Raw genomic sequence first — 60,948 nt, forward strand, 5'->3', positions numbered from 1 at the left:
ATTCCCCTTCCATTCACCACCCATCCTGCAGTGGCTAGGCTGGATTAACAATTGCCTTTCTGATGGACCCAGAGTTAATAATAATAAGAATAATTGCAGCATTTGTTCAACGCTTACTATGTGCCAGGCACTGCACTAAGGGCTGGGGTGGATACAAGCAAATCTGGTTGGACTCAGTCCCTACCCCACATGGGGCTCACAGTCTTGATCCCCATTTTAGAGATGAGGAAACTGAGGCACAGAAGTGAAGGAACATGCCCAAGGTCAGAGACAAGTGGCAAAACTGGGGTTAGAACCCATGACCTTTTGACCCCCAGGCCCTTGCTCTATCCACTGTGCCATGCTACTTCTCTGTAATAATTATGGTATTTGTTAACTATTTACTATATGCCAAGCACTGTATGTACTAAGTGCTGGGATGGATGCAAACAAATCGGATTGGACAGAGTCCCTTGTCCCACATTGGGCTCACAATCTCAATCCCCACTTTACTGGTGAGGTAACAGGCCCAGAGAAGTGAAGCGCCTTGCCCAAGGTCACAGAGCAGACAAGTGGCAGAACTGGGATTAGAACCCACGACCTTTTGACTCCCAGGCCCTTGCTCTATCCACTATGCCACGCTGCAGTTTGTTGTGGAGCTGTGTTTGTGCATAGTGGCCCCAGAAATTATGGGGTTTTCAAGGGGTTCCCTCCCCTAGCCCCCACCCAACTAGATGGAGAGCTACATGTGCTATTAAGAAGAGTTAAACACGCCACCCTTGCTAACCTTTTCCCACCTAGGTAATCCCATGCAACTCAGTTCCATGTGTCTTTCACCTACAGGTTATTATTGTTGGTTTCTCTTTCTCTTTGCTATCATATTAACTCATCTTTCTACTTTCTAAACAACAGATACACCAATAATTTAAAAATGAGAAAGCACTGGACATGTTGCAAAAATTAATAAAACATGGTCAGAAATCAGCCCCGTATGTGAATGTTCCAAGAACAACATAAAGTTTTCCAAAGAAAAAAATTCTGCTATTTTGATTTAGTCCTGTCATATTTAGTATAACATTATTTTACCCATCCAGGCACGGCAAACTTATTCACTTGGATCTGTACCTGCAGTGTGGCTTAGTGGCAAGAGCACAGGCCAGGGAGGCAGAGGACGTGGTTCTAAACCTGGCTCTGCCACTTGTCTGCTGTGTGACTTTGGGCAAGTCACTTCACTTCTCTGTGACTCAGTTCCATCATCTATGAAAGGGGGATTAAGACTGTGAGCCCCACATGGGACATTCTGATTACCTTGTATCTACCCCAGTGCTTATAACAGTGTTTGGCACCTAGTAAGTGCTTAACAAATACCATAATTATTATTATTACTACCTTTGGGGACTCAGTATTCACCCCACCACATCCTCACAGCACTTATGTACATATCCATAATTTATTTATATATACTGATGTCCCAAGACTGTATGCTCTTTGTGGGCAGGCAGTGTGTCTACCAACTCTTTTCTGTCGTACTATCCCAAGCACTTAATACAGTACTCCGAATGCAGTAAAAGCTCAATAAATGTCAATCAGTCAACAGACCCATTCCCTGCCACAACAAACTGATTGACTGATTACTATGCATATTTAATTACAACATTATTACTATTTCAAACATTTACTTCCACTATTGCCCATCAGCATGCCCAGCTTCGCTGGCTGTGTTGGGGTTCTGAGGGAAAACATCTGCTTTCTGAAATCTTTTTGGGGAACCGTTGTGTTGATATTTTTCTTTGAGCTGGTAGTGGCAGTATTGTATTTCTTGTTTCAGGACTGGGTGAGAGGCAGATTCAGGTAGTTCTCTGAGATCAACATCAAATATTACTGAGATGATACTGGTTTTTTTATGGTATTTGTTAAGGGCTTACTATGTGCCAGGCATTGTATTAAGTGCTGAGGTAGATACAAGTTGATCAGGTTGGACACAGTCCATGTTCCACAGGGGGCTCACAGTCTTAATCCCCATTTTATTCATTCATTCATTCAATAGTATGTATTGAGCACTTACTATGTGCAGAACACTGTACTAAGCACTTGGAATGGACAATTCAACAACAGATAGAGACAATCCCTCCCCATTGATGGGCTCACAGTCTAATCAGGGGAGACAGACAGACAAAAACAATACAACATAATCACAATAAATAGAATCAAGAGGATGTACACCTCATTAACAAAATAAATAAGGTAATAAAAAATATATACAAATGAGCACAGTTCTGAGGGGAGGGGAAGGTGGAGCGGGAGGAGCAGAGGGAAAGGGGGCTTAGCTGAGGAGAGGTGAAGGGGGGAAGGGGGAGGAGAAGAGGGTGGAGGGGAAGGAGAGGAGCAGAGGGAAAAGGGGTAGCTCAATCTGGGAAGGTCTCTTGGAGGAGGTGAGCTCTATAAGGTATCTGAGGCACGGAGAAGTGAAGTGACTATCCCAAGGTCACATAGCACACAAGTTGTGGAGTTGAGATTCATTCATTCATTCAATAGTATTACTGAGCGCTTACTATGTGCAGAGCACTGTACTAAGTGCTTGGAATGTACAATTTGGCAACAGATAGAGACAATCCCTGTCCAATGACGGGCTCACAGTCTAATTGGGGGAGACAGACGGACAAAAACAAGACAACGTAATCACAATAAATAGAATCAAGGGGATGTACACCTCATTATCACCGGCCCTGCTCTATCCACTAGGCCACATATCCGTATGGCCTTAAAAGCACTTAGAACAGTGCTTGACACATAGTAAGCACTTAACAAATACCATCATTATTATTAAAGATTTTAACCTCAATGCTTACTGTAACCGTGGTGGAGAAAGTTACAGTCAGGAAAAATGTGGATCCCCATTATCCTGCTGTGCTCCCAAGCCTGTGCAAAATATTGTGAATACTAAGTGTTGCTAAAGTGTCCAAAATCTGGCCAAGTGGGATGAGCCCATTTTTATCAAAGGCTGCATCTCTACTCTGAAAGACTGGCTATCCAAAACATCTTTATCGGTCAGGGGAGTCTTCGCTGTGATCTCATTATTGGAGATTTTTGGAATATTCCTTGCCAGAACCCTGATATCTGACATTGAGGCTGTGAAAGCAGGCCACCACTTCTGAAGATATAAAGCAGACAGATACCAGCTGTGGAAGCTAATCCATTTCACAGTTGTGAACTTTACATCACTTTACTGGCACTGCCTTGCGGTCCCTTGTGTGAAGAGTAAATCTGTCAGTTGGAGATGGAGATCTACAGAACTCTCCCCCATAAACACACGCATATGCCTGCACAAAAACCCTTATATATGTATCTGTAACCCTTCATGGTGATGTATTCCAGGACAGGGAAACACCTCGCTGGGCCATTTTCAATTGAGACTCCGGTGTCTGTTTGGCTGGTGCAGTGTGCAGAGTCCAAGAAAGTCTTAATCTTACCCTATCCATATACCACAGAATGCTCACAGTATTGACTCCCATTTTATAGACGAGATAACTGAGGCAGAGAGAAGTGAAGTGACTTTCCCAAGGTCACATGTCAGACAAGTGGCGGAGCCAGGAGTAAAACGCAGATCCTCATGGACTTTAAAATATGGTGCAGTGTAAGCTCTCCTGTAGACTGGAAGCTCATTGTGGGCAGGGAATGGGTCTGTTATACTCTCCCAAGCACTTCGTATAGTACTCTGCACGCAGTAAGTGCTCAATAAATATGATTGATTAATTATGGTATTTTCTAGTTATAGAGTTACAAAGGAAACTTCTAATAATCACCTCTTTGAAATAATGAACCTCATTTCACCCACCTTCTACCCCATTGGTCATCATTACGTGTGTTCTAGACTGTAAGCTGGTTGTGGGTAGGGAATATGTCTGTTTATTGTTATATTATACTCTTCCAAGTAAAGCAACGTGGCTTAGTGGAAAGAGCAGGCTTGGGAGTCAGAGGACGTGGGTTCTAATTCCGGCTCCACCACTTTGGCAGCTGTTTGACATTGGGCAAGTCACTTAGCTTCTCTGTGCCTCAGTTACCTCATCTGTAAAATGGGGATTAAGACTGTGAGCCCCACATGGGACAATCTGATAACCTTGTATCTACCCCAGCACTTAGAATAGCTCTTGGCACTTAGTAAGCACTTTACAAAAACCATAATTATTATTAGTACAGTGCTTTACACACAGTAAGTGCTCAATAAATATGAATGAATAAATGAATGAATGTTCTAGGGATTTTATGACTTCCAAGCAATCGGGAAAACCTCCTAACTGTTCCCAGAAAAGCATCTCCTTCCATCCTCTGAAATTGTATGGCTAAAAACCTAACTGAAGGGAGATATTTTACAGACATGGCTAGCAAGCCTAGGACTCTAATTCAGGGCACCAGGTGAGTTCAGAGGCAAATGAATATCACACCTGACCCTGGAAATTCTTGTGAGGCAGACAGTCTTTTCCCTCATATCCACTGTCAGGATGAGGCCTAGCTGGATGACAAGAGACCATGTCAGGAGGCTTATCTGAATTTCATGCCACTGAGGTAACAGTAATTAACACTTCCCAATCAAAGGCAAGCAGTGTGGCCTAGTAGAAAGAGCATGGGCCTTGAAGTCAGAGGCCATGGGTTCTAATCCTGACTCTATCAACTGCTTGCTGGGTGACCTTGGGCAAGTCACTTAACTTCTCCATGCCTCAGTTTCCTCAATTGCAAAATGGGGATTCAATACCTTAGACTGTGAGCCCCAAGTGGGGCAGGGACTGTGTCCGACCTAATTGACCTGAACCTACCCCACCGCTTAGATCAGTGTTTGACACTAACACTTTACAGATAACGTAAAAAAAATTTACACAATAAATCATATTTATTGAATACTTACTATATGTAGAGCACTGTACTAAGCATTTGGGAAAGTACAATATTACAAAGTCAGTAGGCATGAACCCTGCCAACAAGGAGCTTACAAGTCTAGAGCGGGAGACAGATATTAATACAGATAAATAACTTACGGATATGTAAATAAGTGCTGAAGGGCTGAGGGTGGTGAATAAAGGGTGCAAATCCAAGTTCCAGTGTGATGCAGAAGGGAGTGGGAGAAGAGGAAATGAGGGCTTAGTTGGGGAAGGCCTCTTGGAGGAGATGTGGGGAGATGGGGAGTAGTAATTATCTGTTGAATATAAAGAGGAAGGACATTCCAGGCCAGACGCAGGTCACGAGAGAAGAGGTCAGTGGTGAGATACATAAGATTGAGGTACATTCAGTAGGTTGACATTAGACAAGCAAAGTGTAAGGGCTGGATTATAGTAGATAAACATCCAGGTTAGGTAGGAGGAGATAAGGCGATTGAGTGATTTAAAGCCAATGGCGAGGAGTTTCTGTTTGATGCAGAGGTGAATGGGCAAACACAGGAGGCTCCTGAAGAGTGGGGAAAAATGGACTGAATGTTTTCATAGAAAAATGATCCAGCAGTAGAGTGAAATATGGACTGAAGTGGGAACAGATAGGAGGCAGGGAAGTCAGCAAGGAGGCTGATACAGTAATCAAGGCGGGACAGTTTAAGTGCTTGGATCAACATGGTAGCAGTTTGGATAGAAAGGAAAAGGTGGATTTTCACCATGTCGTGAAGGTTGAACCAACAGGATTTGGTGACAGAATGAATATGTGGGTTCCATCTCCTGACCCACTCACACACCTCTACTTCCCCGCCCTTGCAAGATTTCATCTTGAGCAACTAGCCCAATTATCCATGGAGCTTCAACTGCACAGCCCTAGGAAGCACCCTTGAGCCATTTCAGACACTGTCATTAACAGAAGCTCCTCAGCCTATGACATGGAGCAACACTAAACCATTTTGAGTTTAGGGGCAGAGGCTCAGTAAACTCGCAAATCATTTTATTTATAAGGATGAAAGAGTCGTCACAACACTGACTCTTTTGCCTTTGGTGATTTCTTCTGAGCCATCTAGGGCTCTGTGGAAGACTGATGACATCATAGAAAGATTGCTCATTTGGGATTTATGTAGATTGTCTGTATGAATGGGATTATCTCTTCCATAATCCCATCTGCTTTCTCTCTTCTCTCCCCTCGTGATCCATTCACACACCTCTACTTCCCTCGATTTTCATATTGAGCAACCCCTCTAGACTGTCCCTCTGGACTGAAAGCTGAGTGTGGGCAGAGAATGTGTCTGTTTATTGTTATATTGTACTCTTCCAAGTACTTAGTACAGTTTTCTGCACACATTAAGAGCTCAATAAATTACCACTGAATGAATGAATGAACAACCAGTCCTTGGTGACCAGAAACAGAAACTCTTCACCATTGGCTTTAAAGCACTCAATCAATTTGTCCCCTTACCTCATCTTGCTACTCTTCTAATACCACCCAGCCCACACATTTCTCTACTCTATTATTAACCTTCTCACTGTATTTCAATCTCATCTATTTCACCTCTGACCTCTTGCCCGGAATGCCCTCCCTCTTCACATTTGACAATTACTCTCCCCTGATTCAAAGTCTCATTGAAAGCACATCTCCAAAAGGCCTTCCGTGACTAAGCCCTCTTTTCCTCTTCTCCCCCTCCCTTCTGCATTGCCCTGACTTGTTCCGTTTATTCATCCCTCCTCCCAGATCCACAGCACTAATGATGATGATGATACTATTTGTTAAGCACTTACTATGTGCCAAGCACTCTTCTAAGCACTGGGATGTACATATCTGTAATTTGTTTATTTATACTAATGTCTGTCCCTGTCTCTAGACTGTAAGCTTGTTGTGGACAGAGATTGTGTCTGTTATATTGGTATTTTGTACTCTCCCAAGTGCTTAGGACAGTGCTCTGCACACAATAAGCGCTCAACAAATATGACTGACTGACTGACCACTGGTTCCACTTTTTGACAAGTTGCTCTGGACTGTAAGCTCGTTGTGGGCAGGGAATATGTCTGACAACTCTGTTGTACTGTATGGTCCCAAGCACTTAGTACAGTGCTCTGCACAAAGTAAGCACTTAATAAATACCACTGGTTGATTGACTGATCAGCAGCCATATTGCAAGATAAATTAAGATAATTTAGAGGCTCTATATACTCTTAAAACTTTCCAGTTTTCACTAACTCATATCTGCGGTTTTAATTATGCAGTTAGGAATAATCAACACTTTTAACTTCCCATAAAAAAACTGATACTGGTGTCTTTCAGAAAAGAATGAATTTATTGGAATGAGAGTAGCCAAGGACCCCTGGATTCTAGAATCATAGTCTCCACCAGGAAGCCTTCCCTGATTAATTCATCATAATCACATTATTTCTTAAGCACTTTCTAGGTGCCAAGAAATATCTACTATAGATAGGTACATTGTAAGCCAATTGGACATAGTCCCTGCCCCACATAGGGCAGAGGGCAGTCTCCACAGGGACAATCTCCACAGGGACAGTCTCCACCTCCACATCAAATAGAAACTCATTATTGGCTTCAATGTGTTTAATCACCTTGCCCCCTTCTACCTCACCTCACTACTCTTCTACTACAACCCAGCCTGCACATTTTGCTCCTCTAATGCTAACCTTCTCACTCTACCTCGATCTTGTCTATCTTGCCACCTACCCCTCACCCCGCTGCCTGGAATGCCCTCCCTCCTCAAATCCGACAGACAACTACTCCTGCCCTCTCTTCAGAACCTTATTGAAGTCACATGTCCTCCAAGAGGCCTTCCCTGACTAAGTCCATTTTTCCTTTTCTTCCACTCCCTTCTGTGTCACCCTAACCTGCTCCCTTTATTCATCCTCTCCCACCAGGCCCCTGCACTTGTGTACATCTCCATAATTGACTTATATTAATGTCTGCTTCCCACTCTAGACCACAAGCTCATTGTGGGCAGGGAATGTGTCTGTTCTGTTGCTATATTTTACTCTCCCAAGCGCTTACTACAGTGCTCTGCAAACAGTAAGCACTCAAAAAATATGAGTGATTGATTGAATGGGGCTGACAGTCTAGGGGAGGGAGAACAGGTATTTAATCGGCATATTATAGATGAGGAAACTGAGAAACAGAGAAAATAGAAGAAGATAGAGCAGGAAAATGGTGGAGCCAGGATCTGGACCCAGGTTCTCTAAGTCCCAGGCCTGTGCTCTTTCCACCAGACCACTCTGCTTTTCATCATACCCAAATTCCATCAACTCATTTTATAGATGAGGAGATTACTGAGGCCTATAGTGATTGATTGGTCAACCAGGAGGCCAGTGGCCAAGTTGGATCTAGAGGCCACTTAATGTTGTAGTCTAGGAATGCACATGTATCCCATAATTACGATGCTTATAAATTTTTACTAAAATGACAAGTTCTGAAGGTTCTGAAGTGCCAGGGCTCTGAACTGCCATTTTTTTATGATATTTGTTAAGCGCTTATTATTGTGCCAGGCACTGTACTCAAGGTTCAGTTCTGGATCCCCTTCTATTCTCCATCTACACCCATTCTCTTGGAAAACTCATTCTTTCCCATGGCTTCAACTACTACCTCTATGTGGATGATACCCAAATCTACATCTCCAGCTCTGATCTCTCTCCCTCTCTGCAGTCTCGCATTTCCTCCTGCCTTCAAGACACCTCTACTTTGATGTCCTGCTGTCTTCTCAAACTTAACATGTCAAAAACAGAACTCCTTATTTTCCCACCCAAAACATGTCCTCCCTTTGACTTTCCCATCATGGTAGACAGTGCCACCATCCTTCCTGTCTCATAAATCCATAACCCGGGTGTTATCCTCAACTGTCAGTCCCACCTTCACATCATAGCTAAAATCCGTCCTATCCTCTCCACCCAAACTACTACCATGTTAATCCAAGTACGTGTCTTATCTTCCCACCCAAACCCTGTCCTCCCACTAATTTACCCATCACTGTAGACAGCACCATCATCCTTCCTGTCCCACAAGCTCATATCCTCGGGGTTATCCTTGGCTCCTCGTTGTCATGCAACCCACATATTCAGTCCGTCACTAAATCCTGTCAGCCCCACCTTCACAACATCACTAAAATCCATCCTTCCCTCTCCATCCAAACTTCTACCATGTTAATACAATCACTCATCCTAACCCACCTGGATTACTGCATCAGCCTCCTTGCTGACCTCCTAGCCTCCTGTCTCTCCCCACTCCAGTCCATACTTCACTCAGCTGCCGGGATCATTTTTCTACAAAAATGTTCAGGACATGTCACCCCACTCCTCAAAAAACTCCAGTGGTTGGCCAACCAAAGAAGAAGCATGGCTTAGTGGATACAGCACAGGTCTGGGAGTCATAAGTCATGGGTTCTAATTCCAGCTCAGCCACTTGTCTGCTGCGTGACCCTGGGCAAGCCACTTAATTTCTCTGTACCTCAGCTCCCTCATCTGTAAAATGGGGAGCCCCACTTGGGATAACCTAATTACCTTGTATATACCACAGTGCTTAGAACAGCGCTTGGCACATAGTAAGCTCTTCACAAATACCATAATTGTTATCCATCTCCCTGTCAAAAAAAAACTCCTCACCACTGGCTTTAAAGCACTCCATAACCTTGTCGCCCCCGTCCAAACCGCACTACTGTCCTTCTACAACCCAGCCCACTCTTTAGTCCTCTAGTGCTAACCTTCTCACCGTGCCTCAATCTTGCCTGTCTCGCTGATGACCCCTCACCCACGTCCTACCTCTGACCCTGAATGCCCTCCCTCCTCAAGTCCAACAGACAATTACTCTCCCCATCTTCAAAGCTTTATTGAAGGTACATCTCCTCCAAGAGGCCTTCCCAGACTAAGTCCCACTTTACCTCATTTCCCATTCACTTCTGCCTCACCCTGACTTGCTCTCTGTTCTTCCCCCTCCCAGTCCTCAGCACTTATGTACATATCTGTAATTTTATTTATTTGTATTGCTGTCTGTCTCCCCTTCTCTAGACTATAAGCTCAGAGTGGGCGGGGAATGTGACTGTTTATTGTTGTACTGTACTTTCCCAAGTGCTTAGCGCAGTGGTCTGCACACAGTAAGTGCTCAATAAATACGATGGAATGAATGAATGATTACTGTGTCAGCGTCCTTGCTGATCTCCCTGCCTCCTGTCTCTCCCTACTCCAGTCTATGTTTCACTCTGTTGCCCAGATCGTTTTTCTACAGAAACGTTCAGTCCATGTCCCCCACACCTCAAGAACCTCCAGTGATTGCCTGTCTACCTCTACATCAAACAGAAACTCCTTACCTTCAACTTCAAAGCACATGTCGCCAGCAGAAAACACCTGAAAACGCCCAATTTTTGTAAAAGCTGAGGGCTGAAGGACACCACTGTTCTTCCCCTCCCACTGAGCTGACAAATGTGCTGTCTTTAGTGCAGAAGATAATGAAATGCCTGGAGAGATATCCCACAAACACTAGAATCATCTTCTTAAAATGAAATTACAGCTATTCACTTTATACTGTGGAGTAAGAATCCTTCCTCAAGTTGCTAAACGCCTCTGGTGAAACAAATAACTACCAAAGGGGCTGCTTCTCATTCCATAAAACTCCTCCTTGAGAGTGTTTCTGTTCTATCAGTTCACTCTCTACATATTATTCTTTAAGAATCTTATTCTTCAAGATCATTTCATTTGTTTTACTGAAAAAGCCAGCCTGTAAATTGAATACACTTCTCCTAACTGCAAGTAAGAAACGGTGCCATGGAGAGGTTAAATGACTTGTCAGCATCTTAAATGGCAAAATCCAATCAAGTTCTGCTTGGTGGCATTAAAACTCCCTGAAATCCTGTTCTGGAATGTAGGCCCTAGAGCCATACTGTTTCTCTTTCAATGGTACCCCAGAAAGTCTTCTCACAAGTCAATGTATCTCACAGTCACTTATTATCATCCTGACAAATGGTACATGCCACACAAATACCCCCTTCTATTTCAATAATTCCCCAATTAGGCAGAACTAAACTAAGAAAGTATCTTTTGAAGGATTCTCAATGCATCCCCAGATACGTCAGCACTAATAACCAAGCATCTGCCTTTCTATGATGAGATTTAAACAGAATGATTTATCTTGAGTTGGAGAATGTTATTGGGGGTGTTTTTCTGTAGCTTCGAGTGCACTTAGATTGTCCAGAATTATAGCCGTCATCGGGCCATGGTAGTAATAATAGTGCAGCGTGGCTTAGCGGTTAGAGCACGGGCCTGGGAGTCAGAAGGATATGGGTTCTAATCCCCACTCCACCACTTGTCTGCTGTATGACCTTCGGCAAGTCACTTTACTTTTCTAGGCCTCAGCGACTTCATCTGTACAATGGAGATGAAGACTGTGAGCCCCATGTGGCACAGGGACTGCGCCCAACTCAATTTGCTTATATCTACCCCGGTACCTAGTACAGTGCCTGGCACAAAGTAAGCACTTAACAAATACCATAATTATTATGATTATGTGGGAGAGGGACTGTGTCCAACTCCATTTGCTTATATCCATTCCGGCATCTAGTACAGTGCTGGCACATAGTAAGCACTAAACAAATGTCACAATTGTTATTGTCGTTATTTATTAAGTCCTTTCTGTGTGCTAGACATTGGATTAGGCACTGGTCAAGAGTATAGAGGAGGACACCCAGCAAGTGCTCAATCAATCAGTCGTGTTTACTGACTGTTTACAGAGCACTGTAGTAAATGCTTATGAGAGTACAATATAACAGAGTCAGTAGGACATGTCCCCTACACAAAACAAGCTTACAGTCTAGAGGGGATTTCAGCATTAATATAAATAAATTACGTCTATGTACATAAGTGCTGTAAGCACTCAATAACTATGATTGATTGATTGATTGCCTGTATTAGGCATGGACCCTGCCCCTCATCTGGTGAAACTACCAATAGGCCTCAGAAGAATAATAGTATTAGCAGAAGTTACTGAGTATTCACTTGGGTGTTGTGCCTTATACTGAATAGTACAGATCCAGCACTCAGCAAATCTTTCCATGGACGCTAATTCTTGGTCCACGGAAGCTGAAGAACAGACTGTGTCCAGATCAGGAAGGAATGTCTATGTAGATATAAGTGGAGGGAGAGGAAAGAGAATGGGCCTCCCTCAAATTTAGCAAGAGGCTATAAATGGTGTCTTTATGTTGGATTTACTGTTATGGAGGCGGCGGGGGGGGGGGGGGGGGGGGAGAGAGAGAGTGTGTGTGTGTTTTTTCTTTATTTATGGTATTTGTTAGTCAATCAATGGTATGTGCAGAGCATTGAACTAAGAGATGAGAGAGGGCAGGGAATGTGTCTATTATTGCATTGTACTCTCTCAAGTGCTTAGTACAGTGCTCTGCACACAGTAAGTGCTCAGTAAACCCAACTGAATGAATGAATTAGCAAACAGAATTAGCAAACGTGTTCCCTGGTCATAACAAGTTTACAGTCTAGAGGATGAGTTTACTGTAGAAAGGAAAGTGCATACTTTGGGCCTTGCACTGTAGAAAGTGCTCAGGGAGATACATGCTAATCAAGTTGAACATCGTCCATGACTCACATGGGGTTCTCAGTCTTAATCCCTATTCTACAGATGAGGTAACTGAGGCACTGAGAAGTTAAATGACTTGCCCAAGATCACACAACAGAAAAGTGGCAGAACCGGGATTAGAACCAATTGGGATCTGGTAAGATCTCCTGAACTTGTCTCCCAGAGACATACTGGGAATCAATCGATGGTGTTTATTAGAGACACTGAGTGGCTTACAGAAAGAATAAAGACCTGGAAGTTAGGAGACCTGGGTTCTAATCCTGATTTGCCATGTACCTGTTGGGTGACCTTGGGCAAGTCCCTTAATCAATCCATCAGTGTTATTTATTGAGCACTTACTGTGTGCAGAGCACTGTACACAGCACTTGGGATAGTACAAACAATAGAATTGGCAGGTGTGATCCCTACCCACAGGTAGTTTACAGTTTACAGGAGCTTAGTTTCTCTGTCCTCCAGTTTCCCCATCTATAAAACAGGGATTCAACACCTGTCTTCCTCAAACCATCAATGGCATTTATTGAGCACTTTCTATGTGCCGAGCATTGTACTAAGAGCTTGGGAAAGTGCAATATGTGGCCCAGTCAAGAGAGAGCAGGCCTAGGAGTCAGAAGGACCTGGGTTCTATTCCTGGCTCTGCTGATTTCTCTCTTTGTGACAGTGGGCAAGTCACTTAACTTTTCTGTACCTCAATTTCCTGAACTGTAAAATGGGGATAGCTATTCTCCCCCCTACTTAAAATGTGAGCCCCATGCGGGACAGGGAACTGTGTCCAACCTAATTAACTTGTACCTACCCCAATGCTTCCCCTCTCAGGGTCACGCCTGGGGAATTTCCAATACTCTACCAGTCTCGGCTACAGGAGGGAGAGTCAAGCAGAGGCATACACACTCCATTCCTAGCTTGGGTAGTGGCTAGTGAGTGGAAGACAATCTGCTACAAGGTAAAACTCACCAGTGCTGGCAGCGGCATGGGAGAGAGTTGAGGGCAGAGACTCAAGTTGACTGCGCGGAAGGAAACGAGGGTAAACCACTTCTGGATTTTTACCAAGAAAACTCTCTGGATCCACTATCAGAATGATTGCAGATGGAGAGCGGGGCGTTCTGGCAGAGATGTGTCCGTGGTGTCGCTATGGGTCTGAAACGACTCAACGGCATAAGAGAAGACAAGACCCCAACTCTTAGAACAGTGTTTGTGACATAGTAAGCACTCAACAAATACCATAGAGAACATATTCTCTGCCCATAACAAGCTTACAATCTGGAGTTCTACTTAGACCGTGGACCCCAGGAAGGACAAGGACTGTTCGATCTGCCCAGCCCCACAGCACTTATTTATATATCTGTAATTCAATTATTTTTATTAATATCTGTCTCCCCCTCTAGACTGTAAAATCACTGTAGGCAGGGAATGTGAGGGTTGTAGGGCATGCTCCCACTTGCTTAGTACAGTGCTCTGCACCCAGTAAGCATTCGATAGGATTGATTGATCTGATTGCACTGTCTCTCCCTGAAGACAGTACAATCTCTAGGCACAGTGCTCAGCACCTAGAAAGCACTTGACAAATGCTACCATCAATAGTGCTCATTGAGTACAGACCACTGTGTGAGCATTTTGAAGAACAGACCAGAAATAAGACACACTCCCCCTTGTCCTCCAGGAACTTACATAATAATAACAGGGGTGGGGGGTGAATGGGACTGACAGACATGAAATATTTACAAACAGTGGGAACAAGAGAATATTCTAAATATGTCAGGGTGAAATATCAGAGACTATCTTTGACTATACATTGGTACATGAGGGAAGACAGGAAGGGAGGGAGAGGAGTGTGTGGCAGAGCAACCAACTGCCAGGTGAACCTTGAATGCCCTCCCTCCCCACATCTGCCAAACTAACTCTCTTCCTCTCTTCGAAACCCTGTTGAGAGCTCACCTCTTCCAGGAGGTCTTCCCAGACTGAGCCCTCCCTTTCACTCTGCTCCTCCTCCCCTCCCCATTCCCCCTTCTCCTGCCTTCTGCTCTTCCCCCTTGCCTTCCCCACAGCACTTGTGCATATTTGTATATTTGCATATTTATATATATTATTTATTACTCTATTTTGTTAATGATTTGGATATTTCTATGATTCTATTTATTTTGATGATATGGACGCCAGACTACTCATTTTGTTTTGTTCTGTTTTGTTTTGTTGTCTGTCTCCCCCGTTTAGACTGTGAGCCCATTGGTGGGCAGGGACTGTCTCTATCTGTTGTCAAATTGTACATTCCAAGCGCTTAATACAGTGCTCTGCACATAGTAAGCACTCAATAAATACGATTGAATGAATGAATGAAGAATCTCCAGACACATTTACTTCCAAGAGCAAAAACTGAGACGCTGGAGAGGGGGGTAAAGGGGGTGGGGTGTTGCTTTCCCAGTTGTCGAACCTCGGGGGCTCTCAAGAAGAGAATTGGCCTCATTACCTCCGCGGCCCAATTCCCTGCTGGCTCCACTGCACGGGGAAGAAAGTACTATTTTCATTATGGCATATGGTATTCTGCACAGTCTTTGTGATGGGCAGAATGCCATCCTATCTTCATGTTCTTGTGCTAATGAAAGTGGAATAAAAAAGGCTAATCCCTAGTGGGCTTCACCCTCCCTAGCTGGAGAAATGCGGTGTTCCTTCAGCCCTCCACAGGGCTCCAGGACTCCAAGAACTCCTGGGGTGATACTAGTGTTCCCGCCTCTAGACTGTGAGCTCATTGGGGGCAGGGAACATATCTACCAACTCTGTTACAGTGTACAGGGCTCAGTACAGTGCTCTGCACACTGTAAGAGCTCAGTAAGTATGACTGACTGATTGATTGATAGTGCACCAGCACCATGCTGTTGGAGAAGCAGCGTGGCTCAGTGGAAAGAGCACGGGCTTTGGAGTCAGGGCTCATGAGTTCGAATCCCAGCTCTGCCACTTGTCAGCTGTGTGACTGTGGGCAAGTCACTTAACTTCTCTGTGCCTCAGTTCCCTCATCTGTAAAATGGGGATGAAGACTGTGAGCCCCACGTGGGACAACCTGATTCCCCTGTGTCTACCCCAGCGCTTAGAACAGTGCTCGGCACATAGTAAGCGCTTAATAAATACCAACATTAACTACCATCTATATATAGATGATACCCAAATCTATATCTCCTTCCCTGATTTCTCTCCCTCTCTCCAGGCTCGCATCTCCTCCTGCCTTCAAGATATCTCTATCTGGATGTCCTCCCATCACATCACACTTAACATGTCCAAAACAGAACTCCTTATCTTCCTGCCCAAATCCTGCCCTCTCCTGGACTTTCCCAGCACCACCATCCTTCCTGTCTCACAAGCCCCTAACCTCGACTCCGCTCTCTTATTCAACCCACTTATCTAATCTATCACCAAATCCTGTCGGTCCCATCACTAAACCACTAAAATCCGCCCTTTCCTCTCCATCCAAATTGTTACCACGTTAATAAAACCACTCATCCTATCCCACCTAGATTACTGCATCGACCTCCTTTTTGACCTCTCAACCTCCTGCCTCTTCCCACTCCAATCCATACTTCACTCCACTGCCCAGATTATCTTTCCACAAAAACATTCAGGACATGCTATCCACCTATTCAAAAATCTCCAGTGGTTGTCTATCCACTTCCGTATGAAACAAAAACTTCATTGCTTTAAAGCAGTCCATCACCTTCCCCTCCTACCTCACTTTCTTTCTCTCCTTCTACAACCCAGTCGGCATACTTCCCGCTTCTGGTGCTAACCTTCTCACTGTGCCTCAATCTTGCCTGTTTCACCACTGACTCCTGGCCAACATCCTTCCTCTGGCCTGAAACGCCCTCCCTCCTCAAATCCTTCAGATAATTACTCTCTCCACCTTTCAAAGCCTTAGTGAAGCCACATCTCCTCCAAGAGGCCTTCCCAGACTAAGCCCCACTTTTCCTCATCTCCCACTCCCTTCTGCGTCATCCACTTTCCCCCTCTTCCCACCCCACGACACTTAGGCATACATTTGTATTTGTAATTCTTTTTATCCCCACTCTGCACCTTGTCAGCTGTGTGACTGGGGGCAAGTCACTTCACTTCTCTGTGCCTCAGTTCCCTCATCTGTAGAATGGGGATGAAGACTGTGAGCCTCACGTGGGACAACCTCATTACCCTGTATCTACCCCAGGGCTTAGAACAGTGCTCTGCACAAGTGCTTAACAAATACCAACATTATTATTATTATTATTTATACTGATGTCTATCTTTCTCCACTCCCTCAGACTGTGAGCTCATTTTGCGCAGGGATTGTCTCTCCTTATGTAGTTTCCCAAGTTGCTTAGTACAGTGCTCTGCACACATAAAGTGCTCAATAAATACAATTGAATGAAACATACTCCTAGGTGCAAAAGTGTGTCTCCACAAGGTCATGTAAGAGCATTTTACCAGAGTGCTGGCCACAGACATTCATCAGTTTGAAAGGCTCTTCCACACTCTCTCACAGGCTTCTGGCTAGGTGTCAAAGGAGGGAAGCTGGCAGCTGGTTCTACACTTCACATATCACATGGCCTAGTGGAAAAAACCTGGGTTCTAATTCCAGCTCTGCCACTTGTTGGCTGCGTGATCTTGAACAAGTTTTTTAATTTCTCTGTGCCTCAGTTTCCTCATCTATAAAATGGGGATTACCTATTCTCTCTCCCTCTTAGACTGTGATCCCCAAAGGAGACCGTGTCTGTCCTGAAGACCCTAGCACTTACCACAGTGCTTGGCACGCAGTAATCACTTAAACAAACACCACAATTATTATTATAGTTATGTAAGAAGTTCCCACCTCCTTCTTCCCCTCTCCACTGAAAGAGTTTGGGAGACCTAAGGGGCCATTTTCTGCACTTGGTTAGCACTTTCTTCCAGTTATGCCCTCAGAATGCTCTAGGCTCTCCAATTGCCCAGAGGAACTGCTTTACCTCTTCAACTGAGTGGGGTTTCTGTTGGTCATGTTTATAGATTATTTATGGCCTTTATATCATCCCTTTTGTCAGTGGTTATTTGTGTTTGTGTGGTATATTTTTGATACTCATGTCTCCCCTACAAGAATGAGAATTTTTTTTTACAGTTTTTGTTAAGCGCTTACTATGTATGTGCGAGACACTGCACTACGCACCGGGGTAGATATTAGATAATCATGTTAGACACGGTCCATGACTCACATGGTGCTCACAGTCCTAGTCCTTATTTTACAGATGAGATAACCTAGGCATGTATAAGTTAAGTGAGTTGCCCGAGGTCACACAAAGGACAAGTTGTGAGGCTGGGATTAGAACTCAGGTCCTTCTGATTCACAGATCCGTGTTTTATACACGAAGCCACGTTGAGCTTCATGTAGGACCTGATTTTCTTGCTTGGCACAGAGTAAGCACTTCACAGATGCCACAATAATTATTATTATTAGACCTAACTCTGCCACTGGCCCTGGGAAAATCATTTAACTGCTCTGTGCCTCAGTTTCCCAATCTATAAAATGGAGATAAAACAGATTGGGAGGCCCATGTGGACAGGGGCTGTGCCTGCTCTGATAATGTATTTACCCCAGGGCTTATCACTTATAGGTACCTAATAAACACCATAATTATCTCTGTTAACATTCTTATCCTGGTCAAAGCCTCTGATGTTTTCACTGCTACAGGAAAATGGGCAAGAGAATCCATGAGGATTAATAAAATTGAAGGTTTATTCAGCACTAGTCTGTAATATATTGATTTGGAAATTCTGCCCCAATGGTCTAAAAGAGTTTGTGCATCTTCTAAAGTGCCTAACAAACTTCGGAAGGAGAAAAGTACCTATTGGGAATGTTTGCTAAGTCTTTAAAATATGAAGTTCTTAGAATCTATGCATTTCTAGAATTCAGATTATAAAACAGCCAGGCCAGATCAAACTTCATTTTTCAAATGCTTTGAAACACAAAAGATCGCTAGTCAAGGACACACCAAAAATAGAAATAGGAATCTCTAATTCAGGAGGCCACTCTGACCAAAAGAGTCAAGATGATCTGGGATAAATGGACATAAGATTTAATTTTTTTTTGCATCCGAAAATAATTCACATAAATTGATTTAAAGGGAAGTACTATGGCTACTAAGTATACCCATATGACTGACAGACCATCAAATTTCATAGACAATCAGCTGTACTCAGTGCATAATTATATAGATGTGGATATGTTGTTAAATGATCCAAAGAAAGAATGGGAAGCAAATTGGCCTCCTGAAGCATGTGGGTAATGAAAAACACATAAGAGCACACTAATAAATTGCTCATTTCAAATGGCTAAGTGATTTCATTAATACAAAACTCAAGAGCCTTTTGAAGAATGAGCAAAGAAGAAATTCTGAAGGGTGTTAATGACATTTTTTTTATTCCTAACAAGCCACAGGGAGAATAACATAAAGAAAGAAGGACAAGGGAGGGACATTAGCTTATCCCAACAGCAGTTCTTTGCAGTACAGACATTCCTATCTATGGATAGAAGGCAATGGAATTGAGAAACATAGTGCCACAAATCAACAGAAACTGGTCACAGCATGTGGCTCTGCAGGATTGCCTGTTTCAAGCACACACAAAAGATCGCTCAGCAAAGCTTAACAGCTCAGTAGAATTACACAAGGAACCAATTGCAATATTGCTACACTGTCTACTAAAAACTGAATTTTAAACTGTGTAAATTGGTTTCCAGTGAAACAGAGATGTGTGAGAGAAGTGCCCAGAAAATAAGCAATGACACCAACAGCTTGAAACAAGCCTTCTTTTTCAAAATTTTCTTAAATTTTGCTGATGTGACAGAGCTGGATCCCATTTAGATTTTTCAAGCCATCTTTCACCAAACCTGTATTTACCATGGACACCATGGTAATGAATGATTTTTTTAATAACACAAGGGTCTTCAGAACAGAAATGCCTGCATTGGGTAGGTTGAGAATTGGAAGAACAGTAGCAGAGGACAATCCAAGATCAGGTGATGCTCAGAAAATGTGCCAGAGCATTCTAAATTACATTAGAAGAATGGGGGCAAAGTTCACAAGTAAGTGCCTTTAATAATAATGTTGGTATTTGTTAAGCCCTTACTATGTGCCGAGCACTGTTCTAAGCGCTGGGGTAGGCCTTTGGAGACTAACTCTCCAAGTATCTGAAAGTTAGCCCTATTTTGGAAAAAGTAGTTCATGATTCTAGACATGACTATTTTTGGAGAACCCTACCAAGAAAATGAAAACCTTGAATAGAAAGAATGAATGAGCAACTTCTAGCAAAATAATATTAAAAAGGGCCATTGATTATTCTGAACTCAATTCAGAATGTACAATAAGCCCATAAAGGCTTAAATGAAAATTTGGGTCCTTTTTCACTTAAATTTTATTTGTCCTGCAAGGCAAAACTATTTCATGGAGCTCCTTTAGATCGGTATAGGAGACCTGTTCATTAACTGCTTGCAAGTGGGATTTCTCTCTGCTTAGTCAACAGTTTTTTTGTAGTTTTGCATATGTTGTCCCTTAATTTAAAAATGAGTAATAAGCTATAGCCATCAACTACAGTGTATCTACAAAACTTCCACTCTGCACCTTGACATGAATGAGGTGGAATTCACCTAAAACATTCATCTTCAAATTTTGAATTTAGGGCTCAACAAGGACTGCAAAATATCCATCATAACACACCTGAAATGACCAGTACTCTGATGAAAGTCTCCTAATAAGAAGTGATTAGCCCAGTTAAAGACCCAATTTAGCCTTAAAAGATTAAAAAAAGCCATTTATTTTGGTTGTAATCTCATTAAATTGTAAGATCCTTGAGGATAGGAATGTACGCCTTGCAATTGTTTTACTCTCCCCAGCTGTTTAATACACTGTCCTAGTAGTAGTAGTAATTTATTTATTACATGCTTATTGTCAATCGATTGTATTTTGCAGAGCACAGTACTAAGCACTTGGGAGACGACAAGACAGCAGAATTAGAGGACATGTTCCCTGCCCATAATAAGCTTACAGTCTAGAGAAGGAAACAGGCATGAATATAAGTAATTTATAATATATAAAGATATGTACATAAATGCTGTGGGTGGGGGGCCGGGGGTGGTGGGGCAGGTAAATATCAAGTGTCCAAAGATCACAGATTGAAGTGAACAAATGATGCAAAAGGGAAATCAAGCTGGAGAAAGGTGAGTTTATTGTGTTCACAGTACTGTACTAAGCACTGAGAAGAGCATACAGGAGAAAATTAGACACTGACCTTGTCTGTCAAGGGGAAGAGGGCTGGAGACAAATCAAGAGCAGTGAAACAATAGAACACAAAAACACCACGAGACCAGGACAAATACAAACAACAAATACAACTAAAACTAAAGGCAGTAGGGAGCTGGGGCTGGAGGAGCAGAATTTTAGGCTTCTCCTGATTCAGATTCCACAGGACACCCGTAGCCTTAGGAATGGCTGCCACAACCACTAGCTTTCCTGGGGTTTCATAAAGCCTCATGCTAAGGGTGAAGCTCTCAGTAGGACAGGATAGAGTCTCCTCCATTGTGCAGAGGAGAGTCAGTGCCCATTCCCAGAGAGAGAGAGACAGTGTGGTTGGTGTCTCTCCCCCCACCCCCCCACCTTCAGCTCTTCCCCCTTCCCCTCCCCTCTGCATTGTACTCATTTGTATGTATTATTTATTACCCTATTTATTTTGTTAATGAGGTGAATATCTCCTTCATTCTATTTATCTTGATGATGTTGTCTGGTTTGGTTTTGTTCTGTTTTGCTCTGCTGTCTGTCTCCCCCGTTTAGACTGTGAGCCCGTCAGTGGGCAGGGATTGTCTCTATCTCTTACTGAATTGTACATTCCAAGCGCTTAGTACAGTGCTGTGCCCATAGTAAGAGCTCAATCAATACGAATGAATGAATGAATGAATGAATGAATGAATGAATGAATGAATGAATGAATGAATGGTGTCCAGAGAATGTTGTGGGCAGGGGCCCTGGGAAGTGGGGAGAGAAGTCAGTCCATTCGTGTGTGGTGATCAGGACCAAGAGCACCCAAGGAGGCAAGGTTACAGTTAAAGTGGTGAAAGGCACAACAGTGGCTTTTATACCAGCGTGGCAAACACAGAGCCTGTTGGGGATGGACAATTCGTTCAGTCACGGTGTAGGGGTGGGGCTCACAACTCACAGGGAGGCGAGGCTGCAATTGCCCGATGTTTCGATTGGCCATGGTGAAGAGCACTGTTTTTGCTCAATAACTGCCACTGACTGAATTGAGTCTCCATATAGATGTTTCCCACCTACCAAATTTCACTACTTTTTTTTCCTTGGACTCTAATCCCGGATAGGGGCTGGGATGCAATTAATGAAAAAGCTATCTAGCAATGAGCTACCTTGTAGGAAAATCCCTCAGTCATCATTAGTCTCATAATTCATTTTTATTAACGGCAATACATTGATTAGATTATACAAAACATACTTCCCATTACTTCCTCAATAAAAGGGCATTCAAAATGGTCTAGTAACGCCTATTGACAAAATATTGAAGTCACAAATTTAAAGTTTCACTTTTTAAAAATTGGAAGGCATCTTCTATAGGCAATTTGTGAGATAAATATTACATTCCCAGAACATATTTTCCCTTCTACCAAACTTCACTTTTTGGTAGGCAGACCCCCAATTGTTTATGTCTGATTGTTTTATGAAAAAGTCAATGACAAAGCAGGTTTGTATATTAGCATGACTTTTTCCTTCCATAAGTGATTTGCGCTGCAGGACCTGGGTTAAGTATGGAGAATCCAGAAAGTTTTTAACTGAAATATTGTACTAAAACACTACTTTCAAAGAGAACTGTAATTCCTTCATTCTTTCCTGAATTATCACCTCACTTTTCTCTGCCTGTTACCTCATCTGCAAAGTGGGAATTAAGACTATGAGCCCCACACAGGACAAGGACTGTATCCAACCTAATTTGCTTGTATCCACTCCAATGCTTAGTTCAGTGCCTGACACATGGTAAGCACTTAATTACCACAATTATTACCATTATTATCACTTCTGCCCAAGTGTGAACTAGGCTCTGACCCTCAGCCTGAAGCTACCCTGGAAGCTCACTCCATTTTATCTTCTAGGGCCCTGTCCATTCCAGGTCTGTTGTGTGACCTGGAGCAAATCACAACCCCTTGCACCTGTTTCCTCGTCTGTAAAATGCAAATAAGACCCATTCGAGACAGGGACAGAGACTGTGTCTGAGCTAATGATTTATTATATTCAAGTGCTGGGCTCAATGCTTAGCTCCAATCTGTAAGCTCCCTATGGGCAGGGAACATATCTGCTAATTCTGGTATATTGTACTCTCCCAAGAGCTTAGTACAGTACTCTGCACATAATTAGTGATGATGATGATGTTGATGGTAGCATTTGTTAAGCGCTTACTATGTACCAAACACTGTTTTAAGCTCTAGGGTAGGTACAAGGTAATCAGGTTCTCCCATGTGGGGCTCACAGTCTTGATCCCCATTTTACAGATAAATGTAACTGAGGCAAAGCGAAGCTAAGTGACTTGCTTAAAATTACACAGCTAAGTGGTAGAGCCAGCATTAGAACCCATGACCTGTGACTCCCATGCCCGTGCTCTTTCCACTAAGCCATGTTGTTCCCAAAATACCACTGATGGATTGATTAGCACTTAGTATGTGCTCAATTAATGCTCTAATAACAGGAACCCAATCCTACCATTTTTAGTTACATGAGAAAGTGTGATTTATATTTAAAACCAATCGTCTTCCAGAGGTCTCATCCAAGAATCTATTCAATTAAGATTATGCTGAATTTGGATTTATCTGTAGCATCAAATCATCAATCAGTGATATTGACTGGGCACTTACTGTGTGCGGAGCACAGTGCTAAGAGTTTGGGAAAGTACAATAATAACAGAGTTCATGGACATATTCCTACCTACCAGGAGCTTGGTCTAGAGAGGGAAAGAGGTATTAAAATAAACCATGGATAAGTACATAAGTGCTACGGGACTGAGGTAGGGGTAACTTCAAGTGCATATTCATTCATTCATTCAATAGTATTTATTGACCGCTTATTATGTGCAGAGCACTGTACTAAGCGCTTGGAATGTACAATTCGGCATAGACAGGGGGTAGATACAAGCTCCAACTACACTCACTCCCTTGGTGAACTCATTCACTCCCATAGCTTCAACTATCATCTCTATGCAGATGACACCCAAATCTACATCTCCTCCCGTTCTCTCCCCCTCCCTCCAGGCTCACATCTCCTCCTGCCTTCAGAACATTGCCATCTGGATGTCCGCCCACTACCTAAAACTCAACATGTCCAAGACTGAGCTCCTTATCTTCCCTCCCAAACCCCATCCTCTCCAACTTCCCCGTCACTTTGGACGGCACTACCCTCCTTCCCGTCTCAGAGGCCTGCAACCTTGGTATCATCCTTGATTCAGCTCTCTCATTCACCCCACACATGCAATCCGTCACCAAGACCTGCCAGTCTCACATTCACAACATCGCCAAGATCCACCCTTTCCTCTCCATCCAAACTGCTACCTTGCTGGTACAAGCTCTCATAATATCCCGACTGGATTATTGCATCAGCCTCCTCACTGGTCTCCCATCCTCCTGCCTCTCCCCACTCCAATCTATACTTCATTCCACTGCCCAGGTTATCTTTCTACAGAAACGCCCTGGGCATGTCACTCCCCTTCCCAAAAACCTCCAGTGGTTACCTATCAACCTTCGCACGAAACAAAAACTCCTCACTCTTGGCTTCAAAGCTCTCCATCACCTTGCCCCCTCCCTTCTCTCCTTCTACAGCCCACCCTGTACATACCACTCCTCTGCCGCTAACCTCCTCACAGTGCCTCGTTCTTGCCTGACCCATCAACCCCTGGCCCACGTCCTACCACTGACCTGGAAGACCCTCCCTCCTCACATCCACCAAACTAACTCTCTTCCCCTCTTCAAAGCCCTACTGAGAGCTCACCTTCTCCAAGAGGCCTTCCCAGACTGAGCCCTCCCTTTCTCTCTGCCCCCTCCCCTCCCCATCCCTTCCCCCCTCCCTCTGCTCTTCCCCCTTCCCCTCCCCACAGAACTTGTGCATATGTGTATATATTTATTACTCTATTTTATTAATGATGTGTATATATCTATGATTCTATTTATCTTGATGGTATTGATGCCTACTTGTTTTCTTTTGTCTGTCTCCCCTGTTTAGACTGTGAGCCCGCTGTTGGGCAGGAATTGTCTCTATCTGTTGTCAAATTGTATAATCCAAGCATTTAGTACAGTGCTGTGCACACAGTAAGAGCTCAATAAATACGACTGAATGAATGAATGAAAGCTAATCAGATTGGACGCAGTCCTTGTCCCCCTTGGAGCTCACAGTCCATCCCCATTTTACAGCTGAGGAGACTGAGGCACAGATCAGTTCAATGATTGCCCAAGGTCACGTAGCATTCAAATGGTGAAGCTGAGATTAGAACCCAGGCTCCCCGTCTTATGCACTCTATCAACTAGGCTAGCCACAGGAGCTGCGTCTCGGGTGCTCTTTGTCAGTCAATATTTTCCTCTGACCCTCCTAAATACAAGATGGAAGCAAATGGCCCTGGTTTAAGGGTATACAGCATCACACCCCTGAATTCAGTCTAGGGAGAAAATTACTTTTTTATGGATCCTAACAATCTGACATTTTACCAAGCCAGAGATTTCTTGTAACCAGTCTTACTCTAGATCGACTGCTTGGGTAGACTCCTTTATCCATAAAAGTATACACTTCTGTAACTCAAGGATCAAATTCTTTCTTAACTGACACAGTATAGTGCAGTACACTGTCTCCGATCCCCTCCCCCGACCTTTTATATTTTTAGACCGTAACCCCATCCCCTCCACACACACCCAAGGAAAGGGATCCACCTGTGTTTTCTTTCCCAGCACTTAGTACAGTGCTTGGCACTCCATAAGTACATAATACTAATTACTATTAGTATGGGTGCTCAAATACTACCACCCACAAAATGTACAGTACGAGAGTCTTGAGTGGAACATGTAATGTGACCAAACTGCTAAAATATTTTAAAATAAAATTGAGAAGCAGCATAGCCTATTAAGATAGAGCACAGGCCTGGGAGTCAGAAGGACCTAGATTCTAACTCTGGCTCTGCCACTTGTCTGCTGTGTAACCTTGGACAAATCACTTAACTTCTCTGTGCCTCAGTTACCTCATCTATAAAATGGGGATTAAGACTGTGAGCTCCAAATGGGACATGGACTGTGTCCAACCGGATTAGCTTTTATAATAATAATAATGGCATTTAAGCACTTATTATGTGCAAAGCACTGTTCTAAGTGCTGTTACCAGCATTTGGTACACTGCCCAGCACATACCTTATTTAAGAAATACCATAAAAGTTTCTCAGGGAGAATCCAAATTGGGGTAAAGAGTTAAGGTTTGCATTCATGAAAAGAAATCCTACATATTTACTTTCATCACATCATTAAAAGGACAGTCTTACAACCCAGAGTTACAACTTTCATATCAAAAAAATCCTTAGTCACTCATCTCTGAGAAAATTCAGTAATTGCTTTATTCAGTAATTGCTTTACAACAGCAAGGTACAATTGGTTAGGACTGAGGGAGCAGACTTAAGGCAACTGATGTTTTCTTAACAGTTCAGTTATAATCTTCATAAAATGTCAAAACACCACATTTCAGATGCCTGGGGGAAATACCATCTATATTATTCCTAAATTTAGAAACTCTGTGATGAAAAGAGATTAGAGAAAGCATTCTTCCTCCACAGATAACAGCAAATTATGTTATATTTTGAAATTGTAGACTGTAAACTCCTACTATCTACCAACTTTCCCAAGCTCTGAGTTCGGTGCTCTGTACACAGAAAATGCTCAGTACATAACATTGATTGAAACTTCAAAGTTTATCTATTATCTGAATTTTTTTCTACATTTTCCTTGAAATAACTTAAATGAGGCATTTATAATATTTTCTGTCCCACAGTGGCATGTGAGACATTTTCTATTTCTTCATGCACCTTTTTTCAACTACATAATACCCACAGTCATTAGTCAGATTCTTGTTCAGTAATGGCAAATAAACACACTTTTTTTTTAACACACTGTTTGCTACTTAAGCTAATGCTAACCACTCAGTGATTTTTTTTAAAAAAACTTCATTGCATCCAGTTATTCACACAAGTTAATGCTCAGAAAAGAGATCTATGAAGATTAAAGTTGGTTTACAGGACTAAAACTTCCTTCCAATGGAAAAATGCATTCATTCCTCTTCCACCAAAGACTTACTTGGATTATTCCCATGAAACTTTCCTTCCAAACTCAATTTTCTTCTACCACCCTGAACATTTCTAGGACTTTAATACAGTCAACTCCTAAATCAGTCAATAGAGATGAAGATCATTTGAACAGCAGCAATAGTAAACCATGCACTTCATGGTTTAGTCTCTTTGCAGAAAGGACCCGACTTGAAGAGGCAAGACACAGGCATCATTTGCAAGCATAGTTTACAGTATCTTGGAAAAATGAAAAGCCCATTGGAAAAGTATCAGTGAAGTTGCTACTTGAAAATCAGGTAAAAAAAAAAAGACAAACTTCAATGCTTTTAACTATCTTAAACATTACAGAAGATGCTACATTTTTGAGCATTTAAAAACAGAAGTACTAATAAAAATGTATTCCAGTTACACTGCAAAATTGGAACCATTTCAACTCGTTCCACATTTCTATTCTCTATTTGTTTTCCCCAGCAGCATTCCAGTTTCCTTGCCAGCTGGAAAAGGAGGTGCTGTCAGTTACTGAGGCTCATGGCTCCTGCCCCACTGGCTTCCACCACTCCTCCTCCTTTCAAAAGCTATTTGGAAATGGAGGCCGAATGACTGGACCGGTCCTCCAGAAATCGCCAGGATAGCTGCGACTGCTTTTATCAGTGAGAAGGGGAAGCAACGTCGCCACTTTCTCCCAAACCCTCTAGTTGAGATCTTTGCTGAAGGCAACCATCATGGCCCACTCCACCCTAACCCATAGATTCTGCTTATAAATTGTTGGGCTATAGAAAACTGAACACCAGAGATTTCTTAACATGGTATACAATTGGAAAGACGAAGTGCTAGTAAATGCTCCCAACATTTACGTTGCCCATGTTACCCAATTATAGGGCACCTACTGGCGAAGAATGCAGAGGTGAATGCAGTTTCCTTTGGTCCCAAAGAGGATGGGGGAGAGAGGGGGATATTAGGATAAGAAGTACGGGATGCTGAGGTGCAAGAAGAAGCCTAAGTGGCTATTTTGGAAGGAAAATACTTCTGTCTTCTTTCACCTTTCCCATTCTTAGCCTGTCTTTTCTCCTTTCCACTTGTTCATCTCTCTTTTCCCTTCTCATTTCCTTCCTGATTTTTTTCTCCTTTCCAGATTCCTTTAACTTTTCTTCTATTCCTTCTTCCGTTTCTCTTTCTTTTGCTACTTTCTCATCCATTTCTTATTCTTTTCTCACTTTCCTATCATCTCATTTTTCTGCTCCCACTTTCGCATTTTCCCCTCTCTCCCTTGCAAAAAAGCCTCAACTTGCTTCCCTTGAAGATCCTGGCCAACGTGGCCAGGGGAAAGAAGGGCAAAATGAACAACTTCTGTACAGCCCTCTTTATGAAGTAGGAAATGCACAAAGACTTCAGGAGTCAGTCTCCTAAAGACTTCAGAACTTTTTAAATGAGATTTGCTTCCTCAGGAACTTTTACCATATTTGTTGACAGTACACTTTTTACTGAGATACTGTTTTACCATCGAAGACAAGGAGTTTAATCATTTTAATCATGGCACTTATTAAAGCATTCTTTATGCGTGTGGTAAGTACTGAAGTAGATATCAAGTTAACCAGAGTTTTGACACTCATTTTGAGGTTGTCTGTAATTAGAAAAACGCCAGATTTTCACATATATGCACATCTCAAGATATTGAATCATTTTATTAAATGGTACAGTTAAATGCAAATTTGGCCCAATTAAGTGAAAACGAGTGGTTTAGGCAATGTTCTACCTTTTTAAAGGTGTTTAACTACAGTTTAGCACCAATGCTAACTCTCAATAAAATTTCAGATGTGGGACATGTTTGGAGAGAAAACGGTAGAGATTTAAAAAAAAAATCAAACTAAACTAAGCTTAACACATGTAAATAGTGGCCCGAATTTCCTATGGTGACATATAGTGTGCAAAAAACAATGAGCTCATTCCCAATATTCTATCCACAGTACTTGAGCTTCCACTATATAGGGCACTCTGATACTGTAGATCAATGAGATTTTCACTCAAAAAACTTAGGTTACAATGACCACAAAATGGGTTCAGGAACTCAGCTCTCTAGTTCTATTTACTTATGGGTACTGAAAAACTACTAGATTCCCATGCCTAAATTCACATGTCTAAACAGATTCAGCCATAATTCTTAATTGTTACTACATTAATTTTAGACTCTTTTCATGATCCACTAATTGAGTAAGGTAAAAGGTCCTGGCCACACTGTATTCTAATGTCATGCTCATCCTAACAAGGACTATAATTTGTGGAAACGGGGGAGATAAGTATGAATAGTAGCTGACAGGAGGAGTGCATCTGAGGGAGGAAAGGTCACACTGTTTCAAAGAAGACAATTAATGAGCAGCTGGACTGTTTAAACAGGAGTCTCTTTCTACCATTTTTAACTAAGAACGGCTAGATAGATAAACCAGGGAAAATACGATCACTTTGCTTTTAGCCTGGTAAAGCAAGAGGTTTCTTGTCTGCCTAAACAAGCGGCAATCCCAAACTAAATTTCCACCTACTAAACTACAAAACATTCTGAATGAAAGGAATTTTATCAATTTACATACTGATGGGGTATGTAAAAATTTCATGAAATTAAATTCAAAATTCTTTCCTTTGAAATATAGAAGTAAAACTATTTTTCAAAGCCATTCTGAGGTAGGACAAAAGTGAAAATGGGCCACTTTCCACCCCATTATAAATAACTAATAAATTGCTTTTCACAGGAAAGTGTCATGTATGCATTTTGGTCCATTTCTGAACAAACATCATAGCTCTGAACTGTTCAGCAACAGAATTGTCACAGAGCTCTTAAACCAGCATAAATTTTCAACTTCCAGAATATCCAGTTGCAAATTGTCATTTAAAGTGTTAAAAAATTGCCCCACATAGTTAGCATATCAAAATCTAGCTATTTTTGAGTTAGGGCAAGACAGTTTAACATAGAAATACATGAAACAGCAATCAGTATTTAATATAGACTTAACTAAAGCCAAAAGGTTTATACTAATTTAATTTCCTTGTAGAACTCTGTTTTAATGTGCAGTTTTCTCACCTAAAAAGGTTTTAAACATGATTGTCACAATAATTTTTAACAGGTCAGAGATGAAACATAGGAAGGCACACGCAGATTGTCAATGGTTATATCACATTTCTTTCAAAATAGATTTTCTGCCCCTGTAAACATTTTTGTTCTCACATTTAAAGTGAGGTTAGTGCTGACTCAGAATTATTGCTACATTCACAGTTTCAGAGTTTTAAGTTACGAAAGAGGCACATTCTAAATATATCCCCCTAGCTTTTCATTCAGTTGATCATTCAGTCGGTAGACTTACACAAACTAGAATGAAACAAAAACAAATGACCATCTGCACTGATACTTATACTAAAACGAAAGCTTCAAGTGATTACAAACTTCCAAAATCAAAAATATCTTCTTGACTGGATGCAATGCTCCGTTTTAATCTTCATAATAAAAATGCTTCTCATTTTACCCATAAGGGTTAAACTTTTGTCTGGAGATGTAATAAATGAGTTCAAGAAGATTAACATTTTGTGCAAGAAAATCCTTCAACCACACATGCTGACTGAGCTACATTAATCCAGTAGATTTGAGTGATTCACCAAAATTCACCTTTCCCTTGGTGGTCTACCATAACTATCTTTTATGCTTTTTGTCAGCTGTTTTATAAATAGTTTGTATATTCTTCCACAATATGTATGTACAGTCTTTTGAAGTTCCAGTTCTAGTGGATGCAACAAGGAATGAATTTTGTCATCTTCAAATGAACACTAAAAAAGGAATTGAAAAATAGGAGTTACATTTAAGAAATAAAGAATTAGTCTACTGAATGCAATATTCTAAATTCAAGATAGCTTCATTTGTCACAAAAGAACAGAGCACAGGTTGGCAGAAATGTGCAAACTGGGGAGTAAGAAGAAACGCTCTGGGCATGTCACTCCCATCCTCAAAAGGGGAATTGGAGTTTCAAGGGCCCCCTTACCTTTCTCTTCCTTCTCCTTTTTCTCCCCCACCCCTTCTTTTTTCTTTCATGTTCCCCCTTTATTGCTAGACTTAACTCTTCACACAATAGTCCTTCCCTGTTTAGGGTTTTGCAAGTAAATACAGTAAAATGTTTCAATTCACATTTTGATGGAGCACTGACAATTTTCCTTACCCTAAATGTTTCCTTCCATTGTAGATTTTAAAATTTTCTAAATTAGTTACTAATCAACGCAACTAGTCATCCACATAAAATGAGTTTTAGAAATGGAATTCCTCCATTGTTCACAGGGTTAGATGGCTGTTCTGACTTTAATAAATGCATAATTAGTCTCCTTTAAATGAATTCTTTAAAGAATAAGTTCCTTTTTGAATTATAGTTACACAATAGGACAAAGAATAAATAGTAATGCCTTTAGACGGAAAAATTTCATTAAACTGAAAAATGGCTAGGCATACACCACAGTTAATGCAGACCTGAAGTAAAAACCAAAATCATTAATTCAGTTTTTCATATTACTTTAAAGAAAGATCAAACAAATTATATGAAAAACATTTCAAAGTAGCATAATTTTGCTCAGCTTAAAGCAATCAGGTCAACATTTGCTTATATACTTATTCTAACATATTCATAAGCCAAAGTATATCATAAATTAAACTACCGAGAATTTTTAATAATGACTTTTTGACAATACTCAAAGGAAACAAAGAAATCACATTTTTATGAGAACACATTTTCTCTCCATGCTGTAGAGTCTCAGACCCCCAAATGTACCTTTCTTCATTTTTATATCCTTATGACAACCTACACTATAGCAGCATTAAAATATACTATTGAATTTTGAAGGTTATATACAGGATAGCCTGATGCATTAAAATGAGCATCAATGCTAAATCTTACAATTCTTTGGTGAGTGTTATGATGAATTACTATGATAGTTTATTAGTGGTCTTATTTGCAGCATGAAAATAATACATTGTCCTTCTCAGAAAATATCACATACAATTAAAATACCCACAAAATAACACACCAAATGTATTTGACTGACAATGCAACAATACTGCAAGATTATTTTCACGCTAGGTGAAGGAAAAGTTTTGATCACTGAATTATGAAACCGCACTGCATACAATACTCTTCAAAATAATTCTATCTCCCCAAAATTTTCTAAATGTATTATATGGAGAATTTTCTTTTGAGTGAAATTCCAATCAGTACTCAACTCCCTCTAGATTGTAAACTCATTATGGGCAGGGAATGTGTCTGTTTATTGTTGTATTGTACTTTCCCAAGAGCTTAGTAAAGTGCTAATCAATCAATCACATTTATTGAGTGCTTACTGTATTTAGAATTCTGTACTAGGCATGTGGGAGAGGAAAATATAACAGAATTGATAGAAGCATTCCCTGCCCACAACAAGCTTACCATTCAAGCTTTGCTAGCCCAAGTAAGAACCTGAAGGAATATGAATTACTGTACTATAACACTTAAGTATTATTATGGTCCAGTTATTTCAAGCATCCAACTGCTTAAATAGCAAATTCCAAAGTCAAGAAGGGATAGCTCCATTTGCAAGCAACAGACATGTAAAAATGGCAACCAGCTAGTTGGGATGGAAGAAAATCTCGTGGCACCAGGGTGACCAACCCTGACATAACTGAGAAAGCTCTAGTCAGCTCCAGGCTATCAGAGGGCCCAAGAAAACAGCAGAGTCACTCCTGCAGGGATGAGTGATTCCACTACTAAGAATTATAATAATTGGGGCATTTGTTAAGCACTTAACTACTGAACTAAGCACCAGGACAGATACAAGAGAAGCAGGCTATATATGGGGCTTATAGTCTAAATAGGAGGGAGAACAACATTGAACCCCCATTTTCCAGATGAGAGAACTGAGGCACACAGCAGTGAACTGACTTGCCCAAGGTCATACAACAGACGACAGAGCTGGTATTAGAAGCCAGGTCTCTGACTCCCAGGCCTGTGCTCTTTCCATTGGGCCACATTGCTTCTCAGGTTTGGGATAGACTAACGGCAGAATTAGCAATCCTTCTTCCAACAACTGGCATTTGTCTGGAGAGGGTGCAATGTAATTTAGTTTTGAGGGGAACGAGCTAAGTCCTGTAACATAAGTTTTCCTTACCACGGGGCTCTTCAAAAATGCAAATCCTTTGTTATGGGCAAAATAATTACTTCAACAGAGGTACTTTGGGAGACCTATGGAACTATAAATAAAGCAGGATAACCTGGTTGTTTGGTGTGAGTTGCTACAGCAGATGAGACTGGGCTGCCAAGGACACATACATTCAGGTCTCAGAAAGTACTGAAAATGGCCACCACTGTATGCCACAGAAAGCCTACAAGCAGTGTCCTGAAACTGCATGCAGTGATTTGGTATTGGACTAAGATATCCTCACTTGACTACTTGAGAAGCCTTCTCTAGGCTTTGAAGGAGTAAATGCCAGGCACTTTTCTAAGCCCTGAGGTATGACGAAGTGGATACTGCAGGGGCCTGGGAGTCAAAAGATCGAGGGCTCTAATCCCAGCTCTGCCACTTTTCTCCTGTGTGGTCTTGGGCAAATCACTTCACTTTTCTGTGCCTCAGTTACCTCATCTGTAAAATGGGGATTAAGACTGTGAGCCTCATGAGGGACAGGGACTGTGTCCAACCCAATTTGCTTGTATCCACCCCAACACTTAACACAGTGTACAGTACAGTAAGTGCTTAAAAACCACAATTACTATCATTATTATGCAAGATAAACAGGTCGGACCCAGGCCATATCCTCCACGGGGCTCACAGTCAATCTCCATTTTACAGGTGAGGGAACTGAGGTGCAGAGAAGAGGAGTGACTTGCCCAAGGTAACACAGCAAACAAGTGAAGGAGCTGGGATTAGAACACAAATCCTCTGTCTCCCAGGCCACATTGCTTCCTTAAACCCTCAAATGACAGTAGCTGGGAGGGTGAATGAAAGGTGACAAAGGAGAAAAAGGAAGATTGGACAGATCTTACATATCTGAACATAATAGAGGGACAAAAACTTACATTCCGCAGTGCTTCGTAAACGGCTCTGAAAGCTGGCTGCTTATCATCATGGTAAACACCTCTATTTCCGTGAAGAATAAAGATTCCTTCTTCTTCGGCTTCCTGACAATTGCTGCCATATATACAATGATCAGGCCGATAATTCCATTGGCACGGAAAAACAAAAAGGCTTTCTGAATGGAGAAGAGGAAAAATAAAAGACTTCAACCAAAGTTTAAATGAAAATGCTAAAACAAACCAAAAAAAGACCTTTTTACAGAGACATCTTACAAAGTTGTTTTGTTTTGTTTTGTTTTGGAACACTTACTGTAAACATTTTTGCTTGAAATTCACAATAGCTAAACAGAATCGAGCATTTAAATCACTGCTACATAAGCAATTTACCAGAGTCCATTTTTAAAACCTAATTAAGTAAAGGATGACTAGTAACAAGAAAAATTCTAACTTGAATTGTAGACTGCTAAACAAGAGTGCCTGGGAACTGCATAGGGAGTTTCAAAGATTATTAAATTGCAAAAATGAATTTAATCCGTTCAATTACCTGGGTTATGAAAGAACATGATATTTAGGAGATCTTGATCACCCCACGTAATGTTTAGTTTGTATTTTTTTAGTAACGGCATAAGTATATCTCCCCACTGTAGCCGTGCTGTTGTCATATCATTCTGAAAAGGGAACAAACATTAAAAGAACATTTTCATAGACATTCAATTGAAAGCTCCAAAAAAGGATTCCTGAAGGTGCAAATTCAAACAGCCTCCCAAGCTCTATATGCCGCAGTCTGAGATGTCTGCTAAGATCTGAGAAGTTCCACCTGGGGCTGAAAATGGTGGTTTTCTGACCTGTTACCTCTTTGAAGTCTGTCTTCCACTTAAGATGGAAAGTTGGCCCAGTACTTTCAAATCTGATAGAGGGTATAATTCATCTTGATCTCTTCTGGGACACTAATTCGCTTTTACAGATCAGTAAAAGCCAGCCTGTACACAGGATGAGTCGTTATCCTCGACTCATCCCTTTCATTCAACCCACATTTTCAATCTATCACCAAATCCTGTCAGTTCACCCTTTGCTTTGCTAAAGTCTGTCCTTTCCTCTACATCCAAACTGCAACCACGTTAATTCAAGCACTTATCCTATCCCGCCTTGATTACTGCCTCAACCCCCTCATTGACCGCCCTGCCTCCTGTTTCTTTCCACTTCAATCCATACTGCACTCTGCTGCCTGGATCATTTTTCTACAGAACTGTTCAGTCCACATTTCCTCTCTTCCCCTTTGGATTGTAAGTTTGTTATGGGCAGGGAATGTGTCTCCCAACTCTGCCATACTGTAGTCTCCCAAATACTTAGTACTGTGCATAGTAAGCACTCAACAAATACCACTGATCATGTTAAAATTACAGTAATTGTCCAATTTCATCAAATTGGATAGCGGCCAACTAAGGACCAAACTAAACCAAGATCACCCCGCTGCCCTCCAAAATAGGGACTGCATTCTTGCAAAACCTCACCTTGCGCAAAATTCATTCTGTTGTCCTCACACAGATATCCGAGCATGTGTACAAGCAGTTTCTTTGATAATGTGATGTACCAAACCAAAATGGCCTTGTGTTTCTTCTATTACATTCCTTCTAACCATTATGGCAGAATAGTGCACAGCAACTCTAAATAACCTTTCAGCTACTGAACAGATCTTAGATTCTTCAAAGGAAAGCATTCCTACAGGCTGAGGTCAAATAATCAATCCAAGGGTTTGCTACCCGATGGGTCTTTTCCAGCTGGGAAGAGCATGAGTCTGAGAACCAAGAGATCCAAATTCTAATCCCAGCTCTGTCACTGGTTGGCAGCGGGACAAGTCACGCAACCTCTCTTTCCCTCAGTCTCCTCATCTGTAAAAATAGGGATAAGAAACCTGCTCTCCTTCCAGCCCATGGGAGACAGAAGCTGTTTCTGTTCTGTCTTGTCTTGACCCCAGCCCTTAGGATTATTATTAAGTGCTTAATAAATGCCATTATTACTACTAAAAAGCATAAGCATTTTGAGCTAATTGGAAAAAAATTTATATAAATTACATCTATCTTTTTTAGATCATAATAATTACTTCATATGCTTTTGACTGGTGTCAGCCGCATGGTTTTTCATCATTCTGGTTCTGATCTGCATTCTCCCTCCAAAGAAGAGCCCCACCCGCTATGCAGGTGCATGAATCGATGCTATAAACATACACTCACCCATCAGAGGGTTCCGTTACTAGAGGAATGCTGGATCCATTGCAGATGGATCCAAACCATTTGGGCTTCTCTCCCCTCCCCGACCCCCATTCTCTATCAAGGAGTGGAAGATTTAAAAGTTACAGACAGTGCATTACTTAAAATATAAATTATTAATGATAACTGGCAATGACGACAATAACTTTTAAGAGAACTAAGTAAGCTAAATAGGAGCACCTAGGCCCTTAGCTATTCAGTGCTTTTTGGAATTCCTCTTAAAATCTATAAATTTAAACCATATACTAGATACTAGTAATCCAGGCCTTTTAATGACAATAAGCTCTATAATAACTCCTTTGTACACTATGTAAACTATAGCATGCTCAACTAGGTAAAGGGACACAAACCATCATCTTAACAAAACTATTTTATGGCAAGATGGAAGAGGAAAAACTCCAGAAGAAACTAAGGAAATTTAAATTAGACCTGGTCTTACTTAACTGAATACCATATGCTATGCAAATTCACAAGTGATGTTACACTAGGAGGTTGCAAAAGACAAACAGATAATGGAAAACTCTGCAAATTAGATTCAGCGTAGAAAATAATTTCAAGTAATGCGCTGAGGGAAAACATCTTGGAAATAAGCTAAAATCAAAAGGGCTATGAATGCAAATTTATCATGGCTTGGGACAAGCTTAAATTGTCATATGCAAAAGCAAAAATAGAACATCATGCACTATAAAGAAGCTACTGTAAACAGCCCAGGCAAAGGGTTTTCTAGAGTTTATCTATGATTTTTCCAGGGTTCAAAGTTGACCCTACATGTGGTATGGTTTTATCCACGTATGTTGGTTGGTTGAGAAGATCAGTGAGTGACTAACTACCCTTATTATTCTGTGCTCATGTATAGATTGCTCTTTGCAGTGCTGTCTTATTTGCTATCTGAAATTCCTAGAGCCATTTTCAATTTTGCCTTGGAGTGGGGATCTACTCAGGGCCTGTGTACTAAGCGAGACAGTCAGCTCTCTCCTGCCTACTTATCCTCTCAGTTCATAACCTTAATTCCTCTAGCATTTCCTCCTACCACCTGGGCATCTCTTCTAGGATATCCTGCCAATACCTCAAATTTAACATGACTAAAACAACTCATCCCCCATTAAAACTCTGCCCTCCCCCGACTTTTCAATCCTTGTAAATATCATCATCCTCCCTATCTCACAAGCCCGTAAACTATGGCATTACCTGACTCACCACCCTCCTTCAACCCAAAATTCAATGCCACCAAATCTTATCAGTTCTACTTTCACATCACTAAAATCCACCCCTTTGCTCACTGAGCCTTGATTCATTCAATCATATTTATTGAGTGCTTACTGTGTGCAAAGCACTATACTAAGCACTTAGCAGAGTACAATATAACAATCTTGGGAGAAAAAGAAGGGAAGATGGGAAAAGGGCAATCAATGGTATTTCTTGATCTTATCTATCTCGCCATCAACCCCTTTCCTCCACCTTCCCTTTGACCTGGAACTCCCTCCCTCCTCCGGATATGCCAGACCACAACGCTCACCTTTTCAAAGACTCAGTAAAATCATATTTTCTCTAAAAGATCTTCCCCAATTAAGCCCCCATGCCCCCATGCCTCCTTCTCCTTTCTGTGATGCCTATCCATTTGGACCTGTACCCTTGTAAACTCTATTTGGGCAAGGAACATGTCTACCAATTTTGTTGTATTGTTCTCTGAAAGCTAAGAAAGGTGGTCTCTGCACAGTGAGTGCTCAGTAAAATACCACTAATTGATATTCCCACCACAATCCCTACTCAGCAGAAATTGTATCAATTCTGAAGTGACCACGGTCTAGTATATAACTGATGCTAAATAAAATCCTGAACAAGAATTTTATCTCATTCTTATTCATTATAACCTTCTTGCAACGCTTAAAGAAATCCCCCAAACTTGACTGTTTTAGATTTAGGATGTCCTTTCTTTAGAGCAATATCTATTACACAATAAACAAAGGCTTCTTTTTAAAATTAGAATAACAAAAATGGAAGGATGAGGGGTAAAAACAATAATTCAACTGATCATATTCTGAAAAAGAATGAAACACATCAATTGCAAATAAATTCTTATATAGATGTCAAACTATATTTGGGCAATAATCTTACAGCACCATCTTCTGGTCTATTAAGGATGTGCACATTTTCAGACATGTTATCTGCAGAGACAACCAATATTTCCAAAATATTATTTTATGAATAGTTTTAAAGAATATTCTATTATAGAAAAATGATATTTCTTCACTAGAATACTAGAAGAATATTCATTAAAAAGATGAGAGTGTAAATGTATGCGACAGTTTCTGTGATGCTAATAAATTTAAGTTTCTACCACAAAATAATTCAATAGTATGATGATACTGGGTACTGAATGGGCTATAATACAGGAATGCATTTTGGTAGCCAGAACAAAAATTATATAGAAATATAGGGTAAAATCTAGCAGAATATACACCAAAATAAATGAAGGCTGGGGGAGTGAGCCTAGGACTACAGGCTAAAATATGGAGTTAATTGAGTTCAGGAGAGAGGTGAGGGGTCTTCGTATCAATCTTCAAGTATTCCAAGTGACTGGTATATTTGAGCAGGTATACTGGTATACAGGGCTGCTGAAAAGGGAGGAAATGGGTGGAAATCACAGCAAGAAGATTTAGGTTAGGCATGGAAAAAACAACATGGGATCCCAGAAAAGGTTATCAAGGGAAGTTGCAGAGATATTTTCAGAAAAGAGTAACTGCATACCTCAACACAAGAGGTGCTTTTAAGATGTCTTTTGGCCCCTTGACAGGCTTAAGGTTTTGTACCCAAAGCCTTTCAGAGGAAAACGAGGAATTAATTTTTCATAACCTTGGAGTTAAGCAAGTTTTATTATTAGTAAGACTACCCATACAGTGCCAGAAAGTTTTTTCTGCAGTAAAAGAAAAAGTCTGTTGTACTGTAATCTCCCGAGCGCTTAATACAGTGGTCTTGCACACAGTAAGTACTCAATAAATACCAGTGATTGACTGATTCTAAAGTTTTTCCCACAATCTGAATGAAGGCAAACCTAAAATTACTAGGAGAAAAACTCTAAGAAAAGATGTGATTTCAAGTTAACCTAATTCTGCTTCACCCACCTTGAAATATTTTCTTCTCATTCGCGTCATATTCATTAACATTACGCCAGAATTTATTCCAGTTTTTCCATAGTATGGGTGCCTGGCAAATCGATTATACCATCCAATACGAGGCTCTTCATGTTCTGGTGCCATTGCAGCAATTTGTGTGGAATTGAATTCTTTCAGGAAAGACCAAATATCATCAACAGGTCGTAAGAAAAGGATATCCGTGTCGACATAGAGTAATGAGTCAACTTCTTTCAGAATTAGCTGTGGAAAAAGATATTTCAAACATTACACTTCCCATTTACTTTCGGGGAAAAGTTTAAAGAACCTTCAGTCATGCAGACAGGATCTTCAAACCTGAAATTATTAAGAATTAATTTTCACCAAAAACTAACAAAATCACCAATCGTATTTACTGAGCACTTACTGTGTCCAGGGCACTGTGCTAAGCGCTAGAGAGAGCACATTTTAACAGTTGATAGGCACATTCCGTGCCCCAAATATCCTTAAAGTCTAGAGGGGGAGGCAGACATTTATCTAAGTAAATTACAGATATGCATATAAGTGCTGTGAGGTTGGGGTAGGGGGAGAAATCGCAGTGAATAAAGGGAGCAGGTCAGGACAACAAAGAAGGAAGTGAGAGAAAAAGAAATGAGGGCTTAGAGAAGGTTTCTTGGAGGAGATGGGCCTTCAATAAGGCTTTAATGGGCAATCACTGTAGGTTTTTGAGGATTGGGGAAACACATCCTGAACATTTCTGTAGATAAATGATCCGGGCAACACAGTGAAGGATGAACTGGAACGGAGAGAGACAGAAGGCAAGGAAGTCATCAAGGAGGCTGATACACTCATAACGATGGGACAGGATAAGTGCTTAGATTAACGTGGTAGTAGTTTGGATGGATAGGAAAGGGTGAATTTTACCAAGACTGTGAAGGTTGAAACAATATAAGATTTAGTAATAAATTGAATGTGTGGATTGAATGAAAGAGAAGAGACAAGAATAACTCCAAAGTCAGGTTACGAGACAGGAAGGATGGTGGTACTGTCTACAGGGATGGGAGAGTCAGGGGGAGGGCAGAGTTCGGGTGGGAGGATGAGTTCTGTTTGGGACATGATAAGCTTGAGGTGACAACAAGGACATCCAAATTGCAATGTCTCGAAGGCAGAAGGAAATGCAAGGCTGCACAGTGGGAGAGAGATCAGGGCTTGAGATATAGATTTGGGAATCAACCACATAGAAGTAGTATTTGAAGTCAGTGAGCAAATGAGTTCTCCAAATGAGTGGGTGTAGGGGGCTAACAGAAGGAAACCCACAGTTGAACCTTGAGGGACCCTCACAGTTAGGGGATACGAGGCACAGGAGGAGCCCACAAAAGAGATGGAGAATGAGCAGCCAGAGATGTAGGAGGAAAACCAGGAGAGGATAGTGTCAGTGAAACTGAGGCTGGATGTTTCCAGGAGAAGGGGATGGTCAACAGGGTCGAAGGCAACTGAAAGGTCAAGGAGGATTAGAATGGAGTAGAGGCCAATGGATCTGGCAAAGAGGAGGTCATCTGTAACTTTTGAGAGGGTGGTTTCTGTGAAATAAAGAAGAGAGAAGTCAGTTTGGAGGGGTCAAGTAGAGAATTGGAGAGGAGCTTGAAACAACAAGGGTAGACAACTTGCTCAAGTGAACTAAATGGTGTACTGTTCACTTAGATGAGGTAAGAGAACAGGCGGTCCTTACTGATGGAAGAATTTCTTTATATTCTGTTCATTTCTCTCATTGTCCAGTGTTATAAACCAGTAAACATTTATTTAGCAGTTAACAGCTTTTTTATGGTATTTGTTAAATGCTTACTATGTGCCTGGCACCATACTAAGTGCTGGGGTAGATTCAAGCTAATTAGGTTGGACACAGTACATGTCCCACATGGGGCTCATGGTCTTAATCCCTTTTACAGATGAGGCAACTGAAGCACAGAGAAATGGCCTGCCCAAATTCACACACCAAATGGGGCAACTGGGATCAGAACCCAGTCCTTCTGTCTCCCAGGGCCTGCTCTATTCATTAATCCATGTTGCTTCTACTGTAACTTTCAACTATCTCATAATTAGAGAAGCAGCGTGGCTCAGTGGAAAGAGCCCGGGCTTTGGAGTCAGAGGTCAGGGGTTCGAATCCTGGCTCTGCCACCTGTCGGCTGTGTGACTGTGGGCAAGTCACTTAACTTCTCTGTGCCTCAGTTCCCTCATCTGTAAAATGTGGATTAAGACTGTGAGCCCCACGTGGGACAACCTGATTCCCCTGTGTCTACCCCAGGGCTTAGAACAGTGCTCGGCACATAGTAAGCGCTTAACAAATACCAACATTATTAATCACTTTCATTTCTTTGACTTCCAGGCAATGAGCTCTCGAGAGCCTCTTTTTTAGAGCTATCTAAACCCCTTCAGTATTATGTAGTACTGAAACACATATATGGGGTAGGGGGAGGGAAATTTTCACTGAAATTTAAAATCACCTCGGTTAGCTAACCCACTGGAAGGATGTGATAACAGTGCTACCAAGAGGAGGAAAGGAGGAAGGAGCAAAGAAAGTCCCGCTGGGGTGGTGAGCAGACTGTGTAACACTCTAGTAACAATCTACTACTAATGCCTCGATGCTGTCGACATCCAATTATCGTTTTTGCTGTTTTTACCCCATTATTTCTTTTAGTGTGAGAAGGAGTATGATGTAGTGGATAGAGCCTAGGCCTGGGAGTCGGAAGGTCATGGGTACTAATCCCGACTCCACCACTTGTCTGCTGTGGAGCCTTGGACAAATCACTTACTTCTCTGTGCCTCAGTTACCTCATCTGTAAAATGGAGATTGAGACTGTGAGCTCCTCATGGCACAGGGACTATGTCCAACTAGAATTGCTTGTATCCACCTCAGCGCTTAGTAGAGTGCCTGGGACACAGTAAGCGCTTAACAAATACAATCGTCATCATCATCAGCTCTTCTCATCTTAGGCTGTGAACCTCCTTTACCCAGTGTTCTACACATTATGTGTAAGATGATGGTGAATGACGATCACCTCAGGAACGACTGACAAGCCTCAGTTTGAAGCTTGAGGACTAAGCGTCTGTGCAAAGGATTGATTACAGAGCTGGTGGTGTGCCTAGCACATGTTAGCTCTCACATACTCTCTTCCCTGTCACTCATATTCCCAGAGAGCCATGAAGCAAAGCAGGCAGAAGAATAAAGGATGAGTGCGGAAAAGTGAGGACAGAAGACTTAGTGATTGAGAAGGGGATGAGAAGGTAATAATAATAATAACAATTGGGGTATTTATTAAGCACTTACTATGTGCCTGGGACTGTTCTAAGCACTGGGGTGGATTCAAGCAAATCGGGTTGGACACAGTCCCTGTCCTGCATGGGGCTCACAGTTTTAATCCCCATTTTACAGATGAGGTAACAGACACAGAGAAGTGAAGTGAAATTATTATTCTCATCTGAGGAAGTCCTGAGTGAAGTGGTGGAGCCGGTATTAGAACCCATGACCTTCTGACTCCCAGGACGGGGCTCAAGCCACTATGCAGGGAGTAAGGGGTGAGAGGTTAAGCATAAGAGAATCTACATATGAAACAATCCCTAGGTAGGCATACACGACTGCAACTTTGTCTTTTAGAAAGTCAATTTCAATTAGGTACTGATTTCCCAACAAATTATCTCTAGTAATAGACAGAACCAGGGATGTCAAGCACGTGCGGGTACGAGGCAGCTAGCTGGCGGCAGAGGGACAGAAGCAGACAGAGAAGCAGAGCCCCACCCCATCATCTGCCACCAATCCAGACACTTCTTTCAAGCTGCAAGTGCCTTTACCAAGGCTAAGGTAGGCCACTCTCGAGAGTTTTTTGGAGGGGTTGTTACGCACACAGTTCCCTCACAGGGAAACTCCAGAGAAAAGGCCCTACCAAGAGAACATACGAGAGCCAAGGATTCAGCAGTGGAGCCCAAAATATGGTGTATGCTTTGCTTATATCTTGGAGAGGGGGAGAAGGGGACACTGATGGAGCCGCCCATTTAGAATGATGGGTGAGCGCCAGTCCTGAGATTTCAGCCCCGAGAATCTGCGCAACAGAATTGATTATAGCGCTAATGTTGTGGGCAGAACCACTCACGCTCCCTTGTCCCTGCCAGTTATATTCCCCCAGCTGGGGCATCAAGCACAACAAGAGAGCATACACACAGGGATGCAGCATCTTACAACATGCGCACAAAGGTTTTTACGTACAGAACTTATTTAACAATAATTATAATAACAATATAATTGAGGTATTTGTTGTAGGTGCCGAACACCGTCCTAAGAAATAGGGTGGACATAAGACCATCAGGTCCCACATGAGAATCACAGTCTAAGTAGGAGGGAGAACAGGTATTGAATCCCCATTTGGCAGATGAGGGAACTGAGGCACACGAGCACACGGAAGGCAAGTGGCGGAGCCGGGACTGGAACCCAGATTCATTCATTCATTCAATGGTATTTATTGAGCGCTTTCTATATGCAGAGCACTGTACTAAGCACTTAGAGATCCTCTGACTCCCAGGACCGTGCTCTTTCCACAAGGCAATGCTGCTTCTCATTTACAGTCAAAGTAACCACAGCACTTACGTACATATCTGCAATTTATTTATATTTACGTTTGTCTCCCCTTCTAGACTGTATGCTCCTTGTGCACACACTACCAACTCTGTTATACTGTACTCTCCCAAGTGCTTAGTAAGTGCTCAATAAATACGAGTAATTGATTGATTGATGAGAAGAGAAGCAGCATGGTTCAGTGGAAAGAGCCTGGGTTTGGGAGTCAGAGGTCATGGGTTCAAATCCCGCTCTGCCACTTGTCAGCTGTGTGACTGTGGGCAAGTAACTTAACTTCTCTCTGCCTGCTACCTGGTCTGTAAAATGGGGATGAAGATTGTGAGCCTCATGTGGGACAACCTGATTACCCTGTATCTACCCCAGTGCTTAGAAGAGTGCTCTGCACATAGTAAGCGCTTAAGAAATACCAACATTATCATTATTATTATTATGAGTGATGCTGTGGCATAGTGCCATGACTCAACAGGTGGCTTGCCCTGAAAATAATGATGGTATTTGTTAAGCGTTTACTATGTGCAAAGTACTGTTCTAAGCCCTGGATAAAAAAGGCATTTGTTAAGCGCTTACTATGTGCCAAGCACTGTTCTAAGCACTGGGATAGATAGGAAGTCATTAGGTTGACCCACGTGGGGCTCACAGTCTTAATCCCCATTTTACAGAGGAGGTAACTGAGGCACAGAGTTACTTGCCCAAAGTCACACAGCTGACAAGTGGAGGAGCCTGGATTAGAACCTGTGACCTCTGACTCCCTAGCCCGGGCTCCTTCCACATCACCAGCCCCATTAGCTAACTACTTTTCAGAATTCCTGGTAAGCCTGTCCACCTCACCTAACACTAAGTGATTCGTTTGTCTGAAACCTTCAAGGATGGGGAGACTTAGCTTCACCCGCTATATTGTAAATTTAAAGTGGCACACTAAAGATCCTTCTGAGGGACGAAAAGCCCTGAGAAGAAATTTAAACTTCACCAAAATAATCAAGAACCTCTGCAGTAAACAACTGGTCTACCTGCGACTACCAGCCAAGGAAAAGAGTGCAGGCTTCTGCTCCCTCTGCAACAAATTTTCAGAGCTCTTTAATTTTTTTTTTAATATTCCACTAACTAGAGAAAAGGATGATTAAGATAGAATAGAAAACCATGGCCCTACTTTTCCAACTATAGTTCTAAAAACCAAATACTTAAAAAGTTTTTTAAGATTAAAAGAAATTCCTTAATAAATGCAATTCTCAGAACTTTCTTATCTATCTTGAAACAGATTGCAAATGATGGATATGATAAATTTGATGGGTCTAATGGATTAATGGAGGGAAGTTAAAAATTAAACTGACTACAAAGCACTGTGGGGACTTTTTACACCATCCTTTCAGTTAAAGAAGCTCACCTACTTTTCTCTTTCCCTCACTTATTACATTTTCCACAAAAAGCTGATCATGTACTTAGCTTAATGATTAATACACGAGAAACCAGCAAGTCATCCAGGAACTCGGCTCTGTACAACTTTTAAAACACTTGATATTCACCCTTTGTACCTCTACCCTCATCAATTCTGAAATATCTCTTATCAGATCACAACCTCCTCACCTGTTCTCCTTCCCATATACCCACCCCCGACAAATCTGTTCTGTCCCTCCACTGAGTCCTCAGTTCTTTTGACTGCTCCAATATTCTACAGCCACCCAGCCCTGTTTGGTCTCTATATCCAAACTACCAGCTCTTGAAGCACAAACTGACATCCTCAACACTGCCCTCTCCACTAGACTCAACTCCCTTGCTGCCCTGCTCCTCCACTGATTTCATAGCACAAACCTGCCCCCTGGATCACCTCCACAGTATTCAGTTCCTTTGCTGCTTCACATCAGCACTCTCCTCTGCCCGACAACAATACTTCCTAATTCACTTCCATACCTACTGCCCCCTCCAGCTGATCTTCAAACCTCCTGTCCCTCCACCCCTACTACCTCTTTCCCCTAATGACCTGACCTCAAAAACTGAAAGCATCAGGCATGATCTCCCTAAATCATCCCTGCTCCTCTCCAATCTCGCCCGCCCTTTTCAACTCTCCCTATATTCCCTGCAGTAACTCAAGAAGAGATCGATCTCCTCCTCTCCAAATCTACCTTGGAGAATCCTTGACCTGTACTTCTGACCCCATCCCTTCATACCTTTTAAAAATACTTCGGAGAAGCAGCATGGCAAGTGGACAAAGCATGGACCTGGTAGTCAGAAGGACCCGGGTTCTAATCCCAGCTCTGCCACTTGGCTAAAGCCTCATTTTCCCCTTTTCCCTCTGCTCCTCCACCTCTCCCTTCCCATCCCCACAGCACTGTACCCGTCCGCTCAACTGTATATATTTTCGTTACCCTATTTATTTTGTTAATGAATTGTACATCGCCTTGATTCTATTTAGTTGCCATTTTTTTACGAGATGTTCTTCCCCTTGACGCTGTTTAGTGCCATTGTTCTTGTCTGTCCGTCTCCCCCGATTAGACTGTAAGCCCGTCAAACGGCAGGGACTGTCTCTATCTGTTGCCGACTTGTTCATCCCAAGCGCTTAGTACAGTGCTCTGCACATAGTAAGCGCTCAATAAATACTATTGAATGAATGAATGAATGCCTTGGGCAAATCACTTCACTGGGCCTCAGTTACCTCATCTGTAAAATGGGAATTAAGATTGGGAGTCCCATGTGGGACATGGACTGTTTCCAGTCTGATTGGCTTGTACCTATCCCAGTGCTTAATACAGTGCCTGGTACATATTAAGTGCTTAACAAGCATCACTTGGGGGGGGCGGAGGGAGACAGAAACCACATCCCCCTTCCTTCTTCCCTCCTGACTGCCATCTTTAATCATTCACTTTCCAATGGCTTCTTCCCCAATGCTTCCAAAGATGCCTACATATCCCCTACCCTAAAAAAACCTCCCTTGACATGAGTTTCCACCGGGTATCACCCCATTATCCTCAATCGATGGTATCTGAGTGCTTGCTATGTGCAGAGCACTGTAATAAGCACTAGAAAGAATACAATATAACAGAATTAGCAAACACATTCCATGCCCATAATGATCTTACAATATAGAGACTCCTATCATTTCTCTCCAAACGTCTTGAGAGTTTTTAACACCTGTCTCCACCTTCTCTCCTCCAATTTTCTCCTTGATCCCCTCCAATCTGGCTTTTGCCCCCTTCATTTCACAGAAACAGCCCTCTCTAAGGTAACCAATAACCTTCTCACCAAATCTGACAGCCTCTATCCTAGCCTAATCCTCCTGGACTTCTCAGCTGCCCATGACGCTACAGACCACCCCGTCTCCTTGAAACTTTATCCAATCTTTGCATCTCTGACACTGTGCCCTCTTGGTTCTCCTATCTCTGCCTGATCCTTCTTCGCCTCTTTTTTGCAGGTTCATCCTCTGCCTCTCACCTTCTGACAGTGGGGGTGCCTCAAGGCTCAGTTGTAGGTCTCTTTTTCTCCATCTGCTTCCACTCCCTTGGAGAAATCATTCGTTCCCATGGCTTAATGAGAATGATTTGGATCTTTCTTTCCAAACCCTGACCTCTCCTCTGCAATAGCACATTTCCTTCTGCCTTCGGGACATCTCTACCTAGATCTCCTGCTAACATCTCCACCTTAACATGTCCAAAACAGAATCTATTTCACCACCCAAAATTTGTCACCCCACTATGCAGCGTGGCTCAGTGGAAAGAGCCCGGGCTTGGGAGTCAGAGGTCATGGCTTCAAATCCCGGCTCAGCCACTTGTTAGCTGTGTGACTTTGGGTGTCACTTAACTTCTTTGTGCCTCAGTTGCCCCATCTGTAAAATGTGGATTAAGACTGTGAGCCCCACGTGGGACAACCTGATCATCTTGTATCTTCCCCAGCGCTTGAAACAGTGCTTTGCATATAGTAAGCGCTTAACAAATGCCATCATTATTTTTATTATCTTTCCCATCATCATAGACAACACCACTACCCTAACTCAAGCCTGTATCCTTGGCGTTGTCCTCAATTCCTCTCTCATTCAGCTGACTTATTCATCCTGTCACCAAATATTGCCAGTTCTTTCTTCACAACTTGGCTAAAATCTTCCCTCTCCCCTCCATCCAAACTGCTCCCATGTTAATCAAACCTCTTATCCTAACCCACCTTGACTAATGCTTCTGCCTCTGAACTTCCTGCCTACTGGGTCTCTCCACATCAGTCCATTACTTCACTCTGCTGCTCAGATGATGTTTCTACAAAACTGTTCAGTCCATGTTTCCCCACTCCTCAAGAACCTCCAACGGTAGCCCATCTGCCTCCACATCAAAAAGAAACTCCTTACCGTCACCTTTAAAGCTCTCGGTCAACTCACCCACTCCTAGCTCACCTAATTTCCTACTGTAGCCCAGCCTGCACATTTCGCTCCTCTAATGCCAGCTTACTCACCATGCTCAGATCTCGTCTACCTCGCCACGGACTCCTTTCCCACATCCTCTCACTAGCCTAAAACTCTCTCTCGCTCTCATATACACCAGACCACTAATAATAATAATAATGTTGGTATTTGTTAAGCACTTACTATGTGCCGAGCACTGTTCTAAGCGCTGGGGTAGACATAGGGGAATCAGGTTGTCCCACGTGGGGCTCACAGTCTTAATCCCCATTTTTACAGATGAGGGAACTGAGGCACAGAGAAGTTAAGTGACTTGCCCACAGACCACTACTCTCCCCACCTTCAGAGCATTATTTATGTCATCTCCTCTGAGAGGCCTTCCCCAATTAAGGACTTTTTTCCCTGGCTCCCTCTCGCTTCTGTGACCTTTGGGCATTTGATTTTCACCCTACCCTCAGCCCCAAAGCACTGACACGGGTATCTTTAAATTACATGTTATAAATTATTATATTATTATATATTATATATATATTATATTATATTATTAATTATATATTTATATATAATTAATTATATATTATATATTATATATTATATTATATATATTATATTATTATTATAATTATAAATTATTACTGTGGGCAAGTCACTTAACTTCTCTGTGCCTCAGTTCCCTCATCTGTAAAATGGGGATTAAGTGTGAACCCCACGTGGGACAACCTGATTCCCCTGTGTTTACCCCAGCGCTTAGAACAGTGCTCGGCACATAGTAAGCGCTTAACAAATACCAACATTATTAAATTATTTATTTATATTAATGTCCATAAGCTGGTTGGGGCAGGGAATGTATCTGCCAACTCTGTTGTACTGCACTCTCCCAAGCGCTCAGTACAGTGCTCTGCATATAATAAGCGCTCCATAAATACCATTGATGATGATGATATTCAACCCACCCTCAGCCCCACAGTAGTTACGTACCCAGCCATAATTTAACATCTGCCTCCCCTCCAGACTGTAAGCTCTTGTAGGCAAGGAATGTGTCTCCCAATTCTATGGTGTTATATTCTCCCAGGTACTTAATACACTACTCTGCCCACAGTAGAGCTCAATAAATACCACTGATTGATTTATTACTACAATGAAATACAGAAAAACTTACTGGTAAGAACAATCTTTGTGAAGCACATGGTTTGAAGAGTTTTTTCCATTCTGCTGCATTTTCGGGTGGAAAAGTTATTGGATATAAAGTAAAATTAAATTTTTGTAAAAATGTCCAGCTGTCAAGCTAAGGAAAAAAAGAAAAGACAATAGTTTAGTTCTTATTTGAAAATTTCTTCCCCTCAACCCAATGGCAAATCCACTTCTTACCAAATTTAAAAGTTATAAAGATTCAATTTACATCAAATAAAGTTGTGTCAGAAACTACATCAAGGAACCCAAAATCCACCAAACTTCAAAACAGCATCAAGCGGGAAAGAGTTGCAATTAGTTACTGTTAATCCTCATAAGAATGAAAAAAGTAAAAAGGAATAAATGAAGGAAAGCATTCAATTAAGACACTTGAAAAAACCCACAACTGTATTATTATAATTATCACTATTATAGTATTTATAAAGCTCTTAACTGTGTGTCAAGCACTGTTCTAAGTGCTGTAGTAGGTATGAGTTACTCAGGTTGAACACAGTCCCTGTCCTACATGGAGGTCACAATCTAATGTCAAGGGGGAACATGCAAAATCTCCATTTTACAGTTGAGAAAACAGGCATAGAGAGGCTAAGTGACTTGACTTTAATATGAATAGTCCTCTAGTCTATAAACTCACTGTGGGCAGGGAACATGTCTACCAACTCTGTTACACTGTCCTCTCCCGAGCACTTAGCACAGAGCTCTGCCCACGGTAAGCGCTTGATAAATATGATAGATTGACAAACTGCAGATATGCACATACGTGCTGTGGGGCGGAGGGTGGGGTGAGTATCCAGTGATTACAGGGTACAGATCCAAGTGCACAGGAGTTGCAGTAGGGAGAGAGAGTATGGCTTAGTCAGGGAGGGTCACTTGGAGATGTGATTCTCCTCTGAAGCAGGGAGAATGGTGATCTCTCATATATGAAGGGGGGGCAGTTCCAGAACAGAGCGGGTAGTATGGGCCAGAGGCTGGCAGCTACACAGATAAGATCGACATAGGGTGAATGGGTAGACATTAGAGGAGCGAAGTGTGTGGGGTGGGTTGTAGTAGGAAATCAACAAGGTAAGGTAGGAGGGGGTGAGCTGTTTCAGTGCTTTAAAGCTGACTGTAAGGAGTTCCTGTCTTATGTGGAGGTGAATGGGCAACCACTGGAGGTTCTTGCAGAGTGGGGAGACATGGACTGAACTTTTTTTTTTGGAAATCTCTGTCAAGGACTGTGACCCAGAGCAGTGAGAGGTCTCCACTTCTCACCAAGTACCGTTTACCTGTTAATTATTCAAATATTGAATTTTGTGTCTTTAATGGTTTCCATTGTTTGATGCTTACCCCTGTTTTCTGTATGTCTGTCCTCTCCAGCCTAGACTGTGAGTTCCTGTGGGATAGGGCCCAGATCTGAATTGCTTATTTTGTACCTACCACACACACCATAAGTGCTTAATATCAGGTAGTTTTTGAAAGGCTAAATGACCCGACTTAGTTTAGCATATTTTGGACACATCATACGGAGGACTGATTCTCTTAGAGGACACTAATGCTAAGAAAAGTCCAGGGAAGATGGGGAAGAGGCAGACCAGCAGCTAGATGGAGAGAAACCAAAAGAACAATGGAAGAACTGTTAGCAAGGTTACAGATTATGGCAGAAGATAGGACGTTCTGAAGAAAATATATCCAACAGAGTCGCCATGAATCAGAAACAACTCTATGGCATTTGATGATAAATATTTCTACTAAGCCTTTGAGTGGGAGTGTCTTTTGCTAGTCGCATTAGCAGAAAGACATAGCTGAGACACAAGTTTGAAACAAGAACCTATTCAGTTGGATAGTTAATAGACTTAAGAGGCAGCTAGCTGACTGGATTGAAGTTGTTTGTGCATCACATTTACACACACATTAAGAAGCAGTGTGGTCTAGTAGTAAGAGCACTGATCTAAGAATCGGAGGACCGGGCTTCCAATCCTAGCTCTGCCACTTACCTGCTATGTGGCCTACACATCTAGTACCGTATTCCACTCGGTAAACATGGATAATGATCAGAAAAGTAATGAACTGTTCTAGGTTCATATTTCACAAAACTTTAAGAGTAGGTGAAATATTTTCAAGTTTTCAAAATAATTATGGCAGTTGGACACATTTGTATAATTCAATTTGTAGTTCCACTGAGATTTAAAAAGGCATGAGCATTATATTGACTGTTGTAATCATGGACTACTCTTCACTGGTTAAATTCCATCTCAAGCACTGTACTTACAATGTCTCTGAAGCTTTGGTGCAGTTGGTCTTCAGCAAAAATGTGGAATTGTAAAGGTTTGATGCTAAAAATAACTGCTGATTTTAACATAGTTATAGTTTCTTCCAGTCGCTCACCACATGCAACAACGGCTAGGTGCATTTTCTCAACAGGCTGTGCTTTCAGTAAATTATACCTAGAAAAGAGAATAAGTATTTCTGCTTACATCTGTCATAACATAAGCATAAAAGTTTCATTAGCAAAAAGTAACTTAAAGCTAAACATTAAAAAAGATAAGCATGCTATTTTTATCTAAAAAGAAACAGATTCATCTTAATCTATATTTGGCGTAAAGGAAAAACAGCTACAGGGCCTCATGCTGCCTACAATCAACCCTGAATTTTTTTTACAAGAAATCGTCTCTGAGGCAATAGAAGTCTTCACTATGGAGCCAAGGTAAGGTAGATACCATATAAATGTTATCAGTGGCTTAACCTGAAGGTGAAAATAAATTAACAATAATGAACAGTGTTTGAGAAGTGTGGTGTTACCTTGAACACTAACAGAAAACAAGTCAGATTTTTGTGACTTTCACATAAAAAAGCACTAGTGATTGAATACTTCCTACAGAAATCACTGAAATAATCATGAATGCTAGACTGTCGTGGTATCAGTCTGCGACAGATGTAAAATGCCTGAAATATTTTCACCATGCAAATTTCTTAAAAACACAAATTTCCTGTGGTTTTTTCAATTCTCCCGGAATGGTCAATGCTGGTTATTATTACGGTGGGAAAAGTAAATTATTCTGTAACAAATGTCAGTTATACAAATTGTGTGTTTTTGCTGAAAAGATATGTCAATTCCAGAGTCAAGGTAATTACCTTGCTATTCCTCTACACTGTACTCATAGAATCGACCAGCAGGGGGAGCGATTCAGCATCATACCATTTTAACTGAAAAATATCTGAACCTTTCCAATACTGAAAATCAGTTTCAGAAGGGCAATCCAGTCAGTAAGATAAAAACCTTCAGGCTCTAATGCCTAAAGTGAAAGAGCAAAACTAGTGTAAACGCTGGAGCAGCGTGGCTCAGGGGAAAGAGCCCGGGCTTGGGAGTCAGAGGACATGGGTTCTAATCCCTACTCCACCGCTTGTCATCTGTGTGACTTGGGGCAAGTCACTTAGCTTCTCTGGGCCTCAGCTACCTCATCTGTCAAATGGGGATTAAGTCTGGGAGCCCCACGTGGGACAACCTGATTACCCTGTAATCCCCCATAGCGCTTAGAGCCATGCCTTGCACATAGTAAGCGCTTAACAAATGCCATCATTATTATAATACTGCAAGAACAAGAAATCCTATTCACAGACAGATTTGGCAATAATAGAACATCAACTTTAAAAGCATTAAATTTGATCTTGAACATTCGCTAACACTTCTGCTAACATTTCTGCTTACCCTACAACTTTTAGAGTTCGCAGCTCTAACTTATAATTGGCACCTAAAATTAATTTTGCATGCATTGCAAAGAAATGCCATACAGTGAGAAGCAGTGCAGCCTAATGGATAGAGCAGGGACCTGGGAGTCAGAAGGACCTGCGTTCTATTCCCAGCTTGCAGGGAATGTGTCTGTTACACTGTGATACTCTATTCTCCCAAGCACTCAATGCAGTGCTCTGCACACAATAAGCAATCAATAAACGGGACCAAAGAAGGAAAGGAAAGCTGAGTGAGGAGTGAAGGAGAAGTAGCATGGCATAGTGGATAGAGCCGGGTAGTCGGGAGGTCCTGAGTTCTAATCCCATCTCTGCCACTTGTCTGCTGTGTGACCTTGGGCAACTCGCTTCTCTTGTCTGAGCCTCAGTTTCCTCAACTGCAAAAGAGGGATTAAGACTGTGAGCCCCATATGGGACGGGGGCTGTGTCCAACCTAATTAGCTTGTATCTACTCTTGCGCTTAGAACAGTGCCTGGCAAATAGTAAGCGCTTAACAAATACCATAAAAAAGTGACACTCCTGATATCCTACAAATGATTTTAACCATATAAAAATTCCCAGACAGTACAGTTGAAGCTTCTTTCTCTTAGCCACTATAATACACTCTTACTCTTAAGATAATATTTTGAACAAATGAGTTACCTGATATTAGATAGTGTATTTACATATTGTACTGATTAGAGGGGAAAGTTGTGATGATCCTCGCTCACCATCCCTAACTCTTAAGAATTTAACACTTGTAAAGTCCCCAAGGAGGGAATGAAATCCAGACCCAAAAAAAACCCTTTGAAATGAAAACTACATTGTCCACAGAGAGGGAGGCTACTTTCAGAAAAGTAGCAAAGGAAGCTTCGTGGACCCCAGAGGACAGAAACAGGCTGAGAATGATCAATTTGCTTATTCAGTGCTATCCATTGAGCGTCCACAGTGTGCAAAGCAGTATTCTAAGTGCTGGGGAAAAATACATGGATGAAGATTACACAGGGCCCCTGCCCCCCAAGAAGCTAATAATCTAGGGAACAGGTCTAACAATAGACACGTAATAAGAAAAGGGCATACACACACAGAAAAAGTTAAATACAGAAAGAATAAGACAGAATTTCCGTTTAAAGAATCAGGGTCCCAGGTTCCCTGTGGCTCACATATGTCTGATCAGAGCCCAAGGGTCACAACAGCCATAGCTGCCAAGCGTTCTCCAAGTTGAGAACACATGTTGCTGCTGCATCCTCACCCTGACTGGCTTAGAGGAGGGTATGATGGGAGTTTCCCCAGGGTGGGGACATAGTGGGTGTCTCCTCCCCAGGGAAAAGAGCCTCGTGGCTCCTGTGTCCAGGGAAACGCCAGGCCTCGCACTCCCCCTGTCTCCACAACCAGCTGCAGGAGGCAGGTGGTGACAGGTGAGGTGGTGTGAGGGTGGGGAAGCTGACTCAGGTTGTAGGAGCCACTGATTTTGATGGAGGGTTACAGTGTTTACTCAACCAACTGTCTTCTACACACAATTAACCTCAAGGTATAATGGGGGATGCAAGATTGTTTGGAAAGCAGTCACTGGGGCCTGCCCAGGGATAGGAAGAAAAAGCTCAGAATGAGCTAACAGGAATACAGGTCTGTGTTTTAGAGATATTTCTTCTTTAAAATGTGCACACAGAGATGGGTCAGGATGAGAAAAGGCTACAGCTAGTGGAGGATTGGGAGGGGAAGGGGCGTGGGGGGAAGGGTCGCTTCTTAGAAAAGGGCAAACCTGGGGTTGGGGGGCTGTACAGTGAATTACTGTAATTTGCTGACTGCAACTTCTAGAAGAGACGCAATGCAGTCTCAAGTGCCTTCTTACCTAAATCTTCTTTCTCTCCTTCCCTCCCCCTTTTCTTTTTTCTCCTACACCCTTTATGGCTAGATTTAAATTTTCCTCGTAATAGCTTATTCCCTGCTTTGGGATTGCATAAAAATAGAGCAATTATGTGAGAAAATTTGGTAATAATGATATAGTAAATTGCTAATTCCATTACCAAGAGTTTTAGTAATTTGCATCTTTTGTGAAAGTGCAAAAATAGCCATCATCAGGAACGAGTTTGATGCACCTGCTTTTTAGGTTTTCATTTTTGTGCCATCGAAAGTTTTGGTGTCACTTTATAACCACCATATTCTAGACATGGAGAAAGGAAAGCCAAGAAGGAAATCAGCTTCAGTCTTTAACTATGGGTCACCAAATCAGTGAATTATTAATAATAATAATAATAATAACTGTGGTATTTGTTAAGTGCTTACTGCGTGCCAGGCGCCGGACTAAGCGCTGGGGTGGATACAAGCAAATTGGGTTAGACAGAGTCCCTGTTCCACATGGGGCTCACAGTCTCAATCCCCATTTTACAAATGAGGTAACTGAGGCACAGAGAAGTCACTTCATTTGTCCAAGGTTACATAGCAGACAAGTAGCGGAGCAGGATTAGAACTCATGGCCTTCTGACAACCAGGCTCTATCCACTAAGCTATGTTACTACTCCTCACTCTGCTTTCCTTTTCTTCTTCCTGCACCAATTGCTTGTGTCCTTTTTTACTCATTTTTTCCCCATAATGTTCTCCAGCACAAAGCCAACACAGTTTGGATAATAAAATAGGGCTTAGGAAAGATATAAAGTTAAGCATTTTTTTTCCTACTATAAAATCAGGTTCCTACGAAGTTGCCACTTAATTTTAGACACACATACACACACACCGAAGCTGAACCTCAGGCTTTCCCTTTCATCATAAGAAACTGTGAGGAGAATGTCTACAGATCACTATTTTAACTTATGGATCAACAACAATCAGCGTTACAGTGAGAGGTGGTCTAGTAAATGGCAGTGAACAGTGAATCTATTATGCTCAGCTATATCTTCTGGATCACCTATGAGCCACACTTTGCATCAAATAGCAAGGGAGGATCACCACCAATGAAACCCTAACAGGCAGACTACTTATTTATATTGAAGCTCAACACGGCTTTTCTGAGTAGGACATACTGGGAAAAGAGATGATAGAACATGATATCCAAACAGGACAGCAAAATGGTGACATGAATTAAGGCAAGACAAAACAGAATAAGCATTTTAAATTAGTAACAGTACTTATTCAGGACCTATTGGGCATAATGCACTGTACTGCAACCTGCTTGGGAAGTATAAAACAGGCAAGTGACATTTCCTGCCCATACTTTTTTTAATGATATATGTTAAGTACTCAATATGTGTTCTAAACTCTGGGGTAGATACAATGTAGGACACAGTCCCTGACCCATAGGGGGTTCTGGGTCCAAATATGAGGGAAAACAGGTATTGAATCTCCATTTGGTAGCTGAGGAAACTGAGGTACAGAGTCAGGAAGTGACTTGCCCAAGGTCACACGGCAGGCAAGCGGTGGAGCCAAAACTAGAACCCAGGTCCTCTAGCTCGTGGGCCCATACTCCTTCCACTAAGGCCACAGTGCTTCTCCTTATAAGGACACACAAAAGTATTTACAAAGTAATCAAAATAAGAAATTGAATGCACAACTGAACAGAAGACTAAACATAGGTGCTGAGGATGATAGATATGATTTGAGATGTTGGTAAACACACAAGCACACACCCCTGCCAAACCTGTGGTATGGCAACAGACCGCTTAGAACATCAGCAGCAACTGGGTATAAAGGGCACTTTCCTGAAGCAGGGCCTCCAAACACAGAAAGGAAAGCCAAGAAGCAGACTTGGAAAAACCAGCCATCGCAAGTAGCAGATGCAAAGAACAACCTTTACATCCCCAATCACTGAGCACTTCCCATGGTGCACAGCACTGGGATAAGTGCTTGGGAAAGTACAATACAATGAACTTTGTAATGGGATCCCTACCCACATGGAGTTCCTTCATATTCGGAGACACCATTAAAGGCAAAGCTCACCGGAGATTAAATGTGTCTTATGTGGGATCCTCATTTCTATTTATTTATATTGATGCTACTGATGTCTGTCTGCTTGTTTTGTTTTATTGTCTGTCTCCCTGCTTCTAGACTGTGAGCCCATTGTTGGGTAGGGATTGTCTCTATCTGTTGCCGAATTGTACTTTCCAAGCGCTTAATACAGTGCTCTGCACACAGTAAGCGCTCAGTAAATCCAAATGAATGAACGAATTCCCGGCCACATAAAGAGTCTAACCCTTGCCGTGCTTCACGTTTGGAGTGTCTGGCACTGTTTTCTCTTTGGCCTCCTTGTCTCTCTTTCCATGATGGCAGTACGCCCTGTGGGTCGCTCCATAGCAACTGACTCCCAGTTTTGAGCAGGGAACAAGCACTGACTGAGGCTCTGTTTCACTGTGTCCTTAAAATGCTTCTACTGTCCCACCCTCGCTTTTGGTTTCCCCATTTCAGCTCTCCATTTGGCAGTTGTTGCTCATTCCCCTCACGTGTCTCACCCAGAGGAGCTGTGGAAAGGTGAACAGAGCTTCTCTACTAATAATTATAATAATAATAAAGGTATTTATTAAGCACTTACTATGTGCCAGGCACTGTACTAAACGCTGGAGTGGGTACAGGCAAATCGGGTAGGACACAGTCCCTGTACCACGTAGAGCTCTCCATCTCAATCCCCATTTTACTGATGAGGTAACCGACGCCCAAAAAAGTGAAGTGCCTTGCCCAAGGTCACACAGCTGACAAGGGGTGGAGTCGGAATTAGAACCCATGACCTTCTGACGCCCAGGCTAGACTCCCAGCTTTGCACCTCACTGTCTGATGGTGGTGAGCCTAGCCTGATTATCGTGATTATGTTGTCTTGTTTTTGTCCGTCTCCCCCGATTAGACCGTAAGCCCGTCATTGGGCAGGGATTGTGTCTGTTGCCGAATTGTACACTCCAAGCACTTAGTACAGTGCTCTGCACATAGTAAGTGCTCAATAAATACTACTGAATGAATGAATGAATGAATGAATAGCCTGTAAGGGAGGATGATGGAATGACTCAAGGAGCCTGATTTGGTGCCTGGGTGGAGTCCAGGTCACAGACACAGAGAGAAGGATGGACAAGAACAACACTACTGCTCTGTCAGCCTTTAGTTCAATCTGGAGCCCGATATGGCACTGCTATCACATGCTGTTTAATGGTCTTCCCGGAGATGTGCCAGCCTCGACGAGCCTATTTCATTGATTCCACCGCATTTACTGAGCGCTCACTATGTGCAGAGCCCTGTACTAAGCGCTTGATTTTTTTCCGCATCTATTTTCCTCTTAACTATACACACATAAGAGCTCGCAACAAGTGCCATCTCTCAATATGAAGGGCAGTTACATTTGTATAACAACTACATTTATGGTAGCCATACGGAGAAAGGCCAATTCATATCGCTCAGAAAAAGGAGAGAGGACACATTCAGAAGAAGTTTAATTAGAGCATACTCTAAATCCAGAGAATCAAGTAAGCCCAATCAGAAAAAAATGCACTGGGGCAGCAAGAAAAGAAAAGAACTGGAAATAAAAGATTGTGGCTTTTATTAGCAAATTCAAGTTTTTTATTGGGTGCTCCTGGCTACACTGATCTGTCGATGAAACAAAGGTCTACTGAATAGCAGGGCCTACCTAAGAGTCGCTTCCCAAAAGCAGGTCATTCCACAAACATCAGAGGGCAGCATCCAATAGGGATTCCAGTAAGATACAGAGCAATTCTTACACCTAACAGAATAAGACAGAAACAGAAAGTCCTATGAGAACATTTCTGATTTTGACGGCTTAACAAGCAATTAACCCCGTGTAGTAATCGTCTGCATCTTCTATTTTCAAAGCGCTACTGTTTATATTGTGGGGATAAAAATGATGATTATGCTGCATGGCTTATGCAGACTTGCAACTGGGCTGATTCCACATCCAAATACTGGCTCAACCTAACATGAGCATAGGATTTATTAATAGAACTCAATTTTAAATATTTATGGAATACTGTTAATACATCTGAATCACACACTCTACCTTTTTAAAAGAGTTGAGAAGTTTCTTCATGAATGTTTAACACATCCCTATGTAAACGCTGGGTGAGAAAACTGGAGATTTCTCAGAAATAAATACAAACGAATACAAGTCGAGTTCTCAACTAAACCTCATTCCTACATGTTGTGTGAAGGTGTATATAATGACTTCTGATCATCTCTTCCATTACTTCCAAACAGAAATTTAGTATTCAACGGAAACTTTGAAGAACTGGGAACATCTGATGTTTGGATGATAATCCCCTGACCCTTTATGTACCTCTACTGTGAGGAAAGGGGCGGGGGAGAATCACAACAGCCTATAATGGAATTAAAAATACTAATAAACTGCACAAAATGGAACTAATGTTGTATATACAGAGCCACAGAAATACACCAAGAAATTCAATAAAGTTAAGTATCACTTATACGTAGGGTTCTGTACTCACCTGTTTTCAAACTATATCAGCTAAATACGTTATAAAGGATTTTTTTTCTTACCTGTTTATGCCAATCTCTTCGGGGACTCGGGCACTGCTGAAGCAAAACTGCTACTCTAGAATGTCAGAGGAAAATTTCCTAATCTATAGCCTCTTTCAAATGATAAACAGTTTAGCTTTAGATTCATTAGGTCTCAGGTGGCTCAAAGCCGGAAAGTGGTGCATGATTACTTGGCAAGAGAGTGAGAACTGAGACAGCAGCTTAATGTTTCTTCAGGAAATCAGTTTCCGAGTGGCTCTTGGCAAAGCATGAGAAAGGTGGTAAATGGACAGCAAGATTACACATCCAGAACTGTGGCTCTTAAGGTTTTTATCACAGTCAAGGGAAGTGACTTCACTTTTTTTAACTTCATTTTTGCTGAATTTGTTCCCCGATAGCTTAAAAACATGCTTTTTATCAGTGCTTAACTTCTCTCTTCCTAGAGTTTGATTCTGAAAATTAGCATGTAGAAGATACAGTGCAACCACAATTGAAAAAGAAGTTTATGATGTATTTTCAGAATGCATATTTTGAGAACTACGGGTAGCAATTTGCCCTACCCCCAAGAAAAAAATTCTGCTGCAAAGTCATCTCCTTTTCGTGCTGATTAAAATAGCTTTAGAAGTATCTGCTGCCTATGGAATTAAGTGACCCTGATTCTTTTTTGAACCAATTTTACTTTCAGCATTTCCACTAAGTCATTTGATAAAAGCAAAATAAACCTTATCATCCAAGTCATTGCTGTCTGATTCAATTAGCCAACATTAGTGCCTCCTAATCAGAGTCTGCAGCCTCTGAATTAAAAGGATCCTTTATTACCCAATGTGGAGCTGTTTCTACCCGTTACCATTATCATCTCGGGTATTAAGTCTCCCTTCTATACGAATTTGCAGGGAGGAAGAATGAGGCTTAGGATTTCTTTATCTTATGTTTTTAATTTCTCTTGACCTTTTAACAGAACGTTCTCTGAAGCCGTTTTTTCACCTGCAAATGTAGAAACCATTTTGTGCAGGTAACGAAAGAATCCTATGAGCTCGTCTATGGATAAGGGGGCTCTGTGGGACTTTACATAGGTAAGATAGTGTGGACTTTACATAGGTAAGATAGTGTAACTTAAGAACTGCCAAAGTGAACTCTGAACTGTACGCTTGGGGTGGGTAGGAAACAAGTCTAAACACTCTTGTCATTGTCATTCTGCACTCTCCCAAGGTCTTAGTACAGTGCTCTGTACACAATAAATGCTCAATAAATCAATTGACTGAACTGGATCTTCAGGCTGTCCTGTAGTGAATTCAAAGCCAAAATCCTAGTTTTTTCT

General features: G+C 41.8%; 1 protein-coding gene and 1 non-coding gene across 2 annotated transcripts; one reads left to right on the forward strand and one right to left on the reverse strand.

Moving 5' to 3' along the window:
- The first annotated feature begins 13,304 nt into the window (after positions 1-13,304).
- Positions 13,305-13,442, forward strand: LOC114809688. Its single transcript, XR_003757465.1, has one exon. It is a non-coding gene; the product is annotated as a small nucleolar RNA SNORA7 (small nucleolar RNA).
- Positions 13,443-26,091: 12,649 nt separating this feature from the next.
- On the reverse strand, positions 26,092-58,856 carry GXYLT1 (glucoside xylosyltransferase 1). The gene is made up of 7 exons (XM_029057593.2): positions 58,768-58,856; positions 51,715-51,889; positions 49,438-49,563; positions 39,292-39,543; positions 34,447-34,570; positions 33,906-34,078; positions 26,092-30,645 (listed from the first exon to the last, which is right to left on the reverse strand). Exons 1-7 carry the CDS (start codon positions 58,818-58,820, stop codon positions 30,484-30,486), a joined length of 1,065 nt encoding a protein of 354 aa, XP_028913426.1. The 5' UTR covers positions 58,821-58,856; the 3' UTR covers positions 26,092-30,483.
- Between the last annotated feature and the right edge of the window lie 2,092 nt (positions 58,857-60,948).

Source organism: Ornithorhynchus anatinus, chromosome 2 (genome assembly GCF_004115215.2).
Source record: "Ornithorhynchus anatinus isolate Pmale09 chromosome 2, mOrnAna1.pri.v4, whole genome shotgun sequence".
NCBI lineage: Eukaryota > Metazoa > Chordata > Mammalia > Monotremata > Ornithorhynchidae > Ornithorhynchus > Ornithorhynchus anatinus.

What these genes read in the sequence shown, in the direction of transcription:
- GXYLT1 (XM_029057593.2), bottom strand. Translation starts at nt 58,820, where the DNA reads ATGCTGCCCTCTGATGTTTGTGGAATGACCTGCTTTTGGGAAGCGACT. An exon ending in ACCAAAGCTTCAGAGACATT is followed by an intron (nt 49,564 to 51,714) that starts GTAAGTACAGTG and finishes TTTTTTCCTTAG; the next exon opens with CTTGACAGCTGGACATTTTT. An exon ending in TGAGAAGAAAATATTTCAAG is followed by an intron (nt 34,571 to 39,291) that starts GTGGGTGAAGCA and finishes TTCCCTTTTCAG; the next exon opens with AATGATATGACAACAGCACG.